This window comes from Physcomitrium patens, chromosome 2 (genome assembly GCF_059467195.1).
Source record: "Physcomitrium patens ecotype Gransden chromosome 2, ASM5946719v1, whole genome shotgun sequence".
NCBI lineage: Eukaryota > Viridiplantae > Streptophyta > Bryopsida > Funariales > Funariaceae > Physcomitrium > Physcomitrium patens.
Window position 1 is genome coordinate 22753381 of NC_143411.1, and position 72089 is coordinate 22825469.

At 32.3% G+C, this 72089-nt stretch overlaps 2 protein-coding genes across 3 annotated transcripts; both read right to left on the reverse strand.

Annotated features, from left to right (window-relative positions):
• Positions 1 to 32483: 32483 nt before the first annotated feature.
• Positions 32484 to 34111, reverse strand: LOC112276746 (uncharacterized). 2 transcript variants are annotated; one of them, XM_024508386.3, is made up of 6 exons: positions 33840 to 34111; positions 33549 to 33728; positions 33213 to 33362; positions 32954 to 33010; positions 32781 to 32852; positions 32484 to 32636 (listed from the first exon to the last, which is right to left on the reverse strand). In XM_024508386.3, exons 2-6 carry the CDS (start codon positions 33717 to 33719, stop codon positions 32505 to 32507), a joined length of 582 nt encoding a protein of 193 aa, XP_024364154.1. In that variant the 5' UTR covers positions 33720 to 33728; positions 33840 to 34111; the 3' UTR covers positions 32484 to 32504. The 2 variants fall into 2 exon arrangements, with proteins under 2 accessions (XP_024364154.1, XP_090104470.1); XM_090248344.1 differs by having other exon boundaries at positions 33549 to 33731.
• Positions 34112 to 46170: 12059 nt separating this feature from the next.
• Positions 46171 to 49795, reverse strand: LOC112274549 (uncharacterized). Its single transcript, XM_090248345.1, has 9 exons — positions 49619 to 49795; positions 48846 to 49115; positions 48555 to 48734; positions 48219 to 48368; positions 47960 to 48016; positions 47787 to 47858; positions 47532 to 47643; positions 47064 to 47285; positions 46171 to 46810 (listed from the first exon to the last, which is right to left on the reverse strand). Exons 2-9 carry the CDS (start codon positions 49035 to 49037, stop codon positions 46686 to 46688), a joined length of 1110 nt encoding a protein of 369 aa, XP_090104471.1. The 5' UTR covers positions 49038 to 49115; positions 49619 to 49795; the 3' UTR covers positions 46171 to 46685.
• Positions 49796 to 72089: the final 22294 nt, after the last annotated feature.

A 72089-nucleotide genomic window follows, 5' to 3' on the forward strand; every position in this document is an offset into this window, starting at 1 on the left:
CTCAGATATTACAAAAACCCTAAACAACTCCAATTTGCCAACTTCTGATATCTCTTTACACTAATGATCAAATATCCTCTATTTGTACTGTAAGATTAATACCAATTTTTGCATGCATTAAGTATACTCAATTATCTAGACACCTCTAAAATTTCAAGCATAGATGTCTTTCCAATTTTGCAAAACAGTCAAAAGGACTAACCTTTACTTTATTCCAAAAACCCAATTCACCAATACAAACACTGACTTTGAGCAACGATTGTAAAGTCCTCCCAAATCCTATGAAACCTAATTCTACACCTTTCGAAGGAGCTTGAAGCTAGCTCTTCGACCTCAAAATCCTGATCTCCGAATGCTCTCTTTCTTTTCCTCTTTTTTCCTTTAACTCCGTGAGGTCTCCTACTCTTCCATCTTGGACTCCGAATTGGAATTGCAGACCCGCTTCCATGGAATTTTTGCCTCTAAAAGGATCTTTCCATAGAAAGGACGTTTCTCCAAAACAACATAGAAAACAAAATAGCTTGAAATAAAACTGAAGCCTCCATATTTGGAACCTCATTGGATTGCCCAACCGAATCAGGTCTCATATTGGATAAGAGGTCCATAACAGGACTTGGATTGGATGTCCCCGTAATTAGGTCAAATTGGCCCTTCACATCAGACTCACCCGAATATTGAATTGGTCCTTTCCCCTTTTGTCGACTCCTAGTAAGAATGGCTCAAATTCATTCCACCTGATTTACTAGAGAATTTTGAGGACCTCGATTTATTCCCTCAATTTTTTTCTAGCTTTGGATCTGTTGATCCTGATTATTGAAATTGAATAGAGCATTATATTGTTGATAAGTATACCCTGACTGCTTGCTATTCCCACGCATTGGTGTATAATTATCACTAGCTCTGAGATTAGAACATTCACTAGCATAATGACCAATCTGTCTACAACGGAAACAAGGAAGTGGTCTTTTTACACCTCCATCAGGCATATTGGATGTCTCCACCGCTATATACCTATTAGGCTTGTTCTATGTAGGGTTAGAAAATGATGTTGATCGTCCTGTTGGTACGGAAGATACTTGATTCGATGACACCGGTAGAACATACGCTGTTGTTACATTTGGTGGTACACCTTGTAATGAGGTGACATTAATTGGCCTCTGAATATTGGCACTGGAATTGGCCACTATTTCTAACATCCAAGATGACTAAATATTAATAAATCTTTTTGATTTACATTTTCATTATAAACTCATGTTACTACACGATATCTATCCTCTCTGAACCTGTGCATCCTCTGGTATGCATGAAATAAGCTAATTGTTATTTGATTTATAATATGTTCTCCAAGTCTTTGTCCAAATCCTCTTCATCACTTTTGCTATCCAAGTCAAATTCATCTTCCTGTTGAGAAATATCTATGTGTTCACCAAAATCTTCTATATTTATTTCTGTGTATCTTTATTTAAATATTTTTACTCGCTTCACTATAATTGGTATTTTTAACCTTATTCCATCTAACTCCCGCAATGAGTAAGTTGTATTATCATGAACAATTGTTACTACATACGATCCAAACTATCACTTAGAAAACTTCTTTAAAGTACTATGTTGATTGTCCAAGCTACTATCATAAACCAAAACTCAATCACCTTCTTCAATTGCTTTAGGCCTCAATCGATGCTGCTTATGAAATTGTGCCTTATTTTTTAACCTTGCTCTTTTTAACCTTTCTAATACTATTTGCACATCTTCTGATCTTTGCTATAATTATTGAATTCTAATAGCTAGAAGTTCTTCTCTTGTCAATCCATCTTCCCATGGTAGCACACTCCAAGTAGGTACTTTTTCTTCAATTGGCATAATTGATTTTTGACCTGTCATAAGCTCAATAAGCATATATCTCAATACTAAGCTATGAGTTGTTTGATCAGTCCAAAATGTAAATGACAAAAGTCGTGGCCATTCTCTAACTTTCTCATTACAAGCTTTAACTAATGCTTTCTGAATTGGTGGGTGACCACACTCACTTTTTACATTTCCTTCAAGATTATAAGCAATAGTCAGTGATAGTTTAATTCTACATCTTTCAAAGAATTCACAAGCTTCTTATGCATTTAATTCTCCACAATTCGCAATGATTTTTCCTATACATCTATAGCAGCAAATAACAACTTCAAGCAAAAATCTACAAATTCCTTCTATAGATTTTGTTCTCAATGCTCTTCCTTCTACTTGATTTGATAAATCTTCATGAGCTAAGACCAAATATCTCATTTATCATAACCCGATTGGTATAATAACCAAATCAACAATCCATTTAAAATAAATAGCTAGAGGATATGTAGGATGAAGACCATCTCGATGTTGTATATTAGAATACGCTTGACAAATTTTACATGACTCTGTAAATAAGAACACATCTCGATACATATTTCTCCACCAATATCGTTCCTTAAGTTTAGCAAAAGTAGCCCAAATTCCTCTATGTCCTGCTCATAAACTATCATGAAACTCCTTTAATAATTTTTGTTTCTCTTTCTTATTGCCTATCAATCTTTGTGGCATTTCAATTCCTTTCTTTGGTCTCTTCCATAAGAATCCTTCTTGAAGTAAAAATCCATATGCTTTTTTTCTTATTTGTTTAAATTTTTCTATGGACTAATTTTCTTGCTTAGTCAAGGTATTCAAGTAATGACCAATATCCAATAATTCTCCTTTATAAAATTCTTCAAGAAATAGCTTGTCTTCTTTAATAAGATTTGATACTAAATAGAATTTTGATCCAACATCATCAATGTCTTCAACCATTTCGTCTTCTCTTTCATATCTTGCTCGAGATAGCATGTCTGCTACTAAATTATCTTTTCCAGCAACATGCTTAAATTCTGGATTTAATGACTTAATATAAGAAATCCATCTTAACATTGTAATATCCGACGTTGAAAAATTAATAATCATTCCAAGTAATGGCAAGCAATCTGTTTCAATTACTACTGTTGCACAAATCAAATAATCTCTTTCAGCTTTCATAGCCAAAACAACTCCCCAAAGTTCTCTTTTGACTTGTGAATATGCACGCTGATGAGTACTTAAAACTTTAGCTCTATATCAAACTACAAATCTATTTCCACTTGAATCATCTTAATCCACAACCCATCCAATAGCAATAGGACTAGTATCTACAATAAGAATTACTTATCTATTACAGTCATAATCAATTTTTCTTAAAATTGAAAGTATCACCAATAACACCTTTAGCTTTTGCATTGCTTCAATATGCTTTCTTTTCCATTTAAATTGATAATCCTTACATAATCTTGGCTTTATCAAGCAAAGACCAAGAACAATTGGAGTCAAGGTACTCTAACAATTGGCATGGTCAGAGATAAAATGGTATTACAAATATACCCAGTATACTATTATGAAGAGTCTCAATTGCCAATATTTGAATTGATGTCAAAAAATGAGCTTAGCTCTAATGATGATGTAATAGAACTGATTATGAAGGTGCCTATTGTTGTATTATGTGTTGTCTTGCTTAAGAATGCACCGAGTATCTAGCTGTAGAAGGTGAGATTGTATTTCACAAGAGCCAAGAAATTCTAATAGATTTTGCCCATACGAGAAGAATATAATCTGAATTTTAATTCAAAAGTGCTAAAAACACTCTTTTTAATAGTCTTAACTATACTTAAATCCCAATTATCTTATTACTTTCATATTTAAGTAATTTAGATTTTTCTTGTAAGCCCCAATAATAATCAATGAGCTATAACAAGTTGTAATATCCAATCCAATCGTCCTTTTGATGTAGAATTTTTTATACAATTGTCAATGTAAGTCTTCTATATGCTCAAGAAATTTTAGTCCAATCCAACTTATAGATTGTGAGAAAACCTCCAAAAATTACACTGATGTCATTTTGCTACCAACTTGAAAAGTAAAGCAAAAATCCCAACAGTGATTTCTTCCTTTTAACTCTTAACTTTGTCTCAAAATTGGTGTGTAGCTTGATCTTTAAGTTTTTTAACACCATACCAATTTTCACCTTAATTCAACTAATAGATCTTTAGATATTATAGAAATCCTATGCAACCTCAAACTACCACCTTCCAAAACCCTCTTGTGCTAAAAACTAGATATCTCTAAACCATGCCGTAATATTATCACAAAATTTTGTATGCACTTAGCACACCTAATAATCCAAAAAGTATCAAATTTTTAATTTTAGATATTACACCAATTGCATGAACTAGCCAAAATTGCTAGCTGTAATTATATTATATCCTGATGCCTTTGGAAAGAACTTCAAGCTAGCTCTCAAATCCTATCCTTCAATCTTTGAATGAATCCTTAACTTGCCCTCAGCGGTCATTTTAGTGACTAGAAGTCTGATTTCGACCGTGTCTCACAAATGGTCGACTCCTGAGTTTCAATTTAACTTATCCTAAGGTCCAAGGGAGTACTTGATATACTCAACAAATTTGGAAAACTCTGATTATGTTAGTATTGATTAGATGACCAAGTATGATAGGCACCATACTAGTGCCTTGGACATAGGATTAGGTCCTTTGTATATGTCGAACTTACCAATTGATTTTAAACCAGCATGGGAGTTGAAACAATATATTGCCATTGAACTTTTATATCAAACTATCAACTTGGTAACTACAACAGAACCTCGGAAAATTAAGGTCTATAAAGGTATTAAGAAGCAAGAGTTGATCTGCTAGACAGAATTTTTCTTGCATCATAAATTCACTTTTGCTTGGACTTATGATGATTTAAAAGGTATCCTTGCTGAAGTCTATGAGCATCATAATATTTTAGAGGAGAACGCTAAATTGGTACGATAGAGACAACATTATCTTATTCCTAAATATTTCTTCATGGTGAAGGAGGAATTGGACAAGCTTCTTTCGGTTGGTTTTATTTACTTAGTACTGAATAGTCAATGGATTTCTACAATTGTGATGGTGCCAAAAAAGAATGGAAAAATCTAAATTTGTCAAGATTTTTAGAAACTTAATACAGCCACCAAAAAAGATTACTTTCCATTACCTTTTATGGATAGTATATTAGATGTCATAACAAGTCATAAATGTTATTTATTCTTAGATGGATTTATAGGTATAATCAAGTTCAAATTACAACAAAAGATCAATTCAAGATGACCTTTACTATGGATTAGAGTACATTTGCTTATCGCGTGATGTCTTTTGGGTTATCTAATGCCTCAACCATATTTTAGAGAGTGATGATTCAAGCCTTCTAAGACTATCTCCAGATGTTTATGGAGATTGTAGAATAAGTAGTTATTTGCTAAATTGTAGATACTTAGTTTATAGTGTAAACAGGGATAGATGACTGTTGAAAAGGTAGTTCAGTAGGTAAAATAGATGAATAGTTAGGAAAAGCAGTTTTCATTAGAGATGTAGCAATTGGTATCTCGTGGTAGCATAAGGAGGATGGGAGAGAGGAAGTAGGGGCCAGACTATGATAGTGTGAGCCGGGGTAAGCTTGGTGCTATCTCTTTTCTTTTGTTTGTTATTTTCTTTGAATAAGAAGATTAAGAATTTTTGAATATTGTGAAAGTGAATTATGGAATGGAAGTATGATTGTTATTAAATGAGAAGAAGAAAGATTGAATACTGAAATTTGATTGTAGTTCAACAGAGAGAATGAATCTGTGTTTGTGTGAAACACTGTAATGTGAAGGCAGTTAATGGTGAAGAATTCCAGAGTTTGGATTATAGTATGATTATGTCATGTCATTTAGGATAGTGTGAGATTACTTGTTGTTGTTATCAGTGATGGTGGAGTATTATTAGGAAGTGGAAAGCATTGTAGTATTTCTTGGGTGTTTTAAGTAGTGCGGAATACAGTTAATTGTGTGACCCTAACGTGTAAGCTCATGCGGTATTCTTTCCCTGTGTTCGAATCCCCCTATACAGGTTTACTCTGATTAGATTAGTTAGAGTAAGTAAAACGACAATCACAGAGATCTTTTTAGATGACTTCTCTGTATTCAGTATAAAACAAGATCATCTTAATTATCTAGACAAATATTTGGTTTAGTGCGCTAAGTTTGGAATATTGTTGAACTTGTATAAGTGTCAATTCAAATAAATCCTAAATCCTAAATCCTAAACCTGGCCATCAAAAAAATTATTGGAACACATCATCTAGAGCTATGATATTACTACAGATCTTGACAAAGTGAAGCATATAATGAACTTGCCCATACTAGAGATGGTCTCTAATGTTTCAAGGTTCATTGACCATGTTAGTTATTATCGACGATTTATTTGTTTGTTTGCAATTATTTATCAACCTTTAACGAACTTACTGAAAAAACCTCTGTCAGATGAGACTAGTTCTATTGAGACCATGGAGTGTACCATGGTCTTTGAAGCATTGAAGTAAAAATTGGTCTCTACACCAAAATTGGTGGCCCCTTGTTGGACAAAGCCCTTTCATGTGTACATTGATGTATCCAATGTGGCTATTGGATCGGTGCTAAGTCAGAAGGATGACTAAGGTTTGGATCATCCTATCTATTATACTAGTCGGCAATTGGTGGTTGTCAAACACAATTATACTACTACTGAACAAGAAGCATTGGATATGATATACTTGGTTCAAAAATTTCAACACTATTTGCTTCGATATCCATTTGTATTTTATGTGGATCATGATGCCTTCAAATACATGATTAATAAGCCTCAATTGAGTGGGCGCATTGCGCAATGGATATTATTCCTACAAGAGTTTAATTTTATGATTGTTGTACGACTTGAAAAGAACTATGCAAATACTGATCATTTATCTTGATTATTTAATATTCTCAACAATAAGCCTTTCCTTGATGATCTTCCTGATGCTAAATTATTTGTGGTGGATTTGATTTCCCCCGAGTATAGTAAAATCATTTAGTTCTTGACCTTCCACACCTTTTCGTTAACCTTCACCAACAAACTTAAGAAGCGACTCATTCTGAAGAGTGCCTCATACATGATGATTTGCGATACTTTGTATAAACAAGGTAAAGATGGCATTTTAAGACGTTGTATCTTTTCAAGTAAAGTATAGTTGATACTACAGGATTGCCATTTGGATAGTTGTGGTAGTCATTTCAGGGCAGACAATACTCCTTACAAGACTTAAATGGCTGGATATTGGTGGCCCACAATGTTTTTTGATGCACACCAATTTATTCTTCGTTGTGATCTCTATCAACAAATTGATCGACCTACGGTCATTTCAGTAATGCCCTTAGTACCAATCTTGGCACATGCACCATTTGAAAAATGGGTTATTGATTTTGTCAGTTCCATTATACCAATATCAAAACTTGGCCAAAAGTAATATATTTTAATCGCCATGGACTATGTAACAAAATGGACAAAGGCTATTGCTATCCGCAATGATAATGCTAGTATAGTGGCCACTTTTCTATACAAGAATATTATAACTCGATTTGGATGTCCAAAAGAATTGGACAGTGATTGTGACATCCATTTCATAAATGCTACCATAGAAGCCTTGACGAACACATATGAGATCAAGCATCAAAAAACTACTCTTTATCATCTCCATACTTATGAATAAAGGGAAAAGTCTAACGAAATTTTGTGCAAGGTCTTGACTAAGACAATTTTGAGGGCAGATATCGATTAAGAGATCAAACTCTTTGTAGCTTTGTGGGCGTATCGTATCGCATATAAAGTAACTACCAACTCTACTTCGTTCCAAGTAATTTATGGGCAAGAGGTAATTTTATCCATCAAGTTGGAGGTTCAAAGTTTATGAATTGTCTTGGATGAACGACTCAATGATAAAGAATCATTACACTTTTGGTTGATAAAATTAGAGGAATTGGATAAAATACAAGCTATAGCTCTTTTTAACATAGAAGTAATTCAAAAACAGAGGAAGAATTACTGTGATAGTAAGTTGCGTCCAAAGAGTTTTATGCCCAATGATTTAGTATTGCTGTATGATAGCCAGTTTAATCATTTTTCAGGCAAATTTCAAGTTCACTAGCATGGGCCATATTACATGGTTCAAGGTTTTTCCAATAAGTCTGTTCAATTGGAGGATTTTATGGGCCATCAATTCAGTATCCGTATTAACGAGAATCAATTATGGTTATATAATACATAAAATCTGGAACGGATTTTAATTTTTTTTAGAGGAAGTGACTTGGAATGGACTTAGGATAGACCTAATTATGGTATAAGTGCGTTCAGATGTACATGCAGCTAAAACGATACTTAGTAATTACTAATGTGTCAAATGGGACGAAGATGAGAAACAAATAGTATGGGTAACATGTTGTCATTATCACCAAGTAGTAAGAGAATAGGAGTGGGGCACCAGTTAGAAGTCATTTTGTGGTGTCATTTTGGGTTGTTTTTTTGAGATTGCCATTTCTTGTGTTCCTTGTATATTCGAGAGTAGCAGTTCTAGTTAAGAGCTTGACAGAGGAAGCGTCATAGTAATTAAAAGTACAAAATGAGCTATAGACAAAGAAGATAATGGCCAAAATATGAGAGCTAAACATGCATCAAAACCACCTTTTATGATAATTATTACCAATATGGAGTCGATGAAGTTAGATATTTGCTACATGCAGGGAAGAATAAGAGACTTTTGGAATGTGTAGTTGTTCTAATTTTTCCACTAGTGAGATTACTTATCATCAATCAATGTATTATTAGTGGAAGAATACATTACAAATTACGATCCCAATGATGGATCGAGTGTCGTACAAGGATAAATTATCAGGATTGATGAAACAATCCTAGAAAAGATGTTGTTTCTTTCTATTAGAGAGATTGCGATAGAAACCAATGAGTCAAGCAATTTCAGCTCAAGAAGATTTTTCAAGGGTGGTATGTCATCTTTTGAAAGGAACTAAGGTTGACGGACTACTAAGGCAATTTCATCAAAACTTACAGAATGGTTCCGTTTTGTGGTGAGACTGTTAAGATTGTACCAATATCCCACATATATGTCCAAATGATTATTGTATTCAGGAGTAGGGGCGCTTGAAGGAATAGTGTTTAACTAGGCAGCTTACGTATCTATTCATATTCTTGCAGAGATAGGAACCAAGTAGAAATTGGAGAAGTTTATATATTTGCTCTATTCTAATTATGTATATATTGTGATCGCATACACATTGCGTCAAACATTGTCAATAGATGAAAGTCATGTATTAATACTAGTACCACCATAGAAAGAATGAAATTTGTTGATACAAAATATCAATGTAGCAGATGTGATACACAAAATTGGAAAGTCAAGTCGTACATTGGCTCAAGAGGTCATTCCAATTATTGAATCAAAATGGATTCCAATTTATTTTACGATGGAGGAGGAGAATGAAGCCCCAATTATGATGGATATCAATCAGTTAGCGTTTCTACAAGGTCAATTGTTCAAAGGTTTACCTCTTAAGAATGCTTTATTGAAGTATATTTCACAAATACATTGTATGGTGCGAGCATTGGATGTAGAGAGCTATAGCAAATGGGATCTAGAGGATAGCAAAAAAGTGATATTGGATCAAAACCGAAGAATTGAAGAGCAAAAATGGACTATCCAAGAAATTGAGGAATCCAAGTTGGTATTGGAACGGAAAATGGTTCACAAATATGAGGCTTGGACAAAAAAAAAAGAATACATCTTACAGATTAAGGAAGGACAAAGGGACAAATTAATCCAGAATCACAAGATATTGGATTTGGAATGGAAGAAACTCAAATGCTAGTTACAAGCAAAAAAGGACAAGGCAGAGTTATTGGCAAAAGAGAAATTGGTATTGAATGACCAATTTAAATGCAAAACGGAGAGGTTGAGGTCTGAAATCAAAGTTTAACAAATTAAAGTGGCAAAATTGATGGAAGAGTTAACCATAATGAGCCGGTCATAAGTGTCAATTGAAGATGTTTCAAAATGGATGAGTCAGCAGTAGCATCAATTGGAACTTTGGGATGCCCATATCTTGAAACTGGAGGCTTAAGTCTGTAAATTGGGAGAGTATAATGAAGATCTCTAAGCCCAGTTGAAGAAGGAGTCAATAGAAGCATTGGAGGAGGAAGAAGATTTGCAATTAGAATGAAAATTGATGGAATCAATAATAGATAATACAGCAATTGATCAATTGGGTGGACCAAAGAAGATAGTAATTTTGTAGAGTTTTATAAAGTAGTTTTTAAATAAGTATCAATTGTTTGTTTGCAAGGATGCTGTATAGACAGGAATGGGGCTATGTAGAATAGATATTAATTTTTTTTTGAAAGATATTGATAAAATATACTAATAGTCCATAAAATAGGTAATTCAAGAGGATGTATGATTGAGTTAATTATTAAAAGCGATTAATTACAGAATTATGGTTAAAATGTAAAAAATTAGGAAAAAATATAAAGGAGTTGTAGAAGTTAGTTTAAGGGCCAAGTCGTGATAGTCATGAGTCGGAGTGAGCTTGGTGCTACTTCTTTCTTTGTTTATTTCTTAGATTTTTTTTTCTTTGTAGAAAAAGAGTTATGAATAGTTTTTCAAAAATATAAAGTAATTTTTTGGAATGAAAAGAGATTTGATATTGTCAAAAGAAAAATTTGATTTATTAAATGTTGAGTTATATAGTGGTGAATTAAAAGTGAATAATTGGAAATATTTGTGAAGAATGGATATGAATGAAAAGATTATAATATATTGAGTATTAGAAATTGAGAGTGATTCATGAGAAGGAGTTTGTAGAGTCTAAAATTCTGTGAAGAAGTAAGTTGAGAAGTACCATTAGGAGTGAAGGATTTCAATGTTTAGATTATGGAATGATTATGTAGTGTCTTTTAGGATAGTGCAGGGTTACACATTGTTGTTATCAGTGATGGCAGAGTACTATTAAGAAGTGAAAAATATTGTAGTGTTCTTTGGTATTTTCAATGGTTCAGAGTAGGATTAATTGTGTAATCCTAATAAGTAGAACTCATGCACTTAGTCTTTCCTTGCATTCGAATTCCCTTCTATAGGTTTATTCTAAAAAGAATTTGTAGAATAAATGAAATGATAATTACAAGCACCTTGAAGGTAGTAAAGAGGATAAGATTCAGTCCTTGTGGCCTCTTTTAGATACCCATATACACTACTTGTGAGCCTTGGTGAGGCTCAAATTCTTGATCTCTTAAGAAAGTTATCTTTGAGGTAAAAATTATTTACTTAACTTTTTATTTATTTACTTATTATTTTTAAACCTTCATAACTTACTCATAGAAATTTGGATTTATATGTTTCTTATATCATTAAAAATATTAAAAAATTAACTTTTTAAAAATATTTTTTTATTTTTTGTTGGATGAAAACTCACTGAATAAACTATGATTATTTTTATAGTGTATAATTACTTGATTGCACTTGTTTCACTTATTTTTGTATTGTGCTTCTTTTATTCTTGTTCTTGCTACTTCCACTTTATACCACTAATAATAAGCAACTTTTAATTGAGACCATCTTATAATTTGGATTGAAGTATAAATTTTATACTTATAATAATCTTAGTCAATGACATAAAATTCAAAGTTGTCTTTAAGATAAACTTTGATGGAACTCACAGTAAAAAATTACAAGATATAATTAAAGAAAGTGATTTTAATCTCCCTTTAATTAAGCAAATTTCTAATAGTCTTAAAATTAAAAATAACATGGCTATTTATCCACAAATATTAGATAATTGATATAAAAGTTTCATAGAAAAATTTCATATGTCCAACCTTGATTACAAATTAATGGATTTATCTTTAAAAAATAAAAATCTAAAATTCATTAAAGTAATGATTCAATTGACAAAGGATGAATTAATAAATTATAAGACATTAATTATAAAATACAAAGATGTATTTACTTAGTCTTATAAAGATCTCAAAGGCATACCTCTTAAGATAGCTCAATGTTGTATTTCACTTCTTTTTAATTTAATTTCCATGAAAAAAAAAATAAAAATAAATAAAAATATCAATTTGTAATTAATCATCAAAGTCAAATTAAAAAAATTCTTCAAAGTTGGATTTATTCAACCCATAGAGATTATAGATTGGATTGTTTTAATAGTATTTGTGAAAAAGAAAAATGAAAAACTTCAAGTGTGCATAGAATATAGAAAACTTAAGAAGTACACTAAGAAGGATCATTTTTTACTATCTTTTATTAAAAACATTTTAGAAGAAGTGGTAGATCATAAATTTTATATGTTTTTGGATAGATATTTAAAATATAATAAAATATCCATAGTTTAAGAAGATCATCACAAAACTACTTTTATTACATCATAAGATACTTTTATTTATATAATAATATATTTTGGACTTTGTAATACTCCTATGGCATTTCAAATCACTATATCGTATGTCTTTTTTAATCTTCTATACATATGAATGACAATACTCATTGTCAAGGACAAGAACTCGATGAAAAAATAATTCAGACAAGTGAGCCTTCACTCAAAGAGAAGTAACAAAATATATATAAACAAGTATATATATTGAAAGAGGAATTGGAATGGCTATTGCCAAAAGACAAGAAAACTAGAGACCCTTGAAACTAGACTAGAAGCAAGAAAGGAGTTGACAAGAGTGAAGAAGCCTTCACTCTTGTCTCTATATATACTCTCTAACTAGGGGCTACGTGGCGACGTTCTATAGGACCTCCAATATGTGTTGACTTTGTAGGGCACATGCCTTGACTTACAAGGCAAGTTTTTCTACGTGTGGGCCACATAGTTAGCTTGATTTTCAAGCTAACAATATGTGTGGCACATGGCCAACTCGTTGACCACGTTTCTAATCCAAAAAGTCAATTAAAGACACCTATGAAGTCAAAACAGCATCCAGGAAGTTTCTAGGAAGCTTTCATATTAAATATTATAGAATTAACTTACATTTACCTACTTTTACTTACTTCTACCTATTTCTATATGTAATTATTAGCTTACATGATTATGGCCATGACATTACCCCCCCTTCTAAGGACGAGTTCCACGAGGAGCGGTCATCATATGTTGAGGAAATCTATGATGCAACGAATTATATTCGCCACATACTCTGATCTCTGTTCTCTTCAAAGATGATTGATAGGGCCTCTCAACCATCGGTAGTGTCCCATACCAGGGCGGGAAGACCACCCAGTTATTTGATCATTGTTGAGGCCTTCGTAACTTTCTTCGAATAGAATATTCGAAACACCATCAGGAGTTGTTCCTACCTCTAGCAAAATCACCAAACATCGAGAGTCCCTTCTCAAATCGTGATACCAAATGCGTTGTATCTCACCATCTATTTGAGGAAGAACATGTCGTTCTTGAAGATCTTCATCTTGATTGCGTCGTCTTGAAGGTTGTGACAATCATAATGTCTCATCCGGTAGGTCAGCAAATGAAGGCTCTCGAGTTAAATCTGCTCGTTGTTGGTTCTCCATCTCCTGAGCGCCACTACTACAATGAAGCTACGAACAAGAATTAAAAGTAGAATGTTATCTTGCCTAGATGTTATTTCTTTTATAAAGAAGGTTTTCATCTTGATTTTGATGGATGTCGTCGATGAAAAGCCTCTACCACCTTTGCTGCATTTACAAGATTCTTTATTGGCTCCCATGTGCGTTCACTAATACCATATCCGCGCCAATGGATAAGATATTCTAATTTATTTCGGTGCCGCCTTGAATCTAAGACTTCTTCTACTTCAAACTCTTCATTATTCTCCACTTCTACAGGAGGAGGTGGAGCTTGTCATCTTTTTGGTATGTCCACTGTCTTATATGATTCAAGAAGAGACACGTGGAATACTGAGTGGATTTTTATTGACTCTGGTAGATCTAAACGATATGCAACTGGATTGATTTGTACAAAAATAGAAAATGGTCCAAGCCTTCGATAGTCCAACTTGTCACAAGGACGAGTGGTCTTGATATTGCGACAAAGTAGCCATATCTTATCACCCAAGATGAATGATGGTTGTTCTTTTCGATAGACATCCGCATTGGCCTTTTGTTGTTTTTGAGCCTCTTTTAACTGCGCCTTCATTGTTGCATGTAGCTCTTATAAATGAATTGCCAAATCTTTCGCAGCAGGATTATCAACTTTTGAAAAGTCAAAAGTATCAAGTCATGGATGATAACCATAATTAGCAAAGAAAGGTGTTTGTTTTATAGAAGAGTGTACCGTGTTATTGTAAGCAAACTCTGCCATTGACAAAAGAGTTGTCCAATCATCTTGTTGGTAATTAATGGTACATCTCAAATATTACTCCAAAACTTGATTAACACGCTCCATTTGTCCATCAGTTTGAGGATGGAATGCCGAAGATAGTTTTATATTCATTTTAAGAATCTTGAAAAGAGTCCGCCAAAATCTTGATACAAATTGAGTTCCCCTATCTGATATAATATCCTTGGGTAATCTATGATAGCGATAGATATTGTCAAGAAAGAGCTTAGCTGTTTCTTCACCTGTGATAGATTTTGTACATGGTACAAAATGTGCCATCTTGGTAAAACGATCTACTATCATGAATATAGAGTCATAAGAACCGGAGATTGGAAGATCCGTGATGAAGTCCATAGAAACAGAAGACCATGGTTGTTCTGGAATGGATAATGGCTGAAGAAGTCCAAAAGATCGATGACGAGGAATTTTTGATCTTGAGCAAACATCACATGATTGTATAAAATCTTTAACTGCCTTCCACATTTGAAGCGACCAAAAATCCCTAGATATCAATTCCAAAGTCTTATTATATCCGAAATGTCCTGCTGCTAGGAAGTCGTGATGAGCTTGAAAAATATGTAAACGTTCTTCTCCTTCTGGAACATATAGGCATCCTTCGAAATAGAGTAGGTTGTTCTTGAATTCAAATTTAGATGGATCATGAGATTTAGAAGAATTATTCTTGATATCATAAACAAGAGGGTCTGAAGACATACTTAACTGGATTTGCTTAAAAAAAGTTAAATCAATAATCAATGTTGATTTTATTGTTTGAAGTTGAAGTTGCTCCGGCTTCAAGAAAACCATTCTTTGTTGCTCAAAAGCTACATCTTCTTCTTTTGGTGCAAGATAAGAACGTCTAGACAAGGCATCGGTTAAACCTTATTATTTTTCTGGCCGATAAGTAATGATGAACTCGAATCTTGATAAAGACATGCTCCAATGAGCTTGATAATGATTTAATATACATGCTGATATAAAATACTCGAGGTTCTTGTGATCCATATACATGGTGACTAGACTGGAGGCGCCTTCTAGATAATGATGCCATTCTTGAAAAGAATCCACAATTGCAAGAAGTTCTTTGTCGTAGATCTCATAATTGATTTCTGCTACTGAGAATTTTTTTGAATGAAAGGCTAGTGGATGAAGTTTGTCATCTGTTCCCATTTGTGATAAAACCGCACCCAGAGCAAAGTTCGATGCATCTGTTTCCATAAAGAATGCTTTGGAAAAATCAACACAATACAAGATTGGTGCAAAAATAAATGTTGTCTTTAGAGATTCAAAAATAACTTCCGCTTCTTGATTCCATTGGAGTTTGTCTTTACAAGTCAAACGTGTAAGAGGAGTTGCAACTCGAGAGAAGTCTTTGATGAAGATCCGATAGTAGTTGGCAAATCCCAAAAAATATTGGACATCTCTTACCGTTTTTGGGGTCTTTCAATCTATAATAGTTTGAACTTTTTTAGGATCCATCATAAGTCCATCATTTGAAATGATGTAACCTAAGAAATCAACTTGAGTAGTGTGAAATACACACTTTTCTATCTTGGCATAGAGTCCTGCATCTCTTAATTTTTGTAATACATGACGAACATGAAGTTCATGTTCTTCTGGATTCTTAGAATAGATCAAGATGTCGTCTTGATAACATACCACAAAATCGTCCAAAAACTCTCGAAAAACATCATTCATTAGATGTTGAAAAGCTGCTGGTGCATTTGTAAGTCCAAAAGACATGACGTCGTATTCAAAATATCCATACCTAGTTCGAAACGCAGTCTTCTATTCATCTCTTTCTTTGATGCGTACTAGATTATATGCTCTCCTAAGATCTATTTTTGTATAGATCTTAGCTTGATTCAGCTGATCAAGAAGTCCAGATATTAAAGGTAGTGGATACCTATTTTTGATGGTAATCTTTTTGAGTCCTCGATAATCAACACACATCTGCAATGATCTATCTTTTTTCTTCATAAATAGAATTGGAGCTCCTGCTGGAGATTTAGAATAGCATATGAAATTCTTGGATAGATTTTCTTCAATATACTCCTTGAGTTCAGCCAACTCATTTTGTGATAAACTATAGATTGGTCCAAATGGCGGTTGTGCTCCTTCTTGAAGGTCAATTGAGCAATCATAGGGACAATGTTCCAGAAGTGTATCCGCATTCTTTTATTCAAATACATCTTAAAATTCTTGATATTGGCTTGGAATGCCACTTGAAGTCTTTTCACCAGTAGAAACGGGTGGAGCATAAATAATGTATGGTGATTCTTTCATAACAGCATGCAAGAAAGCTTTTGCACCTATAAATACGGATTTAATCAAACTGGATTTATGACTCTCTACTTGCTTAACTATACTGTTAGTTATACTTTTAGAGAAAGTAAGAGTTAGGGAAATCCAGTCTATTTGAGGGTTGTATTTTTCTAACCAAGATAAACCTAAGATGACTGGATTAGAGGGAGATCTAATGATATTAAATACGACAAAACTATTATGACCATTGATTATTACTTCTATAGGAAGGGTCTCGTGAATAATATCTCCAGAAAACAATGGACGACCATCTATGACTTCTACATGAATAGGTTTGGTTTTCTTTACTAAAGATATGCTATGTCTTTTAGTAAATTCTTCATCTAAAAAACACGCTGAGGCTCCTCAATCTAACAAGGCAGAGACTTTGTAATGTTTAGGTCCTAAAATAACATTTAATGTAAAACAAGGAGAGGACTCTGAAGAGAGAATAAGACCTTTACTAGATGTTGTGCAAGGTTCCAGCCGCATGGTCCCTATTGTAGCTGGACAAACTGGTTTTCCGACATATTATCTTCTTTCACAGCCATACTCCTCATTTTGTGATTGCGTCATTTCTTTGGACAATGTTGAGCAGTGTGCTTTGGTTTTCTATAATATAAACATAATCCTTCTTGACAACGACGAATCTTTTCTTGCTCGGTAAGAGGTTTGAAACGTACTGCATCAATTTGCATATCCTCTACTTCCAAATGTATGTGTTGAAGAGGTATTGGTGTTGCCATTGAATTATAGTAACGTTGAGGTCCACTTGTACGGTTCTCAGATCGGAATTCAAAAAGGCAATTGTCGCACTTCACAGCAAAGTCAATTGCTTGACTCAATGTTTGAGGATCAGGTAAGTTGAGCATTAATTTTTTTACCTCATATTGTAATCCATAGAGAAATTGGCTAATAAATGCAGCATCATCCCACTTGATATCAGTTGCAAGTTGTCAAAATTGTGAAGCATAAAACGTTACTGATCGATTATCTTGTCGTAAAATATGGATCTTATTGGTTGCAATACGAATTGCATCATGTTCTCCATACATGGATCGAAACTCTGTCAAAAAAGCCTCTAGATTATCCAATATTAGATCTCGTCGTTCAAGAAAAGATAAAAACCACGATAGTGCCGAACCTAAAAGAAGCGTACCAATGAATATAACTTGTGATCCTGGAATTGGATAGCTTTGGAGTTGAAGTTCAATCACAAGTTGCACTTGATTGATAAATCCTCAAAACTTGGATCTCGTGCCATCAAACTTCTCGGGTAGGATAATTCTTGGTTCTCTAACATTTGAAGGGCGTTCCACCATAGGAGAAAGGACATGGTTTGGTGCATATGTTGAAGCAGCTCCAACCATTTCTATATCTTTACTTCCTGCCAATCTTGTTGCTCCTTGTAGTGGTAAATTGAGTTGATGCATTGCAAGCATTAACTCCCTCAATTGCTCTTGCATTTGTGCCATTGCACTCTTCATTTCAAGAAGTTCTGCCATGATAACACTTAGAAGAGAGAAGATGTCTAATATTGCTCAAGACAAATAGAAGAGAGGACTTATGGACAAAGAAAATACTAAGGACAATATTAGTTTAGAAGAGGGTAATCCGCAACTTTTATTATGCTTATATCTTATGAAGAAAAGGAGTAATCCACTCTTAATCAAGATTAGACAAAGCTCTGATATTATAGGTGTACTCTTGTCAATCTGTCAAGGACAAGAACTTGATGGAAAAGCAATTCAAACAAGTGAGCCTTCACTCAAAGAAAGGTAATAAAATATAAATAAATAAGTATGTATATTGAAAGAGAAACTAGAATGGCTATTGCCAAAAGACAAGAAAACTAGAGACCCTTGAAACTAGACTGGAAGCTAGAAAGGAGTTGACAAGAGTGAAGAAGGCTTCACTCTTGTCTCTATATATACTATTTAACTAGGGGCTACGTGGCGATGTTCTATAGGACCTCCAATATGTGTTGACTTTGTAAGACACATGCCTTGACATATAAGGCAAGTTTTTCTATATGTGGGCCACATAGTTAGCTTGATCTTCAAGCTAACAATATGTGTGGTACATGACCAACTTGTTGACCACGTTTCTAATCCAAAAAGTCAATTAAAGATACCTATGAAGTCAAAGCAGCATCTATGAAGCTTGTAGGAAGCTTTCATATTAAATACTATAGAATTGACTTACTTTTACCTACTTTCACTTACTTCCACCTATTTGTATATTTAATTACTAGCTTATATGAGTATGTTTTCGACATATTGAAGCTAGAGCAATTTCGGCTTTGCGCTACTATTGTGCGAATTGATGCTGACTTCCTGAATCAGATAAGTGCCGTAACCATTGAAAATTCAGTAGCCATTTATATCAAGCAGCGTACCAATGGCGACAAGTTCAAGGTGGAGGGAGATATTTTATACTTTGAGAAGCGGTTGTATATTACAAAAGGACAAGCATGACTCCGAGTTCTTCAATCTTGCCATGATTTTTCAGCTGCAGGATATTTTGGATTCAACAAGACCTTGGAGCTTATTTCTCGAGATTTCAGGTCGCCCCAAATGTGGAAGGATGTGAAAGATTTTATAGCCTCCTGCGATATCTATTCAAGATCCAAGAATCCTCAACATCATACTTATGGACTTCTACAGCCATTGTCGATTCTAGGTCGACCATGGTCTTCAGTTTTCATGGACTTCATCACGGTGTCGTGTTGTGGTTCGGCTACTATATGAAAATAATGTAAATATGTATTTAATATATAATTCATTAAGTAACATGGTGAAAGCCATGTTAGTAGATTTTAGTTGGTTGTAGAATATAATTTGATTATTACTTTGAGAAGAGGTTGTTTAAAAAGATTACTATAGAATTTGTATAACTTTAATTTCCTTTTGATAGTGGTTTTTAAGATTGGTTTTGGTTGATAGTAACTTCTAAATATTTAGAGTCACCTTTGTTAGACATTGGTGACATTTAAAATTTTATTTTGGTTCTTTTATTTGGTGTTTAGAGCATCCATTATGTAAATCTTATAAGAAAAAGGATTGAAGAAGGATTTTGGTAGCAAAGGGAGTAATTAGGGCACCAATATAGATGAATGGAGATGAAAAATAAAAATCTCCATTCCTATTGGTCAAAAATCATGACCAATGGGCTTTGAGGAGGCTGCCCGAGGCCATATTAGGGATTAGGGTTAGTTTCTCGAGCCGATTCGAACTTTGAAGGCTAGGGTCAGAAGGTTTAGGTTTTTGGTTAAGGTTTTGGTGCAAGTTTTGTGTCATTTGGGGTTTTTATGAAGAAGTTATAGGCGCTCAAAGTTAAGGTGTTAGTTTTGGACCTACTGTCACTCTTTTGGGCATAACGCACGCGTACGGACGGCAATTGAGGATCGGCGACTGCGAATGGAGAGAGCACTTTTGCGGCTATACTTTTCACATACTGCTTACTGGATTCTAAGTTGGGATGAAGGAGTTATTGGATTTTGAAGTCAGCACATGCAATCTAAGGGTAGTAAGTAAACCGATTTACTAGTGTTTGTCTCTTGAGCTATATCTTGAGCAATTTTGTGAGGTTTTGGCTCAAAATTTCAAGGAACGTGTAATTTCATATTAGTAAACTTTTTGCATAAGTTTTATGACATTTAAAGTTTGGATTTTTGAGATATAAGGAAAATAGTTTTTTGGATGCTTATAAATTAGGGTTTGGAGTGTCTGCTAGGATTTCTTAGATGCCAGAAGATCGGGAGTGAATTTGCAGTTGGTTTTTTTTGTGGTAAAATTTAAGGGTAAATTCTATCTATCTTGTAAATTTGAAATAAACTAATAGTTAGATCAATAGTTATGATTTTCTAAAGTTTAGGCGAGAAAACCCTTCACGGAAAAATATGTTTTGAAGGGATTTTCTTATATTTGGAGTTTTATACAAAAATAAAGGAGTTTTGGAAGCCAAGAAAAGAATCATATAAAGTTTTAAGGTACACTCTCTACAGCTAGATACCCAGTGTATTCCCAAATAGCAAATCACGCCATACGACAACGGACTTGCCATCTTCAAACTCATTTGTAGCATCTTTGTCGAGGTAGATCGGCTTACAAAGATGGCGCACTTTGTTCCTTGCAAGAAGACATCATCCAGTGAAGTCACAGCAAGGCTCTTTCTCGATAATGTGTATTGATATCATACACTACTAGATGATATCGTATTAGATCGAGGAACCCAATTCGTATCAAAGTTTTGGAGATTTCTCTTTGAGATACTGAAGGTGGATATCAAGCTTTCTTTGGCTTTTCATCCTCAAACTGACAGCCAAACGGAATGGATGAATGAAGTCTTGGAATAGTATTTACGATGGAGTATCAACTATCAGCAAGACAATTGGATCGCATATTTGTCGCTAGCCGAGTTTACATATAACAACACCCTCCATGCATCGACTCAATATACACCATTCTTTTCCAACTAAGGGTATCATCCGAAACTTGATTTATTGAGTCCGTCAATAAATAAGAATCCAGCAGCTGAAGGATTTGCGAAATAACTATCAGAGCTTCAAACTACGTTGAAGCTTCAATTACAATCCGCTCAAGAATCCTACAAGGCATCTGCAGATAGATTTTGAAATTAAGCACCTACTTTTAAAATTGGAGATAAAGCGTGGCTTCTTTGACAAAATATCAAGACCAAGTGACTATGTGATAAGTTGGACTATCAAAGATTGGGACCATTTATTATCTACAAGCAAATCAATCTAGTGGTGTATGGTCTGGAATTACCGGCTTCTATGAAGGTACATCCAGTCTTTCATGTTTCTCTTTTGGAGCCTTATCGAGAGTTATCTTTTTCTGGAAGAGTGCAATGTCTGCCACCTAGTATTGAGATCGAGAACCACGAGGAATACAAGGTCGAAAAGGTACTAGATTCAGGGCAAAGATGGGACAAGTTGGAATATCTTCTTCATTGGTGCGGCTACGATATTGATGAGCGAACGTGGGAGCCAGCTGAAAATCTCGCCAATGTGCCATAAAAAGTACATGAGTTTCATCAACAACATCTTCATAAATCTAAGCCGGTTTGATGATAGCTTCTTTCTGAAGCTTGTTTACCCAAGAATATAAGAAAGGAGGAGAGCACCACCAAAATTCGTAGTTGATGTAGTTATTTTCTCCAAGATAAAGTAGAATTTTTTCAATAGCCATAGTTTGGTCTTCTGATATGGATAGCCAAGAGATAGATACTATACTAATCAGATTATCTCAATCGATTAGCTCACAAAGGCGACCCCGAGATGAAGAACCGCCTACACTATGACAACGACGGAAGATACCGAGTAACCGATCACTAGTGATTGTATTTGAGATCGAGCCAACTTACGATGGTCAGCCAGAAGGTGTGTTTGCAAGACAATTTCACAATGAGGACACGAAAGTTCATACTTGGTCAGAAGTCGAAGGCGTAGGCTACTACCGTTGGCTTCAAGGGTTGATGAATCACTTGCCTCATGAACAACAGTTGGAGTTCATAGCAGATGTTATGCGACAGATCTTCATTTTCTTGCATTGGTACTGATTAACAACAACATTACTTCTCAGAGATCTCGAAGCTAAAGGAGGGGGTGATATTAGGAACATAGTCCTTAGAACCTTCTAGAGACAAGTTTCTAGAACCTTCTAGAAGCAAGTCTTTGGAACCTTCTAGAAGCTTCTTAGTTGATGGAAGTTGCTTGAGAAGCTTCTTAGTTGGTGGAAGTTATTTGAGAAGCTTCCTAATTGGTAGAAGTTGCTTGAGAAGCTTCCTAAATAGGAGTATATATTGGAATCGAAGCTAAAGAGTTCTTCAATCTCGACAATACATCTCTTGGAGCTCTAACTCATCTCTCTGGTGTTGTTCTTGTATTCATCTGATTAATCTAGTTCTTGCCAGTTCTTCTTGAACTTCTTGTTAGATCTCAAACCTGTATTTTTGTGTCCGTGACAACAATTCTATTTTATTTGGTTTATGGCATAGAAGCTATTTTTACGAATTGAATTTAAAATTTCTTTCTTTTATATAGCCTTTATAAAAAGATTGTCAATTAATTGATAGATTAGAATAATTAAAGGATCTAGATGAGGCCAAAAGTTATAGTGCTCAATATATAGAAGAAATTCAAAGAAGTAGAAAAATTGTTTTTAAAAAATAATATAAGATTAAAACCTTTAGGCTTAGCATGTTTGTCTTTTAATAAGATGCTTAGAGATTAGATTTTCCAAATAAATTTGATGCAATTTGGTTGGATGCTTACTTGGGTAGAGTGGTCTTCTCAAATAATTTAGTTTAATTACAAATCTTCAATGGAAAATATTTTCTTATTAAAACTTCTAAAAATTGATATAAAAAATATTGAGTGTGATTTTTCTTTAGACATGGTTAAATATCTCATTTTTAAAGTCATTCTTATTCAACTCCTTAAAATAATAATATCTTCAAAATTAGATATATTTTATGAAGCTAAAATATTAGAATTTAAAATAAGTAAAATTATATTCAATTTAGTCTCTTCATAAAACATCATAGATATTCAAAGTGAAAAAGAAGCGTACTTGATTAGATTTTCATGATTTTGAGTCAAAAAAATAAAATAAAATAAAATAAAATAACTATTGTAGCCAAGTAGTTTTTTAATTGATAGATTTTAAAGAGTCAATTCTTATTTTTTTTTCTTTTACAAGAAATTCTAGATGGTTGCTATGTATGAGTCAAATAATTGATTCACTAGTATATTTTAATACAAAAAAAGAGGCTTATAGTGCTTTAAATCACTAGTTTAGGAAATTAATATAAAAATTTTGAGATAAATAGTAATTAATAGAAAGTCAATGGTTAAAATAGATTTTTTCCAAATTTTTTAGAAAAGAATAATTCTAAAATAAATGATCTTTCTTCAATTTAGCTAGTATAAAACTTAAATCAATAGAAGAAGTTTTATTGTTATTAAAATATTTAAATTAGATTAAAAGTAAAAATAGAATCTTTAATTCAAAACATCTAATAAAGAAAAAAAAAAAAAAAAAAAAAAAAAAAAATACAATACAACACAACAGAACATAACACAATACAAAACACAAAGAAAAACAAAACAAAACAAAAAAAACAAAAAATGATTAATTGGTTCTGAATTTGATGGAAATCCTTGTTTATTAAGGTCCAAATTGCCTTAGATCTCTCTCTTCGTTTTTTTCTTGTATTTGGCATAGAACTATAATCTTATTTATAAAATTTACTTGCTTCAAAAAAAATTATAGATACTAGAAAATAAATTAAATATTAGAATATAAATAAATCTTTTTAATCCAAGCAATAGATTATTCAAAATTACAAAAACCTTAATTTTCTTTAAAATATAAATTTTGAATCCCTAAATCACTTGAATTCCAATAATCATTAATTTAACCATTTATTTAAATATTGATTTATGATACACATATAAAATATTTATTTTTATAAATAAATAATTTTTTATTTTTAACTTTATTATAAAATGGATACAATTCTTTAAAATATCATTTTTTTATGACACTATAGAAAATGTACATAAATTTTGTGGTAACTTACTGGTTCATTAATAATAACTATAGAATAGATATTAATTCGTTTTTGAAAGATATTGGTAAAATATATTAATAGTCCATATAATAGGAAATCCAGGAGGGCGGATGAGTGATTTAGTTCTTAAAAGCGATTAATTGCAAAATTACGGTTAGAATCTGAAGAATCAAGAGAAAGTATATAGGAGTTGTAGAACTTAATTAAGATGCCAGATTGCGATAGTTTAGAGCCGGGGGTAAGCTTGGTACTACCTCTTTTCTTTTGTTTGTTATTTTCTTTGAATAAGAGGATTGAGAGTTTTTGAATATTGTGAAGTGAATTATGGAATGGAAATGTGATTGGTATTATTTGAGAAGAAGAAAGATTGAATGCTAAAATCAGATTGTAATTCTGTAGAGAGAATGAATCTGTGTTTGTGGAAAACACCGTAAGGTGAATGGCAGTTTTGTGTGAAGAATTCCACTGGTTGGAATGAGGGTAATTGTGTGCTCAAAGTTGTGAGGGCGTAGTATTACAGTTGGAGATTATGAGGGTGAATATATTAGTAGAAATAGCAGTTATTGGTATGACTGAATTGTTGTAAGGAAGAGACCGATAAGGTAAAGGAGGAGATTATAGTTTGCTTGTGTGTTCAGATATTAGAAATAGAGAAGATACATTCAAGAGATAATTGATTGTACGATCCTAACGTGAACGCTTAAGCAACTAGTCATTCTCTATAGTTTGGCGCCGCTGTCGGGGAGTGATAATAACTTTGAGTGTTAGGAATTAATGACCAAACGTGTGAGAAAATTGGCAATGGAAGATGATTTCAATAGTTTTTGAAGCAAGATTATGGTTAATAAAAATGAGAGCATTGCATCGAAGATAATAAATCAGTTGAGAGAAAGACAAGGAAGAGCACAAAGAAGGAACTTGCTTAGAGAGGAGCAAGAACGTAATCTTAAAAAGAAGCATCGACAGAATTGGATTAAACCATGGTTGCAAGCTTGTTGGTGCATCTGAACATATCAAGAACCGGACAGACTGTTAATTTTGCAATCATATGTACCATTAGAAAAACTGCCAAGAACACTCGCTGGAAATTTTGTTACCATTCCAGTGGAAATCTTGAGGCCGTTAACTGAAAGAGAAGGAGGCGTAGAAGAATTTGATATTCCATTGGATATTTTTCCAATAGGAAGTACCACTGAAACGAGCAATAGTGGCTCTTCAGATTGGCACAAATTGGTTGCCAATAAAGATAACTATATTGTATTTCAAAATCTGACGTTTTCACTTGTAATTCAATCAATAAAATTATTTGCGAAAAAAAAAAAATAGTAAATTGAGGAGCACTGAGAGCTCAAAAATTAGAATAAGGAAAAGAAGAGATTATTTTAAAATGGAGTTCAGTGAAACAAGAAATTCAATGGTGTCAGGAGGACCAGCCATTCTAATTGCACTACAAATGGATGCAGTAGGCGATCGTACGACTAGTGTCACGCTACTACCTACTTTTTGGAGATTTGTGGTGTCGTATGGCATGATTTGCTATTTGGGAATACACTGGGTATCTATCTGTAGAGAGTGTACCTTAAACCTTTACATGATTCTTTTCTTAGCTTCCAAAACTCCTTTATTTTTGTATAAAACTCCAAATATAATAAAATCCCTTCAAAACATATTTTTCCCACGAAGGGTTTTCTCGCCTAAACTTTAGAAAATCATAACTATTGATCTAACTATTAGTTTATTTCAAATTTACAAGATAGATAGAATTTACCCTTAAATTTTACCACAAAAAAAACCAACTGCAAATTCACTCCCGATCTTCTGGCATCTAAGAAATCCTAGCAGACACTCCAAACCCTAATTTATAAGCATCCAAAAAACTATTTTCCTTATATCTCAAAAATCCAAACTTTAAATGTCATAAAACTTATGCAAAAAGTTTACTAATATGAAATTACACGTTCCTTGAAATTTTGAGCCAAAACCTCACAAAATTGCTCAAGATATAGCTCAAGAGACAAACACTAATAAATCGGTTTACTTACTACCCTTAGATTGCATGTGCTGACTTCAAAATTCAATAACTCTTTCATTTCAACTTAGAATCTAGTAAGCAAATATATAAAAAGTATAGCCGCAAAAGTGCTCTCTCCAGTCGCGGTCGCCGATCCTCAATTGCCGTCCGTACGCGTGCGTTATGCCCAAAAGAGTGACAGTAGGTCCAAAACTAACACCTTAACTTTGAGCGCCTATAACTTCTTCATAAAAACCCCAAATGACACAAAACTTGCACCAAAACCTTAATCAAAAACCTAAACCTTCTGACCTTAGTCTTCAAAGTTCAAATGGCTCAAGAAACTAACCCTAATCTCTAATATGGCCTCGGGCAGCCTCCTCAAAGCCCATTGGTCATGATTTTTGACCAATAGGAATGGAGATTTTTATTTTTCATCTCCATTCATCTATATTGGTGCCCTAATTACTCCCTTTGCTACCAAAATCCTTCTTCAATCCTTTTTCTTATAAGATTTACATAATGTATGCTCTAAATACTAAATAAAAGAACCAAAATAAGTTTTCAAATGTCACCAATGTCTAACAAAGGTGACTCTAAATATTTAGAAGTTACTATCAACCAAAACCAATCTTAAAAGCCACTATCAAAAGGAAATTAAAGTTATACAAATTCTATAGTAATCTTTTTAAACAACCTCTTCTCAAAGTAATAATCAAATTATATTCTACAACTAATTAAAATCTATTAATATGACTCTCACTATATTACTTAATGAATTATATATTAAGTACATAATTACATTATTTTCATATAGTAGCCGAACCACAACATGACACAGGGTGTGGATCTCGATCAACATTTGTCTCAGTTTCTTACAACATGTATAGCTAATAATGGCAGAACTGAAGATATTTGGTTGCGATGACTGCCATCGACATTAAAAGATACAGCGTTTGAGTGGTATAACTATCAATCTGTAGGACAATTTATCAATTGGGAGGCATTGAAAAATACATTTTTAGCCCATTTTTGACTAATTGGTTTTAAAGAACGTCTTAGAGAAAAATTAATAAACAACAAATTGGTACTAGGAGAAGCGGTACAGTCATATTATGGTCGAGTAGCAGATATACTTCGAAAATGGCCAAATAATCAAATGTCAGAATCGTTTGTGTTGTCCATATTGGTTAATGGACTACACCCACTAGAATTGAAGATGTTTGTAAAAGAGGCCCAATCAGCTACCATTGCATCATCTCTTGAGCAAGCAAAAGTATGGGAAGAATGTCACTATGACCAAAACTTAATAGTTGGAGCCACGATGATTCTATCTCAAGGAGGTTATCAAATGAAAAATTGGAATGACGCATCGAGAAGTTATCTGAGAAGGAATGATTATGGTACAATTCCACAGAGAATAGTGGATGTCGTTCTATTGTAAGTTATACCACCATCATCAAAAAAATCGTATGCACCTTATTTCACATATCAAAAACCAATACCTACAAAGGAATTACCAAATGTATTGGTATCAAGGGATCCCAATGAGTCATTACTGTTAACATTGACAAAAAAAATAGATGAATTGGTTGTGAATCTAGCCAAGGATAAAGAAAAAAGGCATAAACCAACCAAAATGCGTCCCAATGTCTGATGCAACAATTATAAGGGGCAAGGTCATTTAGTAACAGAATGTCCTTCAGCACCCCAAATGACTGTACAATGTACCTTTTGCGAGGGCAAGCATATTACCACCGACTGTTGGAATTTATGGAAGCAACAATAAATCAATAACTAGATAATGACTCAACCAACTTTGTGAGATGTCAATCAAGTACAAACAAATAATAGATTTGGTTGGAATGGAAATCTAACAAATAAAAAAAATAAGAATTATTCTAATTTTTTAAACTCTAAATTTTACCAAGAAGGTGTATTGAATACTCACGAATTGGCAATGAACCAACCAGGATACCATCAATATCTACCCATGACGAAGCCAATGCCAAACTCTACAATTACAATAGATCAACCAAGATCCTTTACTCATCCGACATGGAATAGACCTAGCCATTATATACCAATAGAGACACCCATTATCCCTGAAGGAATTGGCAACAGACCATTTAGTTGCTATTGTTGCAGACAAATTGGACATTATACGAGTGAATGTTCTAATTCAAGGACCAGTGATGACTATGCTCCAATATGTGGAAATTATAAGCAGTCTGGTCACACATATCAGTAGTGCAATGCGCCCTTTAATTATAATAATCGGGACTAGCAAATATAAACAAGCCAACTGACGGAGGACAATAGCCCTGTTCAACGAGACTCACCATTACATTGTGTCGAGGTGGTGACCGCAGTGCTTACCAAAGGCCAATAAAAAGATAAGAATCTAATTCAGGACCTAGATGAATTAATGGCAGGAGAGCAAGTAGCACTGTCTATGAGACTAAACGAACCAATATCAGTATTGGGACGTATCTCAATATTGAGACTTCAACAAATTGAGGAACCTAATTTGGTTCTACGTGCCAATTTGTCGGGACCATCAAGATCGATTCCAACTGACCAACTACCAATACCTATGTAGTCCAATAAAAAATCTTACGCATTAAAAGAACCTTTAGTGGTAGAAAAGTTGGCAAAGTTACAAGCGGCAATCTCAATCACCAAGAAGGAATTGTTGCCAAATGGAGTAAAATTAAAATCAATGAAACGCAAAAGAGCATTGGAAATTACTCTCAATATGGAATCCTATGACATTCTGAAGGATTTGGATGTTATTCAGCCTTCAATTACAATGAAGAAACTTTTGGCTGTAGTACCAAAATATCAATCTACATTGAATTCAGTGTTAATACGATGAAGAACTCGTACTAAAGAAATTCATGAAATTAGCTTAAACCCAGATCTGGGAGCACCAACAATTGATGTATCAATCGATGGCATTTTAATTCTAGGGGTACAAGTCGATCATGGCTTCAGTGTGAATTTAATGAACGTGAATATAATGGAGTAGTTGGATGTAAAGCAATTGCTACCTACGACATTGGTCTTGCGAATGGCAGATCATAGTTGGGTAAAGTCAATGGAAATCTTACACAATATTGCCATTGTAATCACAGGATTGACATACAAAATCAATTATATTGTATTCCGATTACAGAGTTCTACATTATCGTATCCCATTTTATTCGGCAGACCTTAGCTTTATCAAGCCAAAGCTAAAAACGATTGGGACCAAGGCACATTAACAATTGGAAAAGGCCGTGACCAGATTATTTTACAGATGTGCCCAATATAATATCATGGAGAATCTCAATTACCAGAATCAGAATTTACATCAGACAATGAGAGTCAATCGATTGAGGCAGATAATGATGCTATAGGTTCACCGTAATTTGAGGTAGGACAAAACACTTCAAGAGCAAAGGCAGGAGTCTACCAATGTGGAAGTCTCGACAAATATTTACTGCATCAGGAGGATGTGACTAACTCGGATCATGCTATTGTCAAATAGATGAACAATCCCACAATCAATAGAGTCAGTACATTGGAACCAAATTTGGGTGGTTCCCATATGTCCAATAATACAAGATATTCAGATCAGGAGAAGATAATTAAATTAGAGGTTGTTGAAGACCTTGTGTGTCAATCTATTAACCTGGGCACCAACGAAATGCCTTAGCTAATTAAAATATATGTCGGTATTATCGGTACAGAATTAGATGCTTGGAAACAGTTTTTTATCCATCACAAATCTACCTTTGTGTGATCGTATGCAAATTTGAAAGGGATTCCAACCGATGTGTGTGAGCACCAGATTATTTTGGAAGAGGGTGTTATGCTAGTTCGGCAGAGGCAACATCGCCTTAATTCTAAATATTCCTTCATGGTGAAGAAGGAATTAGACAAGCTTCTTGCGGTTGGTTTTATTTATCCCGTACCAAATAATGAGTGGGTTTCTTCAATCATGATGGTCGCAAAGAAGTATGGGAAAATCCGAATTTGTCAAGATTTTTGGAAACTTAATGCAGCCACCAAGAAAGATTACTTTCCATTACCTTTTACAGATAGTATGGGTAATATGTTGTCATTATTACCAGGTAGTAAAAGAATAGGAGTGGGGCACCAGTTAAAGTCATTCTGTGGTATTATTTTGGGTTGGTTAGAGTGCCATTTTCTTGTATTTCTTGTATTTTTGAGAGTGGTAGTTTCAGTTAAGAGTTAATAGTGAGAAACAGGTCACAAGTGTCGATTGAAGAAGTTCCAAAAGAGAGGAGTCACTTTCATTGCCAGTTGGAATTAAGAGATGGCCAGATCTTGAAATCGGAGGCTCAATTCCATGTACTGGGTGAATATAATGAAGTTCTATCAAACCAATTGAGGAAAGAGTCGATGGACTGGAGGAAGAAGAAGAAGATTTGTAATTGAAACTAGATTTGGTCGAACCTACATTTGATAATGAAACAAATGATTAATTAGGTGGACGAGAGGAACTAGTAACTTTGTGGAGATTTGTTAGATAATTTTTAGATAGGTATCAATTGAGTGTTTGTAAAGACGCTGCACAGATAGGAGTGGGGCTATGTAGAAAAGATATTAATTCGTTTTTGAAAGATATTGATAAAATATATTAATAATCCATATAATAGAAAATTCAGGAGGACGGATGAGTGATTTAGTTCTTAAAAGTAGTTAATTACAGAATTACGGTTAGAATCTGAAGAATCAGGAGAAAGTATATAGGAGTTGTAGAAGTTAATTAAGATGCCAAACTGCGATAGTATTGAGTCGGGGGTAAGCTTGGTACTACCTCTTTTCTTTTGTTTGTTATTTTCTTTGAATAAGAGGATTGAGAGTTTCTGAATATTGTGAAGTGAATTATGGAATAGAAATGTGATTGGTATTATTTGAGAAGAAGAAAGATTGAATACTGAAATCTGATTATAATTCAGTAGAGAGAATGAGTCTGTGTTTGTGGGAAACACCGTAAGGTGAATAGCAGTTTTGTGTGAAGAATTCCACTGATTGGAATGAGGGTAATTGTGTGCTCAAAGTTGTGAGGGCGTAGTATTACAGTTGAAGATTATGAGGGTGAATATATTGGTGGAAATAGCAGTTATTGGTATGACTGAATTGTTGTAAGGAAGAGACCGATAAGATAAAGGAGGAGATTATAGTTTGCTTGTGTGTTCAGATATTAGAAATAGAGAAGATACATTCAAGAGATAATTGATTGTACGATCCTAACGTGAACGCTTAAGCAACTAGTCATTCTCCATATTCGAATCTCTCTATACGAATTTATTTCTATTAGATTAATTTAAAATAAATAAAATAAGTAATCACAATATTCTTGAGAATTAGACTGATGGTTAGGCAGTTTAGTTGATAACAGTGGGTTGTTAGTGGAACAAATGGTTAAGAATTCAAAGGGTCATAAACTTTGGAATTCGTTGGCCGACGGTCCATCTTTTAGTAAGATAAAGAGGTTGGGAAGTGGAAGATCAGAGCTAGACTGTGAGAGTTGTAAGCCGAGGTAAGCTTGGTTCTATCTCTTTATTTTTTTTGCTTTTATTATTTGCTTATGAAGAATTATAATTGAGAGAAGTATTGTTGAAACTATGATTAGAATATTATGGAATATGACTTTGGACTGATCATTTTGGAGAAAATTTTAACCTTGAGAATTGAAATTATCGAATTGTATTGTGTTAAGTGAAGATATTGAATTCTGTGTGATGAATTGAGAAACTAAATACAATAAGTAAGTTGGAGATTAGTAATTGAATATATATAAATCACAAAGAAAGTAAGTGGGAGATGAACTGATAAGAATATGGAAGTATTGTTGAATTGATAGTCGTAGAATGGATTATGTGTTGAACTAAGATAGAAGTAATAAGCCTTGGTGTTTTGTAGTTTGATAATTGATTTTAGATAGCTAAAGTATAGACAATTGTGATACTAACAGATCCAATTCATATAACCAGTCTTTTTTCGTGTTCAAATCCACCTCTATTAGTTCAATTACTTTGGTATATTAAAGCTTGAGCACAATGAGAACAACATTTTGGCACCATTGTCGGAGAAATGATAACAATATGAAATTTTAGAAATTCATTGTATAGGAAGAATGAAAGATTATGAGTGATAATCATGAAAGGAAGGATTATCAAAGAATTAATCGATAAGCAAAAGAAAGACAAGAGCGATTATGCATAAGAAATCTCCTACAGAAACGACAAAAAATAATTGTAGATCCAAATAAAATCAAAGGAAGAAAAATTCAAATTCAAATAGCAAAGATCAACTGCATGGTAGCATACCTTCCTTCAAATCACAATGAAGGGGTAGACCATCTATTAACTTCTTCTCCTCCGCATGAGGAATGGGCCAAGGTTTATACGTGTTTATATCCCTTGGAAAGACGTTAGGCCTCTGAATATTGTCAAAACATGAAACTGTGTTAAGAGCCGAGGAATAAATTGCATCAGACTGTGTGGCTTTTGTAGCCAGTTCAACCACAGTGTTGAAATGTAATCGAGATGTGGCGAGAATATTGGGCTTGCTCTACTAGCGTACCTTCGGTAATTTTCCTGCGGGGTCATACTCATCCCGTTCAAATGGACAGTGCGTTTCCACAAAGGGCTTCGCCTGCAATTGGAAAGCACAACTATTAGTCTCGCCATTCAACTCGGTTCGCCCATCTAGACGTTGACTGTGATAAGTATGAAGTAAGCTTTCACGGCGCTTACGGCTCTCTGTCTGCGCCGCAATATGTTGTTGTATAGACTTGGCTTGCCCTCTCCATACTGCGCAATTGCATAGACCACTAGATTTGTTAGGATCGGTTGTGAGAGCACAATGGACTGCTGGTTGAATGACAGTTTATCTAACTTGTTGAACGGGATCAGAGGGCTTTTCTGCACCATGACAGGGTTCTGGCTGTTGATGCTTGTAATATACTCACAAATTTATGTGACGTTGCATTAGGTTTCAGAAAGGCCAAGTCACCTTTACTATGACCATGTTATCTTTTGTAGCAAAAGGAGCTGCGCAGGACATTGCCTCTCGAATAATCTTAGGCCTCGGTGGCGGCGGAGTCATGGATCTGTTGGCTCCAGGTTTGCGATTCCAAGGGCTTCCATTCCATTTGTTATCTGGCTGCCATACTTAAGAACACGTTACCTGTAAGATACTGCAAATATACTTACAGATAATTGTAGAAGGTTATTTCTACTCGGGTTTGCATGAAAATGACTCTACCTAGCCATTCATTCCGTGATGCGAGACATGTTTTGGCAATATTTTCTCTTGCGGAGACGTTGCCCATATCAGGGAATTGCTTACATATTTTAGGTCGAAAGTGCGAGACTCCTTGGGATTCGAGTTGTCTCCGTCATCCAACTCCCATGGCAACTTGTGAATCTTCTTCCGCAGTTCAGCGTCAACATGACCCAGAGTAAAGCCTCTGGATTTCATGTGCGGGTGCTCGTCCTTCTCCCAAGGAGGTATCACCATCGGATTTGTCTACTGCCATCATAAACCTTAGCAATTTTAGCGACACAAATTCAATATGGGAGTCAAAGGTTTCGTACGCGAAGTTCAATAAAATCTGGTGGAGTGAGCAAACATAGGTACCTGTCTTTGGAAGCGTTCATTGTCGAATGTTGCAAAGGGAGCATTTGCCGAGGTGGACAAGATCCATGGATTCAACCCAGGACCTCTCCCAGGTCTGGAATGGTAGAGCAATTCGTCGTGCTCCCATGGTCGAATTCCAGGCTCTCTCCACCAGGCCTTCTGTCTGTAGATTCATATTTGCCTAATGATTAGGTTGTAGATTAATGATTGATCATATAAAGCTTAATTCAAATTTAAATTTTATCTAATTCATAATAGATATATCTATAGTAATGTATCCAAAATTATTGATTGATATAAAAAGCAAAGATTTCTTCTAATCTTTGGCACAATAATAATAAAAAAAAATCCATAATAATTAGACTTTGTTATAACATGTACTAGTTTCTTGCCATATCAACAAGTCTACCATAGGTAATAAGAAAATTACATACTTATAAGATATAATGCTTAACAAAGCATAGTTATAAGAGTGAAAGAATGATTTGGTTGTTTGGTTATTAATTATTGGCATAACTAATTATAAAAGATGCATTGATATATCAATATAATAAATTTTTTTTTTAGTAATTTCTTATGTCAAAATTATCCACTAAAGAAGCACTTACTGTCAAAGATAAGAACTCAATGAAATCAAATAAATAAATGAGGCTTTCTCTCAAAAAAATACAAAAAATAGAAATAGAGAGGTATATACATTAAAAAGGAAACTAAAATGGCTATTGCCAAAAGATAAGAAAACTAGAGACTCTTGAAACTAAGTTGTAGCAAATTGTATTTGCCACATATTCTAATCTTTGTTTCCTTTGAAGGTAGTTAATAGGTCCTCTAAGCCATTGATAATATCCCATTCCACGATAGGAAGACTTCCTTATTATTTAATCATTGTTAAAACCTTTGTAACTTCCTTCAAAAAAAATATTTGTAACACCATCAACAATAGTTGCTACCTCCAATAAAATCAATAAACATTGAAAGTCTCTTCCTAAGTTATGATATTAAATATTTTTTTGATATAACACAACTAATAAATGAAAGAGAAAAGAAAAAATTACAACATAGAAGATCTTATTTTAAAATATTAAAGCAAATTATCTTAAAAATGTAGATAATAGTCAAAAGATAGTAAAATTAAAAAATGCTAATGCTATCTTTTTGTAAAATAGGCTTCTACTTACTTTAGGGCCATAAAAAAAAAAAAAAAAAAAAAAAAAAAGTAGATTTAAAAATTAAATGATATAGACATATGAAAGGAATAAAGAGTAGATTTTAGCAAAATTAACCTCAAGAAGCTAAGAATTGATATCCGGAGAAGACTCGTTGTCAACATGGATCAAAATCATACCTTAAGACACAAAACTGTGCATCTACAATGACTTTGAAGTTCTTTTGGAAGATCAAAGAGTGAGATTTGAGAGTAAACTTATAAAGAGATTTTTAAGGATTGAATTTATATCAATTGAGTTTATATTTAGTTTTGGAGAGATTTTCAAAATTAGTGATGTTCTTCGTTGATTTAGATTTTGAAAAATATAATTATGTCAACATATTTGAGAGTTTCTTAAGTTGTATAGTATGTATATGAATAAATTTTGGATAGAGTATTAATGTGCTAGTTGTAAATATATGTGCAAATTTTGAAAACAATTAAATGGTTAGATCAAAGTGTGTGAAAGTTTTTGTAGATTGAAGTTTCAAAAATTAGAGTTTGATAATCAGTGAGTCTTTTTAAGATCTTTCACAATCTGTCATTTGAATTAAAGTGATTTTTTTTATATACAGACTAGACTTTATTTTCAATAGTTTAAGTAGATTTTGGAAGAAATCCAATGATTCATAAAGAAAATATTAGTACTAGAAGTTCAATATTTAGATTGGAGTAGGAGGCTAATCAACACCTAAATAGATTTTAGTTCTTAAAAGTAGTTAATTACAGAATTACGGTTAGAATCTGAAGAATCAGGAGAAAGTATATAGGAGTTGTAGAAGTTAATTAAGATGCCAAACTGCGATAGTATTGAGTCGGGGGTAAGCTTGGTACTACCTCTTTTCTTTTGTTTGTTATTTTCTTTGAATAAGAGGATTGAGAGTTTCTGAATATTGTGAAGTGAATTATGGAATAGAAATGTGATTGGTATTATTTGAGAAGAAGAAAGATTGAATACTGAAATCTGATTATAATTCAGTAGAGAGAATGAGTCTGTGTTTGTGGGAAACACCGTAAGGTGAATAGCAGTTTTGTGTGAAGAATTCCACTGATTGGAATGAGGGTAATTGTGTGCTCAAAGTTGTGAGGGCGTAGTATTACAGTTGAAGATTATGAGGGTGAATATATTGGTGGAAATAGCAGTTATTGGTATGACTGAATTGTTGTAAGGAAGAGACCGATAAGATAAAGGAGGAGATTATAGTTTGCTTGTGTGTTCAGATATTAGAAATAGAGAAGATACATTCAAGAGATAATTGATTGTACGATCCTAACGTGAACGCTTAAGCAACTAGTCATTCTCCATATTCGAATCTCTCTATACGAATTTATTTCTATTAGATTAATTTAAAATAAATAAAATAAGTAATCACAATATTCTTGAGAATTAGACTGATGGTTAGGCAGTTTAGTTGATAACAGTGGGTTGTTAGTGGAACAAATGGTTAAGAATTCAAAGGGTCATAAACTTTGGAATTCGTTGGCCGACGGTCCATCTTTTAGTAAGATAAAGAGGTTGGGAAGTGGAAGATCAGAGCTAGACTGTGAGAGTTGTAAGCCGAGGTAAGCTTGGTTCTATCTCTTTATTTTTTTTGCTTTTATTATTTGCTTATGAAGAATTATAATTGAGAGAAGTATTGTTGAAACTATGATTAGAATATTATGGAATATGACTTTGGACTGATCATTTTGGAGAAAATTTTAACCTTGAGAATTGAAATTATCGAATTGTATTGTGTTAAGTGAAGATATTGAATTCTGTGTGATGAATTGAGAAACTAAATACAATAAGTAAGTTGGAGATTAGTAATTGAATATATATAAATCACAAAGAAAGTAAGTGGGAGATGAACTGATAAGAATATGGAAGTATTGTTGAATTGATAGTCGTAGAATGGATTATGTGTTGAACTAAGATAGAAGTAATAAGCCTTGGTGTTTTGTAGTTTGATAATTGATTTTAGATAGCTAAAGTATAGACAATTGTGATACTAACAGATCCAATTCATATAACCAGTCTTTTTTCGTGTTCAAACCCACCTCTATTAGTTCAATTACTTTGGTATATTAAAGCTTGAGCACAATGAGAACAACATTTTGGCACCATTGTCGGAGAAATGATAACAATATGAAATTTTAGAAATTCATTGTATAGGAAGAATGAAAGATTATGAGTGATAATCATGAAAGGAAGGATTATCAAAGAATTAATCGATAAGCAAAAGAAAGACAAGAGCGATTATGCATAAGAAATCTCCTACAGAAACGACAAAAAATAATTGTAGATCCAAATAAAATCAAAGGAAGAAAAATTCAAATTCAAATAGCAAAGAGACCAGTGATTACACCAATGGCCGTGGGAGTGCTAGAAGAACCAATTGTAGTACAAATGGGAGCAGTAGGAGACCGAACTATAAATGTGGCACCATTACCTACTTTTAGTGGTTGGTCGGGCTCTGATCCAGATCATCATATATCTCAATTCTTGACAGCCTACATGGCTAATAATGGTAGAATTGAAGATATTTGGTTGAGATGGTTGCCAACAACTTTAAAAGATACAGCTTTTGAATGGTATAATCAGCAACGAGTGGATAGATTTCTCAATTGGGAGGCCTTAAGGAATGCCTTCTTAACCCATTTTAGACCAATTCGATTTGAGAATCGGCTTCGTGAAAGTTTTATGAATAGCAAGATGTTTGCGGGAGAATCCGTAGAGTCGTATTATGGTCGGGTCGCAGATATACTTTGTAAATGGTCAAATAATCAAATGCCAAAGGCATTCATATTCTCGATATTAATTAATGGTTTGCATCTACCAAAATTAAAAATATTTATAAAAGAAGCTCGACCAACTACGATAGAGGCATTGTTGGCACAAGTAAAGGTGTGCGAAGAATGTCATTATGACCGATTGTTAACAGTGGGGGCCACGATGATTCCAAGTTGAGGAAGCCAACAAATACAACCGAAAAATGTGTCAATGGATAATTATCCACTAATGGCTACCTCCAATGTGAAGAATGTTATGTTGCAACAACCAATTAATACTACACCACTCCAAGCAATAGCGCCAATAATAATGACACCTTATTTTACATCACTAACCTATCAACAACTGGAGTTGTTTACAAATATGACTATTAAAGATCTAAATGAAGCCTTGTTATTAAATCTAATAAAGAAGATGGAAGAATTGGCCATGAATTTGGTTAAAGATAAAGAAAAATGACATAAGCCTTCTAATACGAGACCTAATGTATGGTCTAATAATTATAAGCGATAAGGTCATTTTGATATAGAATGTCCATCACCTAGACAAACGGGTATTCAATGTACATTTTGTGGAAGAAAGCACCCTACCCAAAACTACTTATTATCTTCTACCGTACTAGTTTAGCGTTCTCCTCTAAAATGATACGATGCTCACAGACTTCAGCGGAGATACTTTTTAGATCAACATAAGTGCAAGCAAAAGCTGATTTATGATGCAAGAAAAATTCTGTCCAGCAGGTTAACTCCTGTTCCTTAATACCTTCATATACCTTAATTATTCGAGGCTCTATTGTGGTTGCCAAGTTGATAGTTTGATATAAAGATACAATGGCGATGTTTGGTTTCAACCCTCGCGTTGGTTTAAAATCAGTCGGTAAGTCCGACATGTGTGAAGTACTGAATCCTATATCTAGGGCACTCACATGGTGCACATCATACTAAGTCATCCAATCAATACTAACTTTAGGAAAGATTTCCAAATCCATCGGATATATCAAGTACTCCTCCAAACCGCCACATTGCTACACTACTCCAAGGTGTTGGTCTGCTTCTACGGATGCCTCTGTAATCGGTGCTATTGCATCATCATCGGTGCTAAGCTCATTGTTCAATGTCAATTCAGATGCTGGCAATTGAAATTCCCCGTGATAGTATACTGAGTACATTTGTAATACCATTTTATCTCCGCCCTTGCCAATTGTCAAAGTATCCCGATCCCAATCGTTCTTGGCCTTCCGTTGATAAAGCCAAGGTCATCCCAATAAAATTGGATACGATAAAGTTGAAAGTTGTAACCGAAAGATGATATAGTCAATTTCATATGCAATACCGGTAATTATAGTTTGAACATTCCATAAAATATCCATTGATTTAATTCAACTATCATCTGCCATCCGTAGCACCAATGTTGTACGTACTAAGTCATCCAAATCTAAAGCATCTATTGTATCAATATTCATTAAATTGACGTTGAAACCACCATCCATCTGAACACCCGAGATCATAACACCATCAATCAAAACATCGATGGTTGGTGCACTTGGGTCAAGGTTCAAACTGACTTCACAAACTTCCTTATTGCATTACTTATGCCATATTAACGATGAATTCAATGTAGAACGGCACTCTGGTACGACTCCTAGAAGTTGTCCATAATAAGACCTGGATTGGATGGCCCTGTAATTGAGTTCAATTGGCCCTTCGCTTCAAGATCACCCAAATGTGGAATTGGTCCTTTTCCCTTTTGCTGACTTCTTATAAGGACAGCTTCGACTACTTCTACCTGATGAACTGGTGATTCTTGTATCTTGTTATTTTTTTCCTCTATAATTTGCTTAGTCGATTGTGTCTTTTGATTATGATTATTAAGATTAAATAGAATATTGCATTGATAATGAAAATGACCCGATTGCTTTCAATTTCCACATATTAGAGCATATTCGTCTATAAACCTTGGATTAGGGCATTTACTGGCATAATGACCAATTTACTGGCACCGATGGCAACGTAGTGGTTTTCGGCCCATACCATCAAGTACACTTAGAGTATCCATTGGAATATATCTAGTAGGCCGATTCTAGGTAGCCATAGTAAATAATCTTGATTGACCAGTTGCTACTGGTCGAGAATTGGACTGCTGAATTGATATAGTTTGAAAATTACTCCCTTGATTATTTCTACCGTTCTGCATATTTGTTCCATAAACCTTATTATAATTAGTATTTTAAAAATTTTCAAAGCCAGGATTAGGTCAATTTGGGCTATTACTCTTCTAACCACCTATATTTTCAATGTGTATTTAATTAACATCCCATTGAGTTGGCTGTATTAATGTCTGGTTATTGAATTGTTATTGCCTTTGTAAATAAAAATAATAAATTAGGTGGGCCAGAGGAACTAGTAACTTTGTGGAGATTTGTTAGATAATTTTTAGATAGGTATCAATTGAGTGTTTGCAAAGACGTTGCACAGATAGGAGTGGGGCTATGTAGAAAAGATATTAATTCGTTTTTGAAAGATATTGATAAAATATATTAATAATCCATATAATAGGAAATTCAGGAGGACGGATGAGTGATTTAGTTCTTAAAAGTAGTTAATTACAGAATTACGGTTAGAATCTGAAGAATCAGGAGAAAGTATATAGGAGTTGTAGAAGTTAATTAAGATGCCAAACTGCGATAGTACTGAGTCGGGGGTAAGCTTGGTGCTACCTCTTTTCTTTTGTTTGTTATTTTCTTTGAATAAGAGGATTGAGAGTTTCTGAATATTGTGAAGTGAATTATGGAATAGAAATGTGATTGGTATTATTTGAGAAGAAGAAAGATTGAATACTGAAATCTGATTATAATTCAGTAGAGAGAATGAGTCTGTGTTTGTGGGAAACACCGTAAGGTGAATAGCAGTTCTTTGTGAAGAATTCTACTGATTGGAATGAGGATAATTGTGTGCTCAAAGTTGTGAGGGCGTAGTATTATAGTTGGAGATTATGAGGGTGAATATATTGGTGGAAATAGCAGTTATTGGTATGATTGAATTGTTGTAAGGAAGAGACCGATGAGATGAAGGAGGAGATTATAGTTTGCTTGTGTATTCAGATATTGGAAATAGAGACGATACATTCAAGAGATAATTGATTGTACGATCCTAATGTGAATGCTTAAGCAACTAATTATTCTCTATATTTGAATTTCTCTATATGATTTTATTTCCATTAGATTAATTTAAAATAAATAAAATAAGTAATCACAATAATCTTGAGAATTAGACTGATGGTTAGGCAGTTTAGTTGATAACAGTGGGTTGTTAGTGGAACAAATGGTTAAGAATTCAAAGGGTCATAACCTTTGGAATTCGCTGGCCGACGGTCCATCTTTTGGTAAGATAAAGAGGTTGAGAAGTAGGAGATCAGAGCTAGACTGTAATAGTCGTAACCTGAGGTAAGCTTGGTGCTATCTCTTTATTTTCTTTACTTTTATTATTTGCTTATGAAGAATTGTAATTGAGAGAAGTATTGTTGAAACTATGATTAGAATATTGTGGAATATAATTTTGGACTGATCATTTTGGAGAAAATTTGTGACCTTGAGAATTGAGATTATCGAATTGTATTGTGCTAAGTGAAGATATTAAATTCTGTGTGATGAATTGAGAAACTAAATATAATAAGTAAGTTGGAGATCAGTAATTGAATATATATAAATCACAAAGAAAGTAAGTGGGAGATGAACTGATAAGAATATGGAAGTATTGTTGAATTGATAGTCGTAGAATGGATTATGTGTTGAATTAAGACAGAAGTAGTAAGCCTTGGTATTTTGTAGTTTGATAATTGATTTTAGATAGCTAAAGTATAGTCAATTGTGACACTAACAGACCCAATTCATATAACTAGTCTTTCCCCATGTTCGAACCCACCTCTATTAATTCAATTGCTTTGGTATATTAAAGCTTGAACACAACGAGAACAATAGTCATAAATTTCAAAGTCATCTAAAATAACTCTAAATTTGTAAGATAATCACAAATTTATTATCCAATCATATTATTTCAAATAAATTTTCAAAAGATTATTTTATCAAGGTTGTCTACAAACTCTACTCTATGCTTACTAAAAATAATTCACAATTCTTACAAGTGTGTGGTTTTGTACCTCTAAGTCTTGTTTTGACTCTAATTCACTATCAATCCTCTTTTAATATCAATCTAAGAGTTTTAATAGTAATTTTTTTAAAGTTATTCTTAACTTGTATCTAAATATGCTTAAAATATTATTTTTAATTATATAACTAGTTTTATCTTATTTGTGGCTTTACAAGTGAATAGAAATTATTTTAAAAAATTAAGAAATTAATAATAAAATTTTAAATACCTCTGCATTATTTATTTTTGTTTTTTTAAAATAAATTTTTATTCTATTTTTAAATTAATATTATTTATAATATAATTTTTATTTATCTTTTTTACATAATAGTTGTATTATAATATAATATTGGTTATGAACTAGGATTCAAATTAGATCATACAATACAAAATCATGTACAAAAAATATAGAGATTTTTTATTAATTAGAAAGGAATATTTCCAAAAAAATCAATGGATTTTATGGTTGATAATATATATTTAGTAAAATTAAAAATATATTTAGATTATTCAAGATTACTAAGAATATAGCTTAAAATATCTTATGTTCAATTTTTGGATTGTACATCTAACTCCAAGATAAGTCTTTGTCCTATTAGATTCAAATATCTTAACTTTTCTTTTAAATAATTTTTTTTCTAAGAATCTTATAATTTTTTTAGTAAAGAAAATTAAACTAACACATATAAAAGTTATAGATAATAAATACTTATCTTTTAAAGATGTTATTTATAAAATTATTTTTATAGATGTTTCAATAAGTGGTTATAATAGCTTAATAATATTTAGTATCCTTAGATCTTATATTACTCAAGTCATTTTGAGATCTCTTGTGATTAAAAAAGTATAATTCTTAAAAAGATTAGATATTTCATAATCTTGATTTCTTTCATAGTATATCTAAGGATATCCTCAATTAAATAATAATTCATAAATTTAGAATAAGCTAATCTTTATTTTTAATATTAATAATATTCATATGGATTACAAAAGAAGGATTTTTATTTGTTATTAATACAATACATATTTTTGATGGTAGGAAGACATCAAACAATCTTCCAACACAATTTAAAAAATATTGATACATATCTAAAAAAGAAAATAAAATATTCAATTAAAGAATTGTGCTTATGGTTGCTCAATAGATCTTCAAAAAGAGATTCAATTACTATTTGGACCAATAAAAAGGTTATGCAAAATAAATTGACTTCAATTGAAGAATATCTTAATAAGAATTCCATTAAGAATCTCATATGCTATTCAAAATATCTAAAAAGAACTTCAATATTGTTTGTAAAAAAAAAAAAAGAAAAAAAAAAAGAAAAAAAGAGACGATTTATTGGATATATGTATGGATTATCAAAGGCTTAATTATTAAAATAATTATTATTAAGATAATTATTAATTATTAAGAAAATTATTAAAAATTGATATCTTCAATCTTTGATATTAAAAATTGAATACAGGTATCTTTAATTTTTTTTAAAATATTTAAACAATTTAATAAAGAAATATCACATCTTAGAAATATCTTAATAGAATAAATTTAATACTATGTATTTGAAAATATTCTAAATATTAATTTTTTAAAATATCTTTTTTTAATTATTATTTTAATTCTTTAATGACAACTAATTTTTCATAAAAATAATAGAAAATTATTTTTTTAATGGAATATATGTAAATTATAATATGAAGAACTTATACATAAAAATATGGTCTAAAAAAAATAATAATTTTTTTTGGTTAAATAATTCTTATAAATTTAGTAATATTTTAGAATATCTATAGATAAAATAAACTTTTAAATATATTTTTTGATTGAAGAATTTATTTTTTATATAATATAAAATAATTAAACTAATAAATTTTTAATAATAATTTTAGTAAAATATAATTTTATACATTTTTAATTTAATTTAATTTTTCTTAGAACCATTTCTTAAAGATATTTTAATTTAATTTAATTTACATATATTAACATTTTTAATATATATAAATTTATTAAAAAATATCATTTAATTTTAATGATATTCCAAGAAAAATTAAACTAAATGATATATTTAATTTAATTTAATTTAATTTAATTTATATAAATTTAATTTAATTTAATTTAATTTATATAAATTTAATTTAATTTAATTTAATTTATATAAATTAAATTAAATATAAATTATATTTATTTGGATGCATGTGATTCATTTTAATAAAGTTATATTTTTTAACATCTAAAAACCTACCAAATATTTTTGTACAAATAGTGTTTTTAGAATTAGATTATAAATTTATAAAAAAAGGTTTTATGTTTTTAGATTTTAAAAATTATTATATAATACTATCATTCATAAAAAAAATTAATATGTGTAAATAATTATAAAAAAAATTTAAATAATTATTAATTAGATTAAATATAATACTGAAAGTTTTTACTTCTCTTGGTTTTATATAATATCTGAACTTGAAAGTATCTTTTTTCTATTGAAAATTTCATTTAGTCATTGAAGAATAAAAATTATTTTAAACTATGAAATAAATAATTTTATTCAAATACTTTTTAAATTTGTTTTTACATGATTTTCTTTATTGGTAAAAATTAAATATAATTTTCACTGAAGTTCGTATCCAAAAATTGGTATATATTTTTGTTTGTGAAAGAGTGATATGTAATAGGTATTTATTTATTTTTTATTTTATTTTAAATTCAAAGAATGTGTAAAAGTGTTGACTATAATGATTATACTTTTATAAATTAATTTTTGATAATAAAAATATTTTTATAAAGTACTTGAATTTTATACATGACAAATGTTGAAAAATATTTATTTTAAACTTTAGATTTGAAATCAAAAACTGTATACAATATAATATAGTATAAAAATTGTCTAAATATACTTTTAAAATTAAAATTTAGATCCTAGTTTATAAATTTAATACTATTATAATATATAAAAAAATTATTCTAGAAAATTAATATAACAGCACCTTTTAATATAAATTTTTTATTACTGTATACATGCATGCATGGTTATGTACAATTAAAAAGTTAATAATTATCAAAGTTTATAATCTTGTAATATTAATAAAATATCTATTATATGTATGAATATATAATATTTTACAAATAAAAAATGTGTATTACTTATTTTTTAGAAATAAAACATAATATTATTACATTAATATAAAGTCTAAAATATTGTCTAATTTTAAATGATTGTTGAATGATTTTGAACTTTTTAATATTTAAATAATTTAATTTATTTAAAAATATATATATATATATATATGTTCTTATACAATTTGATTATTGTTAAATTTTTTCTATTCTATTTTAAAATATTTTTTACTGTAAAACCTGAAGTTTAATATACTTGTAGTTATGTTAATATAAGAGTGAGAACAAATAAACTATTTGTGTACAATTAATTTAAAGCATTATAGAAAAAATATTATTCTTGATGGTAATAAGCATTAATATTGGTGAAAATATTCATATAAAGGTCTTGTTTGAGGTCTGAAATAAGAAATATTAGTAAATATATTTAATTTTTAAAAATAGAAGAATAATAATGCAAGATGAAAGAAAATCTGTTTTAAATTTATAGCCAGAGAAGATAATTACTTGTAGCAAATTTTTATTGAAATAAAAATAAATTGAGAAGTCCAACATATTTTGATGTTATAACTTGTCTTACTAGTTTAAAAGGTAATGTTGCTATTTTAAGAATGATTACCCAAAGTAAAAACACAAGACTCCAAATCTGCACATATGAATTATATTGTAAGATAGAAAAAAAAAAAAAAAAAAAAAAAAGAAGAAGGAAGGTATTCATGCTTGTGCTACCTTGCTTTACAATAGATGTTTGTTTGGAACCAAAAAATTACAAAGTCCTTGTCTTATTAGATTCAAGAATAATTTATCCATGGACTTTTGATTTACCAATAATCTTATGAGTCATTTACACTGTATTCTCTAGCTAATATTTATTTTTCAAATTTGAATTCCATCTCTAAAAAATATTTTTGTTTCAGAATTAACTTTGTGGATGATAACCCTCAAAATGGTATTCATCCATATAGTCAAATCTAAAGATAATCTAACGAAAGCAATGACACAGTGCCACTATGAAATCCATTAAAGGATATAATTTATTAGAAGAGAAACAAATAAAAAAAATTCAAAATATTATATTAATGCACAAAAACCCATAAAAATGCCACTTTTAATCTTATTCCAAATTCAGAATTTGTAACACCTAAACCACATTCTATTGTGAAACAAAATCTTTTCCATACCAAAACCATCAATTGCTCATTTCATCATTGTTTTCTTATCCACCCAAATTCATGTCGTTTCACAAAGTGGTGTATGACAACTCGCAATCCAATCTCAGATGCTCAGGAAGCTCTCGCTGCTGAACGCAATCAAAGGCTTGAAGCCAAGGAATCAACTTGAATGAACTACAAAGAAAAGTGAATGAACTGATCTGTTCTCGTGCGAATAGCGAGATGCAGAAGTGTTGCGGTGATAAACAAAGCATGTAGCTTTTTCATCTTTAAACTTAGCATTTGCCGAACTGAGAACGACAAAACGCAGCGAAGTTAAAAGTCTGCGGTAATGACCCCAAACTGGTGATACTTTCCACCTTGTTCTTACCACAAGACAAAACTACTTGAGTTCCAAATGCTAGAAAAGAACTTAGTTTTGTGCATGAATGGCATGTTTAGTGGAAATAGTAGGCAGCATTAACATCGCAAGTCGCAGATAATAATTTGGGTGGAGGCTTTTGACCAGCAGCAGGCATTTTCGAAGGATCGCCTGGATAGAACTGCCATCCATTTCTATGACCTAGAGTTGAACAAACAATTTTACCCATGTTAGTGTGCCGAGACAGCTTCATGAATGACCCCAACTTCGGGATACTTAATCTCTCCACTTGAGGCACAATGGATCTCGGCGTTTGATTGCAGAGACGACGTTTTTGGAATCTCTTGAGATGAGGAAAGACTGAGAAATCTGATGGCATTACTGGGATGGTTGTTTTGCATTAGCCGTTATGAAGAAATTGATCACTGGAAATGGTTGAGAGTGGAACACAAACCTTGCTTTTGGTCATAATATTTCTGGTTCTTGTCGGCAGGCTCATCTGCAAAATGAAAAGTTCCGCGAAGAGTTCCGTAGGGGAATGGATTCAGAGTTGCAGGGTCGCGTGGATATGAAATTTGCTTCCGAGGATGGGCCACCCGTTCGACGTCACCGGCAGCGGGTTTCTTAGTTGGATCGCCGGGATAGAATTCAACATCCTTTCGTAACACTTGATGTCCTACAAGTCCACACTAAGACCTCCGTGAAATTAGAACCATCAATAGTGCATTCTTCAACAACAACAACAACAAAAGGTAGAGCAATGCATCAGTCACGTGAAATTGTGTACAGAATTTTGGATCTTCATGTTTCAATGTCCTGCGCATTGCTGTGCTACTGATGCTCCTGTGGGTGCGGATTGTTTAAACTAACTCTATTTCACGATGTAACCGAGAAGTGTTGGATCAACTGCATGGTAGCATACCTTCCTTCAAATCACAATGAAGGGGTAGACCATCTATTAACTTCTTCTCCTCCGCATGAGGAATGGGCCAAGGTTTATACGTGTTTATATCCCTTGGAAAGACGTTAGGCCTCTGAATATTGTCAAACATGAAACTGTGTTAAGAGCCGAGGAATAAATTGCATCAGACTGTGTGGCTTTTGTAGCCAGTTCAACCACAGTGTTGAAATGTAATCGAGATGTGGCGAGAATATTGGGCTTGCTCTACTAGCGTACCTTCGGTAATTTTCCTGCGGGGTCATACTCATCCCGTTCAAATGGACAGTGCGTTTCCACAAAGGGCTTCGCCTGCAATTGGAAAGCACAACTATTAGTCTCGCCATTCAACTCGGTTCGCCCATCTAGACGTTGACTGTGATAAGTATGAAGTAAGCTTTCACGGCGCTTACGGCTCTCTGTCTGCGCCGCAATATGTTGTTGTATAGACTTGGCTTGCCCTCTCCATACTGCGCAATTGCATAGACCACTAGATTTGTTAGGATCGGTTGTGAGAGCACAATGGACTGCTGGTTGAATGACAGTTTATCTAACTTGTTGAACGGGATCAGAGGGCTTTTCTGCACCATGACAGGGTTCTGGCTGTTGATGCTTGTAATATACTCACAAATTTATGTGACGTTGCATTAGGTTTCAGAAAGGCCAAGTCACCTTTACTATGACCATGTTATCTTTTGTAGCAAAAGGAGCTGCGCAGGACATTGCCTCTCGAATAATCTTAGGCCTCGGTGGCGGCGGAGTCATGGATCTGTTGGCTCCAGGTTTGCGATTCCAAGGGCTTCCATTCCATTTGTTATCTGGCTGCCATACTTAAGAACACGTTACCTGTAAGATACTGCAAATATACTTACAGATAATTGTAGAAGGTTATTTCTACTCGGGTTTGCATGAAAATGACTCTACCTAGCCATTCATTCCGTGATGCGAGACATGTTTTGGCAATATTTTCTCTTGCGGAGACGTTGCCCATATCAGGGAATTGCTTACATATTTTAGGTCGAAAGTGCGAGACTCCTTGGGATTCGAGTTGTCTCCGTCATCCAACTCCCATGGCAACTTGTGAATCTTCTTCCGCAGTTCAGCGTCAACATGACCCAGAGTAAAGCCTCTGGATTTCATGTGCGGGTGCTCGTCCTTCTCCCAAGGAGGTATCACCATCGGATTTGTCTACTGCCATCATCAACCTTAGCAATTTTAGCGACACAAATTCAATATGGGAGTCAAAGGTTTCGTACGCGAAGTTCAATAAAATCTGGTGGAGTGAGCAAACATAGGTACCTGTCTTTGGAAGCGTTCATTGTCGAATGTTGCAAAGGGAGCATTTGCCGAGGTGGACAAGATCCATGGATTCAACCCAGGACCTCTCCCAGGTCTGGAATGGTAGAGCAATTCGTCGTGCTCCCATGGTCGAATTCCAGGCTCTCTCCACCAGGCCTTCTGTCTGTAATGAGGGTCCGGCTTGTATTCCATTGGGCTGAATCGCTGGTGGCCCCAGAGATTGTCATCCTTGGCGTATGGCTCTTTGAACGCCTTATTCTTCTTCAAATTCTGCCAATATCCTACATAATCTGATTTATCAAAGCTGTACTTGTGATGATGGTGACGAACGTGCACATTGGGCTTTGAAGTCAGAGAGAAGCTGGCTTGAGGCATGGTCAATGCACTGGTAGAAAGTTGATACAAAGCACAAATTGGCACTCAAGGAACACATTCAACATCTCCTGATAAGCGACCCTCATGTGCTGCCCACATCGTTGTTGCTCAACCTCCCTCAGACTAAGCCAAAAACACATAAACAATTGAGGTGTTTCTATAGCCGCTTGTGCTTTGCGACCAAGTGGCTGTTCATCTCGTCATAAGTAGGTGCATTTCAAATTGTTACTTCATCGAAAGTGATTCAGAATAAACGCAACATTCTCTTTCTGTCTCTGATTGCATGTCAGAAAAACCTGGTGCAAGTACACGACATGTTGCAGGTGCATTGAAATGTGAGGAAGTGAGCTTTCAGATATTACAGATAGGTGGGGCTAGGCCAGAGATGGAACTCAAACCACAACATTGTGAAAGAGCTGCAAGGTGAGTCGAAGAACAGCATGTCGAAGCCATGGATACAGAAGAAAGATCTGAAGGGGCAAACATGAAGAGACGATACCCAGCACAAATAAGGAAGCAACCGGCCCTTCGTTGTGACCGTTCAATGACGAATCTACCAGGTGATACGTTTCATGTCACAGGCCACCCAAAAGTACACATCAACTGCCGACACATCTTGCAATGCCACCGACATTGAAGAGGAAAATGAACGCCACGCTGATATCCGCCTCCTTTCAAGCTAGAAATCTGAGCATCTGTATATGAATCGACCTGAAAATCCTCAAAAAATCAGGGGCGGCAGGTGTAGGTTTTTTTTGGGGTGAAGGTTTAATTAGGTTTAATTATAAAACCTGAAAATCAGATATTTCAAAAAGAAAAAAAGGTTTAACTGAGTTCATCTTGCAGTCACTTGTGCAGTACACAGGCAATTAATTGCCTAACCAACCTGCAACTGTGACACCGATTCCCTGCAAGCTTCTTGGTTTTGTGCATGATCACCAATGTAATGGTGCTACTGAATCTTACTCCTTAATTATCAAAACAACTTTTTGCAGCACTGGCGGACAAGATGCAACTTTGTATAATAAAATAAAAACCTTACAAAAAACAAGAAATATTTTTTAAAAAATATCAAAAATAAAAATCTTGATTGAATCATAACAAAATCCTAATATAACCTTTAATAAATCCTAAATCAATCCTAAATCAATCCTAACCAAATCTTAAATCAAGCCTTAATAAAATCTTAAATAAACCCTAATTAAACTCTAAAAAAAGTCTAAATTCTAACCAAATCCTAATCAAATGCTAAATCAATCTTAATCAAGTTATAAAAAAATCCTAAATCAATCCTAACCAAATAATAATCAAATCTCAATCAAATCATAATCAAATCCTAAACCAAATTCTAAGTCTTAAATAAAGTCTTAAAAATCCCTATAGTAGATTGAAACTTCAACAACTAATGATCAAATCATTGATATCAGCTCAAAATTTATACACATCTCAACAATTTAGTTAGAAACAAGAACAACTTTATAAATGTTTATTTCAATCCAACTAGAAGATTGTTGCAAATCATAGAAACCCTCACTACTCTTTTAAACTCCAATTCCTAAGATCTTAGTATTTTAAAATATAATAAACTTTAAATAAACCATTAAATCAAGCTTAAACTTAGAATACATATTTAATACAATAATAATTACTTAATCAAAAAAATTTACTTGTAAATCATTTAAAAATCTCATAAAATTTTCTTAAGTATATATTCTTCATATTTTTCAAAATTCAAGTTAATCTAAAATAACCTTAATTTTTTAAATCCTTCATAAATTTACTAAAAACTCAAATCACTCAAAACCAATGCTTAAAGAACTTTTCTTTAGTTTGCTTTCTAATCTCATTCTTCAATCAACCAAAGAGACCTAAAAATGCCATATGTATATAGTTTGTGCTTAAAGATCCAATTATGACCTTGTTTCACAATTGTCCTTCTTTGTATATTAAATCTTGATTTCTTAAGATAATTTTTGCTACAAACTACTCTTAACTATTTTATAAAGATGCCTACATGTATTATTTTTCTTATCTACATTAAATTGCTCCATTTATAGTAATAAAAAGTAAATAGAAGCTTATTTTTTAAAAAAACAACATAAGCATTTATTAATTTTATTACTTCTTTAGCTATTATTTATGCTTCTAAGGTAAATTTCTATTTAATTTTTAATTAAGTCCTTCTATAATATAATCTTTATTTTTATTTTTTATTTGATAGCTATATTACAATACAACAATTTTCAATTATATCTATATTTTTGGATACTCTCATAATATTGTCTATTTGATTGATCTTAATTGGCTATTATATTGGCAACATCTTGTGCATTATCATTCTATACATCTACACAATAGTTGACTCCTCTATGTCTCTTATAAGAAAGATTTATACATATTAGCTGAATTGGCACAATCTTCTATATTTGAATATCTTACCAATTTCAATTCTTGAACTTAGTAGTCATATTAGTACCAAATTGTATGCTATCTATACTTCAAGGCTTCATGGCAATGCATAAGGCTAAAGTCTTGCTATCATTCAACTATTGAAGATTATGTAGATTATGAATTTAGAAAAGAAGTATATTGAAGGTTTTACAAATGCACACTTTTAAATAAGCACACATTATTGTATGGAAGATAGTGAGAGCAGCAACTAAAGTCTTAGGAAGGATCTTAAAATCTATATAGCAAGTTAGTAATCAAATGCCATATCAATAAGTTCATGCCACTCATGGCTCTCATCAATCGTCTCATTTTCATACAAAGATGTTTATTTTTTTATTTTTTATTTTTTTTATCTATCTAATATCTAAAATTAAGATTTAAAGTAAAGAAGACAAGAAAAATAGAAAGAAAATTAGATCTCTTAATTCTTTGCTATTCTACTTCTATCTTTTTATCCAACTAAATCCTAAACCTTGTAATCATGTTGAATTAATTAAATTTTGAACACTGTGGATATTTATTGAATTCTAGATATGAAGGTAAAATTACTTTAGTTGAGTCATTGACATCATGGTGAAATTACTTTGGTTGAATTATAGACAATAAGATGAAATTATTTAATCTAAATGATATGAAGGTGAAATTACTTCAATTGAGTTGTAGATATTAATGTCCACTTTAATGCTCTTGCACAATTCAAATTTATATGCAATTCTAGATGCTTTGTTAGTAGTGAGTTTGTATTTTATTTTATTTTATTTAAAAAGTTGATATTATATTGCTAGTTTTGATTTGTAATCTATGTTAGAATTGTTGGAATTCATGAATCAATTAGTATGGTTGATTAAAGTTGGAGGTTGCAAAAATATTATATTAAATTTATTTATTGATTTATTTATTTTTATATTATGTGTAGACATTATACATAGCAAGAAAGTTGCTAGATTCATATTTGCCTAATGATTAGGTTGTAGATTAATGATTGATCATATAAAGCTTAATTCAAATTTAAATTTTATCTAATTCATAATAGATATATCTATAGTAATGTATCCAAAATTATTGATTGATATAAAAAGCAAAGATTTCTTCTAATCTTTGGCACAATAATAATAAAAAAAAAATCCATAATAATTAGACTTTGTTATAACATGTACTAGTTTCTTGCCATATCAACAAGTCTACCATAGGTAATAAGAAAATTACATACTTATAAGATATAATGCTTAACAAAGCATAGTTATAAGAGTGAAAGAATGATTTGGTTGTTTGGTTATTAATTATTGGCATAACTAATTATAAAAGATGCATTGATATATCAATATAATAATTTTTTTTTTTAGTAATTTCTTATGTCAAAATTATCCACTAAAGAAGCACTTACTGTCAAAGATAAGAACTCAATGAAATCAAATAAATAAATGAGGCTTTCTCTCAAAAAAATACAAAAAATAGAAATAGAGAGGTATATACATTAAAAAGGAAACTAAAATGGCTATTGCCAAAAGATAAGAAAACTAGAGACTCTTGAAACTAAGTTGTAGCAAATTGTATTTGCCACATATTCTAATCTTTGTTTCCTTTGAAGGTAGTTAATAGGTCCTCTAAGCCATTGATAATATCCCATTCCACGATAGGAAGACTTCCTTATTATTTAATCATTGTTAAAACCTTTGTAACTTCCTTCAAAAAAAATATTTGTAACACCATCAACAATAGTTGCTACCTCCAATAAAATCAATAAACATTGAAAGTCTCTTCCTAAGTTATGATATTAAATATTTTTTTGATATAACACAACTAATAAATGAAAGAGAAAAGAAAAAATTACAACATAGAAGATCTTATTTTAAAATATTAAAGCAAATTATCTTAAAAATGTAGATAATAGTCAAAAGATAGTAAAATTAAAAAATGCTAATGCTATCTTTTTGTAAAATAGGCTTCTACTTACTTTAGGGCCATAAAAAAAAAAAAAAAAAAAAAAAAAGTAGATTTAAAAATTAAATGATATAGACATATGAAAGGAATAAAGAGTAGATTTTAGCAAAATTAACCTCAAGAAGCTAAGAATTGATATCCGGAGAAGACTCGTTGTCAACATGGATCAAAATCATACCTTAAGACACAAAACTGTGCATCTACAATGACTTTGAAGTTCTTTTGGAAGATCAAAGAGTGAGATTTGAGAGTAAACTTATAAAGAGATTTTTAAGGATTGAATTTATATCAATTGAGTTTATATTTAGTTTTGGAGAGATTTTCAAAATTAGTGATGTTCTTCGTTGATTTAGATTTTGAAAAATATAATTATGTCAACATATTTGAGAGTTTCTTAAGTTGTATAGTATGTATATGAATAAATTTTGGATAGAGTATTAATGTGCTAGTTGTAAATATATGTGCAAATTTTGAAAACAATTAAATGGTTAGATCAAAGTGTGTGAAAGTTTTTGTAGATTGAAGTTTCAAAAATTAGAGTTTGATAATCAGTGAGTCTTTTTAAGATCTTTCACAATCTGTCATTTGAATTAAAGTGATTTTTTTTATATACAGACTAGACTTTATTTTCAATAGTTTAAGTAGATTTTGGAAGAAATCCAATGATTCATAAAGAAAATATTAGTACTAGAAGTTCAATATTTAGATTGGAGTAGGAGGCTAATCAACACCTAAATAGATTTTAAGATTTTTCTTCTATATGGTATGTGCAATTATCTTCAAATTTTTTATACTTATTTTTAACTAAGAGGTTGAAAGGTATATAAATTTTTAAGTAAGATCCATGGTTTCATCAATAGATATTGAGGTTCTAATTTACTTTAGAATTGATTTGAGTTGATTAGGATTTGGTTTAGAATTTAGGATTTATTTAGGATTTATTTTAGGATTTAAGATTTTTCTATGGTTTATTTTAAGATTTAGGATTCTTTTAGGTTTGATTTAGAATTTAAAATTTATTTAAAGCTTAATATTTGTGTAAGGTTTGATTTAGGATTTTGAATTTAAGATTTGTCTAAGATTTTTTTTAAGATTTAGAGTTTGTCTATGGCTTATTTTAAGATTTAGGATTTATTTAAGGTTTGATTTAGGATTTAGAATTTATTTAAGGCTTAAGTATGCTTAAGATTTGATTTAGGATTTAGGATTTAGAATTTATCTAAGATTTGGTTTGAAGTTTAGGATTTAGTTAGGATTTAGTTAGGATTTGATATAGAATTTAATTAAGATCCATTAGGATTTTAATTAGGATTAAAATAGAATTTGATTAGGATTTATTTAATATTTTTTAAATATTTCTTTAAGATTTTTTGTGGATTTCTTTTGGATTCTTTTAGGATTTTTTTAAGGTCTAATTATTATTTCTTTATGATTTCTTTAAAATTTCTTTAAAAATTCTTCATGTTTCTTTTGTTATTTCTTTTAGATTTTTTTGGATTTGATTAAATCTTAATTAGTATTATTAAGAATTTATTAAATTTTATTTAGGATTTTATTAAAGTTGTTAGAATCTTCTTGTTACAATTTTTTTTCTATTTTCTACAATCAAGTGCGTGGTATATTTTTAAGCAAGATTTTTTATAATATGACAATGCATTGTATTTTGCCATCTATTCAAGGAAGAACATATCATTCTTGAAGGTCTTCATCTCTGTTATATCATTTTAAAGGCTATGATAATTATAATTTCTTGTCCAATAAGTCAATAAATGATGGCTCTTAAGCTGAATCTGCTGGCTATTGATTCTTTATCCATTTAATACCATAATTATATAGAAACTAAAAACAAGGATAGAAGGTAGAATGCAATCTTTTTCAAATAATTATAATAAAATTTTTCTATCTTTTATCTTGGTTTTGATAGATGTTGTTAATGAATTTTTTTGACTTTCTTTTTTGCATTTGTAAGATTTTTTTACCGACTTTCATGTGCTTTTGTTAATATTGTATCGACACCAATGAATAAGATATTCTAATCTATATCAGCATTGCCTTGAGTCTAAGATTTCTTTCACATCAAATTCTTAATTATTACCTACTTCTATAAGAAGCAATAATATTTGATTTCTTCTTTGAATATTCACTATCTTATATGGCTCTAAAAGAGACATGTCAAATATAAGATGGATTTTCATAAATTTCGATAGATGTAACTCATAAACAACTAGATTCACTTATTTACAAATGAAAAATGGTTCAAGTTTATAATAATCCAACTTAACACAAGGACAAATAGTTTTAATATTATAGTAAAGTAACCATATCTTATCACCAATATAGAAATGAGGTTGTTCCTTATGATAAGCATCCACGTTGCTCTTTTTTTATTCTTGAGCATCTTTTAGTTGTACCTTTATTATTGTATGTAGCTCAAATAAATTTTTTATAAAATCTTCTACTACAAGGTTATCAACTTTTGAAAAGTCAAAAGAATCAAGTTATAAATGATAATCATAATTAGTAAAGAAAGATGTTTATTACAAAGAAGAATGTACTTTGTTATTATAAGCAAATTTTGCTAATGGCAAAATAATTGTTCAATAATCTTAATTATAGTTGATGGTATACTTCAAATATTGCTTCAAAACTTTATTTACATACTTTGTTTGTCCATTAGTTTGAAGATGAAAAGTTGAAGATAGTTTTATTTTAGCTTTTAAAATCTTGAAAAGTATTCTTTAAAATCTTGATACAAACTAAGTTCTCTTCTCCAATATAATATCTTTAGGTAATCTATGATAGCGATAGATATTATCAAAGAAAAACTGGATTGTTTCTTCACCTATAATAGTTTTTGTACATGATACAAAATGTACCATCTTAGTGAAACAATCTATAATCACAAGTATATTATTATAATAACTTGAGACTAAAATTTTTGTGATAAAATCCATAAAAATAGAAGACCATAGTTGTTTTGAAATGGATAATAGTTAAAAAAGTCTATAGAATTGATCATAAGAAGTTTTTGACCTTGAACAAATATCATATGACTGAACAAAGTCTTTCGCTTTCTTCCACATTTGTAGGCACCATAAATATTTGGATGTAAGTTTTAAAGTCTTATTGTATCCAAAATATTTGGCTGTTAGAAAGTCATGATGTGCTTAAAAAACACATAAATATGCTACTCTTTTTGAAATATGTAAGTGTCTTCTAAAATAAAGTAGGTTGTTTTTGAACTCGAATTTGGATGCATCATGAGACTTAGAAGAAGGATTCTTGATATCATGAATTAAAAAATCAGAGAATATACTTGATTGCATTTATTTGAAAAGCATTGAATTAATAGTTAATGTTGATTTTATTGATCAAAGATGAAAATGCTTCAACTTCAAGAGAATCATTCTTTGTTGATCAAAAGATGTGTCTCTTTTTTTTGGTACAAGATAAGAATATTTAGAAAGGGCATCTAATAAATTGTAGAATAGATATTAGTTCATTTTTGTAAGATATTGATAAAATAGATTAATAGTCCATAGAATAGTCAGTTTAGGAGGACGGATGGTTGATATAGTTATTAAAAACGGTTTATTACAGGATTACGGTTAAGATATGGAAATCAATAGCAATTATATAGGAATTGTAGAAGTTTGTTGGAGTGCCAGACTATGATAGTCATGAACTAGGGTTAAGCTTGGTGCTACCTCTTTGTTTTCTTTGTTTTCTTTGTTGTTGAAGAGTAATAGATAGTTTTTGAATACTGAGAAGTGAGTCTATAGAATAAATGAGAGATTGATTTATGAGTTATTGATTATATAATTGGAATATTATATGATTGAATTATATAAGAAGTTATTGAAAGATTGATTATAGATGGAAGATTATGATTGTTGTTTATTGAGAGTTGTGTGTGTACTAAAAAAGGAAGTTGGTGATTACGGAAATTCTGTGAATCCAGATTAATTGAAGTGAAGTCTGTTATTCCTAATGTTGGATGGAATTTATGAGTTTTGAACAGTCTTTTAAGAATGTGAGGTTATACGTTGTTGTTATCAGTTGATGAAGGAGTATTGTTCTTGGAAGGAAGCATTGTAGTATTTCTTGGTATTTTAGTGGTTCAAAATACAGTTAATTGAGTGATCCTAACTAGTAAAGCTCATGCGCTTAGTCTTTTCCTGAGTTTGAATTTCCCTATATAGATTTATTCTGAAAGGAATCTGTAGAATAAGTAAAATGACAATTACATAAACCTTGTTGTTTTTTGGATTGATAAGTAATCTTAAAATCAAATCTTGATAAAGATATGCTTCAATGTATTTAAAAAAAATTCAAAATACATGTTGACATAAAGTTGTCAAGATTCTTATCAATAGTATAAATAATAATAAGATTAAAAGTGCCTTCTAGATAATGGTTCCATTCTTAAAACAAATCTATAATTACAAAAAGTTCTTTGTCAAGAATCTTATAATTGATCTCAATTACTAAAAAAAATCTTGAATGAAAATTTATTAGATGAAGTTTATTATATGTTCCCATTTTTGATAATATAACATCTAAAGCAAAGTCCAATGCATGTATTTCTATAAAAAAATGGCTTAAAAAAATTGATACAATAAAAGATTTTTACAAAAATAAAGGCTCTTTTCAAAGCTTCAAATGTTGCTTATGCTTCTTGGTTCTATTGAAGTTTCTCTTTATAAGTCAAACGTGTAAGTGGAGCTGCAACTTAAGAGAAGTTCTTGATGAAGATCCAATAGTAGTTGGTAAATCCTAAAAAATATTAGACATCTTTTATTATTTTTGAAATCTTACAATTTATAATAGTTAAAATTTTTTAGGATCTATCATAAGTCCATGATTTAAAATAATATATCTTAAGAAGTTGACTTAAGTAGTGTAGACTTCACTTTTCTATCTTGGCAAAGAGTCTTACATCTCTTAGTTTTTGTAATACATGATGAACATGAAGTTCATATTTTTCTGTATTCTTAGAATAGTTTAACATATTGTCTAAGTAACAAACAACAAAGCCATCTAAAAACTCTTAAAAAACATCATTTATTAAATATTAGAAAATTTTTGGTGCATTTTTAAGTCCAAAGGCATAATATTATATTCAAAAGATCCATATTTGATTCAAAATATAATCTATCATTCATTTCTTTCTTTTATGCATATCAAATTGTATGCTCTTTATAAATCTATTTTTATATAGATCTTAGCTTGTTTCAATTGATCAAGAAGTCTAGATATCAAAAGTAGTGGATAACTATTTTTAATGGTAATTTTATTGAGTCCTTAATAATTAAGATACATTAGTAATGATCTATCTTTTTTCTTCACAAATAAAATTGGAGCTCTTATTGGAGATTTGGAATGGCATATGAAATTCTTAGCTAGATTTTTTTTTAATATACTCCTTAAGTTTAGCCAACTCATTTTGTGATAAACTATAAATTTGTCCAAATAGCAATTGAGCTCCTTCTTAAAAATCAATTTAGTAGTCATAGGAACTATGTTTTGGTAGTATATCTGCATTCTTTTTCTCAAATACATCTTAAAAAATTTGATATTGGCTAGGAATGCTACTTGAAGTCTTTTCACCATTAGAAATAAGTACTTCATAAATAACACAAGGTAATCTTTCTTTTGCAGTATATAAGAAAGCTATTACAGCTACAAATATAAGTTTAATTATACTAGAATAATAACTTTCTATTTCATCAACTATACTCTTAGTTATCATTTTAGAAAAGTTAAGAGTACAAGAAATCCAATCTCTTTTTGGATTATAACTTTCAAGCCATAATAAACCTAAAATAATTGAATTATAGGGAGATCTAATGATATTAAATATTACAAAGCCACTATGACCATTAATTCTTACTTCTATAAGAAGTATTTCATGATTAATATTTTTTGAAGACAATAGACAATCATCTATGATTTCTATGTGAATATGTCTAATTTTCTTTACTAAACGTACATTATGTCTTTTAACAAATTTTTCATCTAAAAAATACATTAAAGTCCTTGAATCTAAGAAGACAAAGGCTTTATGATGTTTAGATTCCAAAATAATATTTATTGTAAAAAAAAAATGATTATGAGGAAAGAATAGGATCTTCACTAGATGTTTTATAAAGTTCTAGCTACATGGTTCCTATTATAGTTGAACAAACTTATTTTTGCACATACTATCTTCTTTGATAGTCATACTTCTCATTTTGTGGTTGTGTTGCTTCTTTGAATAATGTTGAGTAGTGTATTTAGGTTCTTTACAATACAAGTTCAATCCTTCTTGATGACAACAAGTCTTTTCTTACTCAAAAAGAAGTTTGAAATATACTGCATCAATTTGTATATCCTCTACTTATGAATATATGTATTGAGAAGATGTTGGCATTATTATTAAATTATAGTAGCATTAAGGTGCACTTGGATGACTTTTTGATCAAAATTCAAAAAGTCAATTTTCACATCTCACAACAAAGTCAATTGCTTGACTTAATGTTTGAGGATCAAATAAGTTTAGTATCAATTTTTTTTATCTCATATTCTAATCCATAGAAAGATTAGCTAATAAATGCAAGATCATCTTATTTGATATTAATTGTAAGTTGTCAAAATTGTAAAGCATATAATATTGTTAATTGATTTTCTTGTCACAAAATACAAATCTTGTTGGTTGCAACATGAGTTGCATCATGTTTTTCATACATAGATCAAAACTTTGCCAAAAAAACCTCCAAAATTATCTATTATTGAATCTTGTTATTTAAAAAAAGATGAAAACTATGATAATATTGAATTTGAAAAGAATGTACCAATGAATCTAACTTTTGATCTTAGAGTTAGATAGCTTTAGAATTGAAGTTGAATCACAAATTATATTTAATTGATAAATCCTTGAAACTTGAATCTTGTGCCATCAAACTTCTTGGTGTCAAGATAGAGAGAGTTTGCCTTAAGAAAGAGTTGGGCTTGTAATTGCAACTAAATGCTCAATCAACTCTAAAATATTAAAGTTCTAAATTTATATATATAACATTTTTCTTTTTAGCACAATTACATCAAAATATAAGCCTAAGCATAAAAAAAAATACTCAAATATATGATAAAATATCTTAAAACCTTATATATCCTATAGAATTTAAAAAAAAATTTCAACAGTTCATATCTCATAATCTAATAATTCAAACAAGCTAAAATTTTACATAAAGTATTAATATACTTTCAAAAACTATTAAAACAAATTTCAACTACAAATTCATTACGGATCTTGAAATATTGTCAAAATCCTAACAATAGCTTCAAATCCTTGCTTACATATACCTGCATTTAATTTTCTTTATATCTCACAAAATAAGTATTTAAATACCATGAAACACTGATTTATAGCTCTTCAATCTAATAACATATACTTATGGAAATTTTGAGCCAAAATTCGTCCAAAAACTCAAGATATGACTTCTATAATTACTATCAATAAAAGAACTCACTTACTATCTTTGAATTACATGTGTTGTCTTCAATGCCTTATAATTCCTTCAAAAAAATTCCAAATCATACAAAATTTGCACCCGAATCATATCCAAAAACCTAAACTTATTGATATTAGCGTCCAAAGCTCAAATGACCTTGCAAAAAAATTCTAATCCCTAATAAGGCTTCAAACAACTTCCTTGAATCCCATTGGATATGACATTTGACTAATAGGAATGAAGATCTTTATCCCTAGCATTCATCCAATCATATCTTACTTTCATCTTTTCCAATAAAGCCTTTTAATAGTTTAAACTTTTAATTTTAGACTCCAATCTTCTCTTAAACTTTATACTAAATATCTAAATCCTACATTATATAAACACTAGAATCAAAATAGATAAACCTCTAAATAAATTTTCTTATATCAACTTTCTTTAAATTTACTTACTATGGACTTTAATCCACAACAAGACTTACAACCATAATATATATTTTAATTAATTTTTTTACATATTGTAAGCAACTATAGTATAATACCGAGCAGTGCAATCCTTGGTTCTCTAATACTAGAAGGATATTCTACCACATGAAAAAGAAAAGGATTTGGTGTAGGTATTGAAGCAACTCCAATCATCTCTATATCTTTGCTTTTTATCATTCTTATTGCTCCCTATCGAGGTAAATTGAGTTGATGCATTACAAGCATTAATTCTTTCAATTATTTTTATATTTGTGCCATTGTAATATTAATTTTAAGAAGTTGTGCTAAAATAACACTTAAAGAAGTAAAGATATCTAATATCACTCAAGACAAATAGAAGAGAAGATTTAAAAACAAAGAAAAAATACTAAAGACAATATCAATTTAGAAGAAAGAAGTTTGCAACTTCTAATACACTTAAGTTTTTATTAAAAATAAGAAATAATCCACTCTTAATAAAAAAAAGACAAATCTTTGATATTATAAGTGTACTTATAATAAGATATAAATAAAATATTTATATTATTGACATATATAGATAGATAATTGGAACCATGCTAGAAAAATTATTGAAGTTTCTAGATTAAGGACTATATTAGTAGATTATGTAGGATCCATCATGGAACATTTTAGAAAGAATTTAGAGCGGTGTTGTACTATAATTGCTTATAATATGTAAAAATTAGTTAGGACATATAATATGTTTATAAGTGTAAGTATATGTTAGAATGGTTAATAGATTAATTTAAAGAGAGTGGATATAAAAAACTTTATTTTGAATTTTATTTATTTTGATCATAGCATTTGAAAAAATTATAAGACCTAAATATTTAATATGAAGTCTTGAGAAGAGATTAGAGCCTAAAGAAGAAATTTTTAAATAGTAGGAGGCTTATTGGGAAGGATGAAAGTAAGGTATGGTTGGATGAAGGCAAGGAATGGAGATCTTCATTCCTATTGGTCAAATGCCATGCCCAATGGACTTCAAGGAGGCTGCCCGAGGTCTTATTAGGGATTAGGGTTTTTTTTCCAAGTCATTCAAATTTTAGAGGCTAGTTTCATCAAGTTTAGGTTTTTGGGTATAGATTGGATGCAAATTTTGTATGATTTAGAGTTTTTATAAAGGAATTATTGGTATTCAAAGTTAAGATATCAATTTTATATCTATTGTCACTCTTTGAGGCATAACATACGTTTAGAGAGAGCAAAAAAGGATTGACAACTGGAATTAGAGAGAACACTTTTTTAAACACACTTTTCATACACTATTTGATGAATTTGGAATTTGGATGAAGAAATTATAAAGGATTGAAGTCAGCACATCTAAATCAAAGGCAATAAGTAAGTGATTTTATTCATAGTAATGGTTGGAGCCATATCTTGAGTTTTTAGATGAATTTTTAGCTAAATTTTTTCGAAAAAGTAGATTATTATATTAAAAAGTTATACATACAAATTTTGTGGTATTTGAGTACTTAATTTGTGAAATATGAAGAAAATTGAATTGTTAGGATTTTACTGATATTTTAAGTTTTGCAATGAATTTACAATTGAAATTTGTTGTAGTAGTTTTTAGAAGTACATTAGTACTTTATGTAAAATTTGAGTGTGTTTGAACGGTCCAATTAGAAAATATGAGTTTTTGAAGTTTAGAAATAATATCTGATAAGGATATTTAAGGATTTAGAGGTTTTATTTTATTTTGGATATTTTTGGAAACTTAAGACTTATATATTTGATGTAATAGCACCTAAAAGTGTTACATATATATATATATATATATATATATATATATACAAACTTGGTCTTTCTTATCTCAAGTCTTGATTGAGCAATTAGTGGCAACCAAAAGCCCAGTGCTTTCTTGAGGCAAACTCTCTCTACTCTGTTAGCGGTTATTAAAGTAAGGCCTACTATGGAACCTTCTAAAAAGGCTTAGGATAATTATCTAGGTAGGATCTATTATAAAACCTTCTAGAAGAAGTTTAGGGTAGTTATCCTAGTATGGTCTATTATCTAGGGACATTCTAGAAAGTCTAGGGTCATAGAACAAAGTATAAATAGGAATAGCTATGGCCTTCTGGGCATTTAATTATTTATGGCTTTAGACCTTCTCTTTTAATAAAGTTTGGTTTTGCATCTTCTTATTTAGTTTTATTTTGTTTTATTTTTATTTGTATAGTTTTGTCTTTTGTGTCCTATTTTGTTTAATTTTGTTTAATTTTGGTTTGATTTGTTTTGTTCTACTTTGTGATAAGGTTTTTTGTGGATTAAAAGAATCTTAGAGTTTCAAGATAGATTGGTCCTATTTCATTAATATCAGAGCAAATGTTAGAGTGTTCTTTGATAGTGTATTGATAGCCATCATATTTAGTATGAAGCCTTGTGAGAAGGTAGAAGCCTAAGGATGAAAATCTAAACTAGTAGGAGGCTAATTGAGAGGGATGAAAGTAAGGCATGGTCGGATGAAGGCAAAGAATGGAAAACTTCATCCCTATTGATCGAAGGCCATGCCCAATGGGCTTCAAGGAGGCTGCCCGAGGCCTTATTAGGGATTAGGATTCCTCTTTCGAGGGCTTTCGGAGATTACAAGCTAGGATTGTAAAGTTTAGGATTTGGGGTACAATTTGTGTGCAAAAATTAGAGGATTTGGAATTAGAATGGAAAAGTTATAGCCGTTTGAAGTTAAGGTATTTATTTAAGACATACTGTTACTCTTTTGAGAGTACGAGGAGTTTTACAGCAGCTTTTGAAGATCGAAAGGTGTGACTGGAACGGCAATTTCAAGGCCTACATCTTTTACAAAAGAACTATTGCTTTTGGAGTTCATATGAAGGAGTTGTAAGGAGTTGAAGGCGGTGCTTCCAAATCAAAGGCAGTAAATAAGTGGTTTTGTTTGTAGTAATGGTTGGAGCCATAACTTGAATATTCGTGATGAATTTTTGGCTCAAACTTTTGGAAAATATAAATTTTTGTGTTAAGAAGCTATACATACAAATTTCGTGGCATTTGAGCTTATATTTTGTGAGATATGAAGAAAATTGCACATGGATATATAAAGACAAGGGTTTGAAGCGACTGTTAGGATTTTCAAGATATCTCAAGATCTGCAACGAATTTGTAGTTGAAATTTGTTGTAGAAGTTAATAAGAATACATCAGTACCTCATGTAAAATTTGAGTTTGTTTGGATGATCGGATTAGGAGATAAGAGGTGTTGAAGTTCGGAAAAATCTCCACATAAGAATAAACAAGGTTTTAGAAGATTTTATCATATTTTGGAAGTTGTGGGTTACTTGAGGATTGTGTATTTGGTATAATTACTCAAAAGGTAAAAATTATATATAAACTTAGGGCTTCCTTTATTTTCAAGCTTGATTGAATAATTAGTAACAGCCAGAAGTCCAATGTTTTCTTGAGGCAAACTCTCTCTACCCTGACAACCACAACACAGAATGACCTCTAACTAGTGTCCCACTCCTATTCTCTTACTACTGGTGATCATGACAACATGTTACTCATATTGTCTGTTTCTCATCTCTGTCCCATCTGACACATTAATAATTACTAACTATCTTTTCAGCTACTTCTACACCATGACACATTTATACCATACTTAGGTCTAATCTTGTGTCCATTTGAAGTCACTCCTCCAAAAAAAATGAAAATCCGTCTCAGATTTTATATATTATATAACTGTAATCGATTCTCGTTAATGCAGGTATTGAAGCGATGGCCCATGAAATCCTCCAATTGAACAGACCCATTGGAAAAATCTTCAATCTTCCAATATGGCCCATGCTAGCGAACTTGAAATTTTTCTGGAAAATAATTAAACCGGCTATCATACATTAATACCAAATCATTGGGCATAAAAATCTTCGGATGCAGTTTACGATCATAATAACTCTTCCTCTGTTTTTGAGTTGCTTCCATGTTGAAAAGAGTTGTAGCCCGTATTTCATCCAATCTTCCAATTTTGCCAACCGAGAATGTAATGACTCTTTGTCACTGAGTCGTTCATCCAAGGCAATCCGCAAACTTTGAACCTCCAACTCGATGGGTAAAATTACCTCTTGATCTTAAACTAGTTGAAACGGAGTAGAGTTGGTAGTTACTTTATATGCGATGCGATATGCCCACAAAGCCACAAAGAGTTTGGTCTCCCAATCGGTATCCACCCTCGCAATTGTCTTAGTCAAGACCTTGCACAAAATTCAATTGGTCTTTTTTATTTGTCCATTAGCACAAGGATGATATGGAGTGATTTTTTGATGCTTAATCTCATATGTGTTCGTCAAGGTAACTATGGTAGCATTTAAGAAATATGTGCCACAATTGCTAACCAATTTCATCGGACACCCAAATTAAGTTATAATATTCTCGTATAAAAAACTAGCCTTTGTACTGGCATTATCATGGTGGGTAGCAATAACCTCTGTCCATTTTGTTACATAATCTATGGCAACTAAAATATATCGCTTCTGGCTAGATTTTGACGTTGGTGCGATGGAACCGACAAAATCAATATCTCATTTTTCGAATGGTGCCTGTACCAAGATTGGAACTAACGACATGGCAAAAGTGCCCGTGAGTCGATCAATTCGTTGACAGGGATGACAATGATGAACAATTTGGTGCGGATCAGAAAACATTGTGAGCCACCAATATCCGACCATTAAAGCCTTGCGAGCAGTACTATCTCCCGTGAAATGACTACTACAACTATCCAAATGGCAACCTTCTAGGATTGACTATACTTCACTTGGAAAGATACAACATCGTAAAATATCATCTTTGCCCTTTTTATACAAAGCATCGCAAATCGTTGTGTACAGGGCACTCTTCAAAATGAGTTACTTCTTAAGCTTCTCGGTGAAAGTCGACGAAAAGGTGTGGAAGGTCAAAAACTGAATGATTTCACTATATTCAAGGAAAATCACATCCACCACAAATAATTCGGCATTGGAAAGAGCATCCAAGAGAAGCTCGTTGCCAAGAATATTAGACAACCAGGATAAATGATCAACATTGGCATGTTTCTTCTCAAGTTGTACAACAATCGTAAAATTAAATTCTTGTAAGAGTAAGACCTATTTGGCAATGCGTCCACTCAATTAAAGCTTATTAATCATGTATTTGAGGGCATCATGATCCACATAAAAAATAAATGGATATCCAAGCAAATAGTGCCAAAATTTCTGAATTGAGTATATCATACTCAACGCTTCTCATTCAGTAGTAGTGTAATTACATTTGACAGCCACCAATTGTCGACTGGCATAATAGATAGGATGATCGAGATCCTTGTCATCCTTCTCACTTAACACCAATCCAATAGCCACATTAGATGTATCAACGTACACATGAAAGGGCTTCGTCTATGAGGAGCCACCAATATTGGTGCAGAGACCAATTTTGACTTCAACACTTCAAAGGCCACGGTACATTCCATGGTCCAGATGGGACTAGTCCCATCTGATGGAGGTTTCTTTAGTAAGTTCGTTAAAGATTGACAATTAGCTGCGAACGAACAAATGAATCTTCGATAATAACTGACATGGCCGATAAATCCACGAATATCGGAGATCGTCTCTGGTTTGGGCAAGTTCATTATATGCTGCACTTTGTCAGGATCTGTAGCAATACTATGATTGGAGACGATATGTCCTTATAATTTACTGGAAAAAACACCAAATTGACACTTCTTCGAGTTCAACGATATTCCAAACTTAATGCACCGAGCCAAACATTTGCCCAGATAATTAAGATGATCATATTTTGTACTGAATGCACAAAAGTCATCTAAAAAGATCTCCATAAACAGCCGAAGATAGTCGTAGAAGGCTTGACTCATCACTCTCTAAAACATGGCTGGGGCATTACATAACCCAAAAGGCATCACACGATAAGCAAATGTGCCCCAATCCATAGTAATGGTCGTCTTAAGTTGGTCTTCCATTGCAATTTGAACTTGATTATATCCGGAAATCCATCGAGGAACAAATAACATTCATGATAAGCTACGGCTTCTAATATACTATCTATGAAAGGCAACAAAAAGTAATCCTTCTTGGTGGCCGCATTAAGTTTCCAAAAATCCTAGCAAATGCGGATTTTTCTATTCTTTTTCGGCACCATGACGATTGAAGAAACCCACTCGCTATTCGGTACTTGATAAATAAAATCAACCACAAGAAGCTTGTCCATTTCTTCCGTCACCATGAGGAAATATTTAGGATTAAGGCGATGTTACTTTTGTCGTACCGGTTTAGCGTTCTCCTCTAAAATGATCCGATGCTCATAGAAGTTAGCGGAGATATCCTTTAAATCAGCATAAGTTCAAGCAAAAGTGGACTTGTGATGCAAGAAAAATTCTGTCCAACAGGTCAAGTCCTGCTCCTTAATACCTTCGTAGACATTAATTGTCCGAGATTTTGCTGTGCTCGCCAAATTAATAGTTTGACATAAAGGTGCAACGATGATGTTTTATTTCAACTCCCGCGGTGGTTGAAAATCAGTTGGTATGTCCGACATGTATAAAGTACTGAATCCTGTGTCTAGAGCACTAACAAGGTGCACATTATACTTAGTCATCCAATCAATACTAACATAATCAGAGCTTTCTAAATTCGATGGGTATATTAAGTACTCACCTAGACCTCCACATTAGTACACCACTCCAAGGTTTTACAATACCTCCACGAATGCCTTTGTAATCGATGTGACTATGTCATTATTGGAGCTAAGTTCATCGTCCGATGTCAATTTAGATGCTGATAATTGTGACTCCCCGTGATAACATATGGGATACATTTATAATATCATTTTGTCGTCTCCTTGCTAATTATCAAAGTACCCTGACTCCAATCATTTTTTGCCTTTGCTTGATAAAGCCAAGGTCGTCCCAATAAAATTAGATACGATAAAGTTGAATGTTGTAGTTGAAAGACAATAAAGTCAATTACATATGTAATACCAATAATTATAATTTGAACACTCTGTAAAATATCCATTGGTTTAATCCGGCTATATTTTGTCATCCGTAATACCAATGTCGTGGGTACTAAATATTCTAAATCTAAAGCATCTATTATATCAGTGTTCAGTAAATTAACATTGGAACCACCATCCACCTGAACACCTGAGATCATAACAGTGTTAATCGAAACATCGATGGTTGGTGCACCTGGGTCAGGGTTCAAACTGACTTCACAAACTTCTTTATTACATTGCCTATGTGGTGTTAACGATGAATTCAATATAGAACGATACTCTGGTACGACCGCTAGAAGTTGCTTCATAGAAATAGAAGGCCGAATAGTATCTAGATCCTTTAATATGTCATAAGATTTCATATTTAGGATAATGCCCAATGCCCTCTTTCTTTTCATTAGTTGGAGTTTAACTCCTTGAGGTAAGATATTCTTCCGCCTTGGACTCAGAATTGGAACAGCAGACGGATTTTCTTTGGAATTCACGGCTCTGAGAGGATCTTTCAATGAATAGGATGTTTCTTGAAACGGCATACAGAACGAAACAGCTTGAAATGGATCTGAAGCCTCTGTAATCAGTACCTCATTGGGTAGCCCAACCAAGTCAGGTCTCATACTGGGTAAGAGGCCCGTAACAAGACTTGAATTGGATGTCTCCATAATTAGGTCACATTAGCCCTTCACTTCAGGATCACCCAAATGTTGAATTGGTCTTTTCCCTTTTTGTTGACTCCTGGTAAGAATGGGTTGGATACATTCCACCCAATTTATCAGAGAATCTTGAGGACCTTGATTTATCTCCTCTATTTTTCCTTGATTTTGGATCTGCTGATCTCAATTATTGAAATTGAACGGAGCATTACATTGCTGATAAGTATGCTTCGACTGCTTGTAATTCCCTAAACTAGTACATAATCATCACTAACTCTAGAATTGGGACATTCACTGGTATAATAGTCAATCTATTTGCAACGAAAATATTGAAGTGGTCTTCTTACACCTCCATCAGGCATATTGGGTGTCTCCATCGATATATACCTTGTAAGTTTGTTCCATGTAGAGTTAGAAAATGATCTTGATTGTCCCGTTGTCACGGACACAAAATACAGACTTGAAATCTAACAAGAAGTTCAAGAAGAAGTGGCAGAACTAGATTAAACAGATGAGTACAAGAACAACACCAGAAAGGTGAGCTAGAACTCCAAGAGATGTGTTGTCGAGACTGAAGAACCCTTCAGCCTCGACTCCTATATATACTACTGAATAGGAAGCTTCTCGAGCTACTTCCGCTAACTAGGACGCTTCTCTAACAACTTCTATTAATTAGGAAACTTCTCGAGCAACTTCCTAGAATCTATCAGAATATTCTAGAACCTTCTAAGAATATTCTAGAACCTTCTAAGAGAATCTTTAGGGAATATTCTAAGAATCTTCTAGAAGCTTCTAAAGGAATCTTTAGAGAATCTTTAGAAAATATTCTAGAAGAATATTCGAAGAATCTTCTAATGTATGTCCATGACATCACCTCCTCTTCTAGCTTCGAGGTCTCCGAGAAGCAATGTTGTTATCAGTCAATACCAACGTAAGAAAATGAAAATCTGTCGCATCACATCCGCTATGAATTCCAATTGTTGTTCGCGAGGCAAATGATTCATCGGCCCTTGGAGCCAACGGTAGTGACCAACACCTTCAACCTCTGACCAAGCGTGGACTTCTGTGTCTTCATTGTGAAACTGCCCTCCAAACACACCTTCTGGCTGACCGTCGTAGGCAGGTTCGACCTCAAATACAATTACTAGCGATCTGTTGCTCGGTATCCTCCGACGTCGTCGTGGTGCAGGCGGTTCTTCATCTCGCGGTCGTCTTCGTGAGCTAGTCGCTTGAGATGACATAACAAGTGTAGTATCTTGACTATCCATGTCTAAAGGCTAAAATGATGAGAGCAAACTATAGTTGCTAACAAAGTTCTACACTATCGAACTATGGGTTTTGGAGGTGCCCTCCTCCCTTTTTATGCTACTTGATGAGCAAGCTTCAGCAAGAAGCTATCGTTGAATCGGCTTAGGTTTATGAGGATATCGTTGATGAAATTCTTGTACCTTTTTTGTCGCATTGACAAGATGTTCGGCACGCTCCCACGTTCGTTCATTGATGTCGTATCCACTCCAATACACTAAATACTCCAATTTTCTTCTATTACGCCGTGAATCTAGTACCTTTTCCACCTCGTATTCCTCATGGTTTTCAATTTCGATACTTGGTGGCGGACTTTGTACTCTTTGGGGAAAAGCTGACTCTCGATAAGGTTCCAACAAAGACACGTGAAAGACTGGATGTACCTTCATAGTAGCTGGTAACTCCAGACGATATGCCACCGGATTGATCTGCTTCCCGATAACAAATGGCCCTAATCTCCGATAGTCCAATTTGTCACATGGCCGCTTGGTCTTGATATTCCGTCGAAGAAGCCATACTTTACTTCCAACTTTAAAAGTAGGCACCTCATTTCGATATTTATCTGCAGATGCCTTGTAACTCTCTTGGGCAGATTGCAATTGAAGCTTCAACGTCGCTTAAAGCTCCGATAGTTGCTTCACAAATCCTTCAGCTGCTGGGTTGTTATTTGCTGAAGAACTCAATAAATCGAGCTTGGGGTGGTATCCGTAGTTGGAGAAGAATGGTGTTTGTTGAGTTGACGCATGAAGAGTGTTGTTGTATGCGAACTCAGCAAGCGGTAGATATGCAGTCCAATCATCTTGTTGATAGTTGATGCTGCATCGTAAATATTGCTCCAAAACTTGATTCACCCGCTCCGTTTGACCGTCAGTTTGAGGATGAAAAGCCGAAGAGAGCTTAATATCCACCTTCAATATCTCAAAGAGGGACCTCCAAAACTTGGATACAAACTGAGTACCTCGATCCGACACGATATCATCTGGTAGGCCATGATAACGATATATGTTATCAAGAAAGAGTCTTGCGGTGTCTTCACTTGACGATGTTTGCTTGCAAGGCACGAAATGCGCCATCTTTGTAAATCGATCCACCACAACAAAGATGATGTCAAATGAATTCGATGGCGGTAGGTCCGTAATGAAGTCCATAGAAATTGAAGACCATGGTCGGTGCGGAATAGGCAATGGCTGGAGAAGTCCATATGGACGATGTCGAGGGATCTTGGATCTTGAACAAACATCACAAGAAAGGACAAATTCCTTCACATCCTTCCACATTTACAGCCACCAAAAATCTCGTGAAATGAGCTCCAAAGTCTTTTTGAATCCAAAATGTCCCGCAGCTGGAAAGTCGTGGCGAGATTGAAGTACTCGGAGTCGAGTTGGTCCTTTTGGGATATACAACCGCTCCTCAAAATACAGAAGATCTCCCTCCACCTTAAACTTGTCATTATCGACACGTTGTTTGATGTCAAGAGCTATAGAATCCTCAATGGTCGCAGTACGTACCTCGCTGAGGAAGCCGTCATCGATAGTTGCAACAGTAGCAAAAA

What these genes read in the sequence shown, in the direction of transcription:
- LOC112276746 (XM_024508386.3), bottom strand. Translation starts at nt 33,719, where the DNA reads ATGGTGATACCTCCTTGGGAGAAGGACGAGCACCCGCACATGAAATCC. An exon ending in GCACTTTCGACCTAAAATAT is followed by an intron (nt 33,363 to 33,548) that starts GTAAGCAATTCC and finishes TAAGTATGGCAG; the next exon opens with CCAGATAACAAATGGAATGG. An exon ending in TGCGGCGCAGACAGAGAGCC is followed by an intron (nt 32,853 to 32,953) that starts GTAAGCGCCGTG and finishes TTCCAATTGCAG; the next exon opens with GCGAAGCCCTTTGTGGAAAC.
- LOC112274549 (XM_090248345.1), bottom strand. Translation starts at nt 49,037, where the DNA reads ATGGAATACAAGCCGGACCCTCATTACAGACAGAAGGCCTGGTGGAGA. An exon ending in ATGAACGCTTCCAAAGACAG is followed by an intron (nt 48,735 to 48,845) that starts GTACCTATGTTT and finishes TGATGGCAGTAG; the next exon opens with ACAAATCCGATGGTGATACC. An exon ending in TGCGGCGCAGACAGAGAGCC is followed by an intron (nt 47,859 to 47,959) that starts GTAAGCGCCGTG and finishes TTCCAATTGCAG; the next exon opens with GCGAAGCCCTTTGTGGAAAC.